Source organism: Quercus robur, chromosome 7 (assembly GCF_932294415.1).
Source record: "Quercus robur chromosome 7, dhQueRobu3.1, whole genome shotgun sequence".
NCBI lineage: Eukaryota > Viridiplantae > Streptophyta > Magnoliopsida > Fagales > Fagaceae > Quercus > Quercus robur.
In genome coordinates this window covers 10,937,943-11,010,031 of record NC_065540.1, presented here as the reverse complement: position 1 = coordinate 11,010,031, position 72,089 = coordinate 10,937,943, and the positions used below count along the sequence as shown (strand labels likewise).

Genomic DNA, 72,089 nt, shown 5'->3' with positions numbered 1-72,089 from the left:
TTCGTCCAAACTGTTACAAGCTGCAAGCTGCTAAGAGAGCAAACAAACCAAAAGTACCTGTGCCTCAAGCACAAAATCCTATGGTATTCATTGGTGAATTGGTAAAGTCTTTAAACCTTTATTCCAATCCTGGAGTTGGTAATCATTTCTATGTGAATAAGAACTCCAATGCTCCTGGTGCATCTAAAAGGTTTTGGATGCAAAAGACTCGAACTAATTGAGTCTTTTTGATATGGTCCTTGTGTTTTATTGCCCTACCCTTTGTGACCATTGTTCTTTGGTTTTGTATTTTTTTATTTTATTTTATTTTTTTGTTTCTAGGCTTTGTATTGCATAACATTCATGCATTTCATTCTAAGTGTTTTTTTAATAAAAAAAAAAAGAAAAAAAAAAGAAAAAGGAAGCAAATTGTGTTTTTGCACTATTTTTTCTTGGTTTTTGAGAACAAGGTTGGTCAATTTATTTTCACATAACATGTCTTTTGTACCTTGTTTAGCCTTGATGAGCTTACTTATTGCACTTTACTAGTTAAAGCTTTGTAGTGCATGTTGTGTGGAAAAGATGTTTATGGTTTTAATAATTTTGTCTTGATCTTGAAGTCACTTGTCTTTGACTATCGGACTTGAGCCTTTAAAGAAAGGCGTAAATAACCATCTCACCACTGTTCACTAGCCAATCATGAACACCTTAGTGCATATCGTAAGATTTCGTGCTCGAGAAAGTGTAGCACATGCACAAAAAGAACATAAGGTGTAGCCTCGGTTTAAATGCTAAAATTGGTGTGTACATTATTGGACTTAATGTTAAATCTATCAAATAAAATTGGTGTGTACATTATCCCGGCTACTTTAATAAGTTTCTGAACAATTAAAACTGGTGTGTATATTATGAGGCAATAATCAAGAAACTTACATGATTGCAAGCTTATGATCTAGGAGATGTGGGAGTTATATGATGTAACTCTTTAGGTGATAGTCTCTTTCAAATTCTTTGTGATGAATTTTGTAGACTTTGTGTTTAATTGCTATACACATATCACCTCACATGTAACTCAAGCTTTTGCTAGTTGCACATACTACACAAGTTACTCTTTGCTAAACATTGTACATGTTATTGTGTGTGTCTTTGGTCTGACCAACCAAGTTTGCAAATACTTTGAGTTTTGTGCAAAACTGATTTGATGCTTGAAAATTTATGGAGAATGTAAGAAATTTTAACTTTGGGAAAATTGGGCTTAAATCCTTGTTTTGAAAATCATATCATCACATACTCATGCATTTTGTTCATCAATTTCAATGCTTTGAGTTGTTCCTAAATTTTTTTTCAAAAACTGTGTTTTTCCTCAAAATTTTGTGAGCCTCTGCCAGTTTTGATTGATCCAATCTGTTTTTCGATGAATCGAAATTGTTTTAAATTGTCTAAGGAAGTCTCTGTCTGTTTCGATTGATCCAACCTGTTTTTTGATCAATCGAAAGTGTCGTTGAAATTGTTTTCAAATTTTTTTAAAGTGTCTGTCTGTTTCGATCAATCGAAACTGTTTTTCGATCAATCGAAACTCATGAATCAGGTTTTTAAAAAATCGGATTTGACTTGTTCAAACCACTTTTTCAAAACTTTTTCAAAACATTCTCTCTCTCTCCGACTCGGCAAGGCTCTATAGAGAATTTTTTGTCGTTTTCCTCCAAATTTCTTGCAAGTTTTCTCTCTCCCTAAGCCGGTATGTCTATTTTACCCTTCCTTTTGCATTGTTTTTCACATTTTCATGCATTATCTCATGGTTTTTGGGTAATTTTCAAACTATGCACTTTTTGGGATTTGTGATTAATCAAGCCTTGTTTTATGAATTTGATCGATGGATTTTGTTGCTACAATGATATATTCATGATCTATGTTGGTTAATTTGATCAATTTGGGGATTTATGAAAAATAAAAAATTCTAGGGCTTGTATTGAACCCGAATTGGGGATTTTGTTCAAATTGATTTCAATTGATGAAATTGGCTTGTTGAATTGATGAAATTGGTCATTATTTTCTGAAATCTATCTTGTATGATGATCAATTGGTAAATTTGTACAAATTAATCAAGTGGTTTTTCAAATATTTTGGGGTTTTTGTTAGAAACTCTATGCTCAAGCCAAAATTTTGTGAACTTGATCTAATTTTGAACTTTATTTCACTACATTAGGGCATGCATCATGTCATTTAAACTATTCATGCATCATATAGATTTTCGTTCTATATTTTGGTTGTGCTAACTTACAGTCTGCCCTTGGTTTTTGTTTTGTTTTGTTTTTTTTTTGTTTTTTTTTGTTTTTTGTTTTTTTTTTTTGCTTTTGCTTTGTGTCTTGGTCCTTATCCTAGCACCATGCCTAGGAAAACTAGAGCCCATAGGACCCCCTCCACTTCCTCTGAGTCTCCCTTTAGGAGTGAGGTGTTTAGGAATGACAAAAGCAGAGAGGACTTTGAGAAACTGAACTGTAAGCGTAAGATTTGGGTTGAGCATTTTGTGGTTTTAGATGAGGTAGATCTAGCCATTAGGGCAAACCTTGAGTCTAGAGGTTGGTTGTCCCTGTTAGAGATAGATCATCCACCTCCGACCGCCCTGATTAGAGAGTTCTTCTTGAATCTCTCTTGCCACGTCTATGATTCCAACACCCTTGTTAGGAGTTGGATACGAGGTGTTGAGTTCACCATTACTCCTCGGGTAGTGGCTGATGCTCTTGGGGTTCCGGTCGTTAAGGAGCCTGACTATCCTTATGATGAGTCTCCACCCTTAGATGTTGTCATGTCATACATCACTGGATATTCTATCCAGTGGGGTTCTGATCCTTGGATCACGTCTGCTGAGCTTACTAAGACTACCTATCTTTTCTTTAGGATAGCGTGTCATTCTTTATGGCCTATTTCTCATCTCCACACCATCCCTCTAGAGCAATGTGTGTTTTTGTATGCTTTTGTTTCTGGTGCGTCTATCAGTTTCCCACATTTGTTCCTTTGTTCTTTGAACGAGGTTCATAGGAGTTTTGCCGTAGGGCATGCGCTTATCCATCCTATTTTCATTCATAGGACTTTGTTGTTTCTTGGTCTAGATTGTTTCCCTTCTAGTGAGCCCATTCATGTTGTTGCTCCCGTAGGTGCCACCTTCCTTAGGCAGAGGGCTGCTCACTTAAGAGTTGATCCTACGCGTCCTAAAGGTGTGTCATCTGGTGTTGTTCCCCCTCCTCCCTCTTTTACAGATGCTGATACGACTGAGGCATCTGGTGCTACTGTTGCTGATGCTGATGTTCCTCCATTGACTACTTCAGATGATTCAGACATTCGACGTACGTTGGATCATGTCTTGACTGTTCAGGTAGCTCATGGACAGATTTTGGTGGACGTGCTCGATGAGATCCATGCTTTTCACGCAGAATTGGCACAGTTTCGACGATCTTCTCCACCACCTCCTTTTGATGATGGATTTTGATTGCCCTTTGGCATTTCGTCACAAAAATGGGGAGTACATATTTTCACTTGTAGAGTTTTGTTTTCAGGGGGAGAGTATTTTTTTGTTGGTTGGAGCTTGTGGAGTTTAGATTGTATCTAGGTGCTTCACATTGTATTTTATCTTTTTAGCTCTTGCCATATTTTTTGTTGGGATATTCATGTTAGGGGGAGTTACTTTTATTGCTTTATATGTTTTTTGTTTTCAACTGCTTATTGATTTATATTTATGAGTTTTTCATTGATATATGTCTTTATTGTATGTTGTTTGAAATCAAGAATTTATTTTGTTTACTTATATTTTCCACACATGCGGTTATGCATTTTGTTTAGTGTTTTAGGAAATATACAGGTTGATTCAATTGAGTTGCTGTCTACACTTGCAACTGATGGATAGTAGTTAGGATTGAATTTGTTTAATGAACATTATTTTTGTAAAGGGCTTTTCTTTGTAAACTTTGAGCTTTTAGTTGTGTTTTGTCACAGATTGCCAAAAGGGGAGTTTGTTAGGTTCTAAAGATTTAGATTTAATGTATTTAGAACTCTAATTGTATTGTTGGCAAACCATGATCAAAATAATATGTTTCGTGTTTAGACTTGCTCAAAGTTGGTTCATTTATGTAAAGTTGGAATAAACTGTTGTAGGAATTATGTATGCTTCTCGGCCTGGTTCGATCGATCGAAGCTTAGGTTCTATCGATCGAAGCTTAGGCTCGATCAATTGAAAATCGGGTCAGAAGCGTTTTTCTGTAGAATTCCAACTCAGCCCTAGTTTGTTTAAAACATTTAGGGTTTTCTAATTTTCCCTAGGTATAAAAGGCAAACCCTATCCACGTTTTAGTGTCGCTTATATTGCTGTTTGTGTAAATCTCTTGTGAGATCTGTGAGGAGCTTTCCTTTACACAAGCTTAGGATTATCAAGAAGGAGATTAGTTCAAGAGCTTGATGATCATTCAGTTGCTGCCATAAGAGCTTAAAGAAACACAAGCAGGTGTGCTTGTACTTGCTGGAGAATCCAAGAAAGAAAGAGTCCGTGGATTCGGAGCTTGCACGTGGTCGTGATAGTAAGTTCTACTGGTGGGTAGCAATAAGAAGTCGAGCATGGGGGCTTTTAAGTCTTATTGTATGAACTTCGATTCTTTTAAGATAGTGGATTCAGGTTTACCTTGAGGATAGCTAGGTTAAATCCTCCCCAGGTTTTTACCAGTTTGGTTTCCTGGGTGATCATATCATTGTGTTATTTATCTTTCTGCTGCTTTGTATGATATGATTGTTTGATTGTGATAACCTAGATTTGGAATTTGGACTAAGTAACAACTTGGCTAATGACCTAGGTTAATCCTATTGTGTTTTTAAGGGGTCTAAAAACCATCAAGTTTTATGTTTTGCTTCAAGTATAAAAGGAAAACCCTAGCCACGTTTTAGAGATTGTTGATATGTTGTGTTTATGAATCTCTTGTGAGATTTAAATGTGTTTACCTTCATAAATACTTAGGGTTATCAAGATCAAGATTAATGTCAAGTGCTTGGTGATCTCTTCGGTTGCTGTTTCAAGAGCTTAAAGGAAACACAAGTGGGAGTACTTATGGTTGTTGTGGATCAAGGAAAGAAGTAGTCCGTGGACTCAAAGCTATCATGTTGTCGTGGTAATTTCTACTCGAGGTAACAATAGGATGTTAGTGGTCTAAATCTTATTGTAAAACTTCAATTCTTTCATAGTGAATCCGTTTTACCTTGAGGATAGCTAGGTTAAATCCTCCCTAGGTTTTTTACCGGTTTGGTTTTCCTGAGTTATCATACTGTTGTGTTATTTATTTTTCCGCACAATTCACATGATATGATTTAAATGTGTTTAACCTAGATCTTATTAATGAACTTGTTAATCAACTTGGCTTAATATTAGGTTAAACAACTTGTTTTAAGGGGTCTAAAAATGTACAATTTTCATGCATTCATGCATTTTAGACCTAGGTTTTGGGTTTTTGAAATTTTTTGGGGTTTTTGAGATTTTAGTGCAATTTTTGGGTTGGGTTGTGTTGATTTGGTAACGTATGCTCATGCATTGCATTCTCATTGCATTATAACAATGTTTCATGCATTTTAGATGTGTGATTGATTATTGTTGTTTGAGTGTTGGTAGGTTTGGATTGGGTTTTTACCCATGATACTTTTAAATTTTGCACGTCATATGTTCATGCATTTTTCATGCATACGTTATATCTTTTCTTTCCTTTTCTATTTGTGATGTGTTCTGCTTTCTCTCTCTCTCTCTCTCTCTCTCTCTCTCTTGGATAGACCGTGCCATGGGACCCAAACAGCGCAAATCCACTTCGGCTCAGAACCCTCTTCGTTGTTCTGGGTCATCCTTTTCTGATCCTTATATTCCATCTCATATCCGGTTCCTGATGAGAAGGCCATTGGACTTCTCTGAGAAATTTTAGGACCGTGGTGTTCATTCGGAATGCCAGGTCATCCTATCGGATTTCTCCGACACTGCTCTACCCGAAGTCATTCAGACTCAGGGATGGGAGTCCCTCTGTGGGAAACCTAAGAGGTGTTCGGCTGTGTTCATTTAGGAGTTTTACTCCAACATGCATGACATCGATACCTCTGTGCCTTGTTTTGTTACCATATTCTGAGGTACATGTATCGTAGTTACTTCAGATCTTATATCCAAGGTACTACACTTTCCTAAGGTAGCACATCCTGACTACCCTGACTGTGATCGTCTACAGATTCTGTCTAGAGACGAGCTTATCTCTCACTTTTGTGAGACTCATTCTATATGGGGTGGTAAGCTAAACACCCCATGCTCGGGCTTTGCCAAAGGCCTGAGATTCCTTAACATGGTGATGACATTCACTCTCACTCCTTTGGCTCACTATAACTCCGTCACTGAGCCTCGTGCTCGTTTACTTCTTTCCTTGATAGAGGATTTTTCCATTGACTTTCCCTCTCACCTCATCACATCTATCATAGATGTGTATCAAGATACTGCTACCCGTGATAAGCTTATCTTTCTTTCCGCTATCAAGCGGATCATTCAGCACTTCTCCATTCCTATTCCTCTCTCTCCACTTTTCACCATCATGGGTGCCATTAGCGCTGGTTCTGTTCAGCAGAGCGAGGCCCAACTTCGATTGAAGTGGCCATGAATGGAGACGGATGATCCTACAGCTTCTGCTATTCCACCTTCTTCTTCGGCTCCTTCCACCTCTGCTCCTTCTTCCTCAACAACTGGTGTAACTCTTGATGCTATCATGGCACAGCTTCAGAGGATGGATGCTCGTCTCAACTATCTCACAGATGAGATGTGTCAGATGAACACCTGAGTCAGTCGCATTGCCCACAGACAGGCTCGCATGGCTAGCTTTGCATCTTCTCCCCCTCTTTCTCCAGAGGCCTCGACTGATGAGGATGATGATGCTGGTGCTGATGAGGATGGTGCTAGCTCTTCCAATGATGATGAGATGACAACCTCTTAGTAACTTATCCTTTGTCATTCATGACAAAAAGGGGGAGTAGTTTTGGTTTTGGTTTTGAGAGTAGCCTTATACTAAGGGGGAGAGTTAGTATATGACATTTTTTATAAGGGGAGTGTATGTAGAATTTGAGGGATGTAGTGAGATTTACATGTATTTTATTTTCTTTCTTTTTAGTTACAGCCTCTTTTACATTGGTTTTGTGACCATTTATTGACATACATTTTACTTTATTTTCATATATATGATGATGTGTGTTTTTTTTCTTTACCTACCTCTACATGTGTTGTTTCTTTTCTTTCTTTATACACATGTTTCTTTATGTATGCAATCTTTATTTCTGTTTCACACATGATGCCTTGATGAGTTTTTGTTTAAGCGTTTCAGAAAGACAGGTTGTGAAAGTCTACCATGCCATGACCTTTCTTCTTGCAAAGTCTTTCAAGAGTTTATGTTAGGGTTAGATTTATTTTGTAATTCAACAAGTGGTTATGAGTTTAGTGATTTAATACTTCTCTCATGATTCATTTGTTGTGGTTTTGTCATGGATTGCCAAAGGGGGAGATTGTTAGGGACATATTTATGTAATTGGCTAATCATTTGACAAAATGCACTTTACTTGTAATTGGGTAGATCTAGGATGAGTTTAGTACTTCAAGAAACAGGCGATCAAGTTAAGTATTGAAGTCATGCAAGTCTAACCAAGAAACAAATGAGGGAAGTGTTGTTCTTTAAAGCTCAACAGCAATTTTGACAGAAAGACTTCTATCGAGATTTAATGTTCAAGCTCGATAGAAGCTCGACATAAGCTGTATCTATCGAGAATTACGAAATTAGATTTTCTAGATCTAATTACGGGTATATTCCTATGTATTTGTGTAGGGTTTCTTTTCTCACAACCCTAAACATATATAAAGATTATTTTAAGGGCCATCACAAAGCGATGAAAGAACAATACATGCATTGTGTGACCGGAAGCAGAAATTCCTCTAATTTATCATCCTCTTTGAAGAAGCTACTATGTCTTTACACCAAGGGTTTTGTGACCAAGGAGCTTCCTGAACTTCATTGTTGATGAACTGAAAACTTTGCAGCTAACAATCTTCTTCAAGTTGGTGGAGTTAGTCATGTACTGGGATCCATGGATCATTGGTAAGTCACGTACTGGGATTTGTGCATTGAACGGAGAGATTACTGCTATAATACAAGTCCAATTGGGTATTGGGATAAGGGTTTAACTGTAAGTTGGTATTTTGGGATAGACCAAAGAGTTTGGTAAAATTCCTTATACTTGTAACCACTTGTGATTGATAATAGTGGATTCTCGGGTGAAAGTTCAAATATGTGTATAAAAACACCCTTGAACGTTTAGACCCCCAATATGCAAATTACCAATTCAAGCTTTATATCAAACAATTAATGCGTGGAACATGAACAAAAGCTTAATACAGAATTGGAAAAACAATCTATGCCAATTAAAATCACATCCACAGCAGAAAATAAAAGGCAAAGATAAAGGGAAGAGAGATGCAAACACAAGGACAACACACGATGTGTTATCGAAGAGGAAACCGAAGCCTTCGGCGTAAAACCTCTCCGCCGCCCTCCAAGCGGTCAATAATCCACTAGAAAATGTAGTTGGGATACATGAACAGCAATAGACCCTCCAAGCCTAATCTGCCTGATGTACCTAAGCCCTCCAAGCTTCTTGCTCCAATGAGGTTGCGCCGAACCTTTTTCTTTTCTAGCTTACCGGATTCCGCTATAATCCATAGCATTCGCCATCCTTGGCATCTTCCAATGCTTCCCAAAGCACCTAAGGTTGATTAAATTCAACCTTACAATCTCCTCCTTTGGCTATTCCGTGACAAAACACCCTAAAACAGACTCTAGACTTAAACGTGAGTTTGGGAATAATGGTAAAACTCACTCACACCTAAATCTAGAAGCTGTGAAGCTCTTGAATCATATGACCATAAATCTCCTGAAACACAACAATACACCATGATCATTGTATGCAGAAAAGTATGAAATGCATATGAAACAGGTAATATGTGATCAAGCAAAGATGGAGTTAAGAAACAAACCATGGCTAGATCAACAAAGCAGTCACTACAAGGTAGTGACCATAATGCTCATTCACACTTGGAATGAACACTTGAACAAACACTTGAACAAACAAGTAAACAAGATCAATGCAAGTCACTTTCATGTTCTACACTCAACCAATGCACAATACACTAAGTATATGCATCTAGGAACAATCCTACAAGGGCACAAGAGTGACAGTACTTAACAAGAAAATGCATGACATTTAGTTAAAAGTACTGATTTAACAAAGTATAAAAAGGCTGCATACAAGCATGGTACAGACCATAAAGCCTATAGATATAAACCCTAAAAGCTTACAAAAGCAACATGGGTACAAACCACAAAATACTGAATATAAACTTAAACAATATAAACTAAAAGTGCTTAAAGTTTCTCCCCTTCAAAGTGATGAGAAGCTATGATGCACTTGGAGCATATATACTTGTAACTTGAAACACTTGCACAAAACACATTAGACTCTCAAGGTAAAGCAAGTAATAAAATGACAAGTATAATGTAATAAGTAAATTGCGATCAAGTAAACATGATGTGAAACATGTGAGCGACTTGATCATACATCAAAACAGTCATATAGAAATGACTACTGTGGGGCTAGTGAATTCGCGGCCCAGGCCCATTCTACATGGAGGCCCAGGGGCTAGGGCCCACGCCGAGGAGAACCATTGCCGAGGACAACCTCCTGCTCGGCACCTCACAAAATGCCTGAGGAAGGGGGGAAACTGAGTTCAGGGGCAGGGTAAGAGAAAAAGCTACCAACATCATAATACCAAGCACTGTATCTGACAAGTCCATGCTCTAAACCATACCCTTTAACTTTCCCAGCGACCCCAAACCATACTGGAGTATGGGTTGACAGGACAGGTCTGCACCCCGAAAAAAGGGTGAGACTTACACGTGAACTTGAAGGAGGAGAAGAAACACGGATATAAAAGGAAGAACTCCCCAGAAGGAAAGGGGGCCTCTCCTTCGGTAAAAAATGGAAAAAGGAAAGGATATAAGGGTCCTAGGACAGCGTCCGAGGACTAGAGTCCCACAACCCGTACCAATGGAAGGCTTAGCTAGTTAAGCCAGGCCCGCCTATATAAGAATTTCCATAGACACCATGATAAAACCGTTCACCTGTGCCCAAGGTCATGCCTTTCAAGCCCACTCTCTACAAATCATATTGTTGGGGTCCTTTGCATACGAGCCTAATGTCACTCATGGGCCGTTAAACAAATCGTGTCCCTACAATTGGCGCAGGTGGCGGTGGAGTTGAGCCTCCGTCAAGCAAATGTCTGTGAAGGTTCCTACATTTCCAACGACGTTTGTGAAGGCTCCTCCATTTCCAGCGACGTGCTGTTGTTGCTCCGACATAGATTTCCACTAGGGGCTACGCCTCGCAGTGCCAATGGCATGGGCAATTCTAGGGGCTTCAAACATCAAGCTAGCTCCCCCCACCTTGTTCGAGGAGCTAACCTTCGGAAAATAAATAAATAAATGAACAACTACAAGTTTTGGACAGAACCAAGGCCTTGCATGGTCCTCGGACCCAAGCCTCTGGGGAAACCAACTACTTACAAGAAAAAATACAAGTTTTGGACAGAACCAAGGCCTTGCATGGTCCTCGGACCCAAGCCTCTGGGGAAACCAACTACTTGCATGAAAAAATACAAGTTTTGGACAGAACCAAGACCTTGCATGGTCCTCGGACCCAAGCCTCTGGGGAAACCAACTACTTACAAGAAAAAATACAAGTTTTGGACAGAACCAAGGCCTTGCATGGTCCTCGGACCCAAGCCTCTGGGGAAACCAACTACTTACAAGAAAAAATACAAGTTTTGGACAGAACCAAGGCCTTGCATGGTCCTCGGACCCAAGCCTCTGGGGAAACCAACTACTTACATGAACAAATACAAGTTTTGGACAGAACTAAGGCCTTGCATGGTCCTCGGACCCAAGCCTCTGGGGAAACCAACTACTTACATGAACGAATACAAGTTTTGGACAGAACCAAGGCCTTGCATGGTCCTCGGACTCAAGCCTCTGGGGAAACCAACTACTTAGAAGGAAAACTACATTACATGGACCTTAGAATTTATCCGAGGAGAACTCTCCATTAACAATTGGGTTAATTCCTAAACTGCATGGATTCTCAAGTCTGCTCTCGGATCCTCAGTGCCAAAGGGATTGATGCAATATAGAGCAATATGTTGCCAAAAACACAATCGGAGTCTCTTACTGCTCGGTCACCCCCTCGGATGAATTATTTAGAGTTTATCGTTCTCGGACGGTCTCCTCGCACTTGTTACAGAATATTCAGCTGTTATCTCGGTTAGTTTCCTAAGTTTAACTTACTATGAATTATCGTTATTATGCCTGGTAATGTCGGTAAATTAAAATTAGTTGGATTATGTTTCAAGGTTTCCTGCTCTAAGTATCATTGAAGAAAAACACACATGGAGCACACCCATTCACAAAGTAGTGTTACAAAAAAGAAATATATTCAAAACAAGTAAATAAATTTCCCTTTTTATTAAAACAAAGAAATAGTACAGCGTACAATGAAAAGCTGGAATCAGCTTATATCAAAGCTAACTACATAATCGAAAAGAAAGATACAAGAGAATAAGATAAAGCTGAGGAGGTAGTACAGAGGAGAGGTTGGCTGCTACTTCAAGACTTTGTTCTTCCTTAACACTTTTACATGCCCATAACTCAGGCAGCAAAAGAACCCAACGTGGGGCCTGCACCAAAGAAGAAAAGGTGCAGAGAGAGCCCAGCTTCAGGCTAGCGCAGCTGAAGAAAAGGTGTAGGGAACCTAACTTGAGGCCCACACCGTTGAAGAGAAGGTGCCGGGAACCGGAAGTTGAGGAGCCTACACCAAAATTTGCCTGCGACAAGGCAGACGGCGCTGATGGCGGAAAATCTTTCTTCTGACACACCAAAAATCTGGCGTGACCAGTACCTGCTTCGAATTTTGACTAAAAGAAGGAGAAACACCATTTCCCCTTTGTTAAGACGGAGTATTTTCTTGAGTCTGTGCCTCCTATGCCCAGACCACGCTACCTTGAGTCTCGGAAGGACCCGGCGCCTCTGTGGTGGAGGGAGTTCCTTCACCCCAACCTGCGCCTCAAACATATTATACTACGGGAGGATAACACCGGATATGGAAGTTGTGATTTTGGCTGAAGGATTGTGGTTTGGGAGGAAATTGAAGGATTTGTGTGTAAGTGGAGCAACCTCCTACCCTATTTATTTAAAAGATAAGGAGGTGGCATTTAATTCACGCAGAGTCCCAAGGAACGCTACAGACAAAATGGTTTCGGCTCAATTCCCAACGCCACCTGCAACCATAAGATTAAAGGATTCTCGTGAAGGCGCATCTCGAACACTGGAACGTCAAAGGGTACCGCGTGACCAAAGACTAAAGGAATGCCTCTTAATCCAGTGCATCTCCTATGCAAATGGAAAAAGCCCAAACATCAAAAAGTACATAATCTGAGTGAGTCGTGATGTGGGCCCAGCATTATCAAAATCCTCATCCCCAACTAAAAGTCGGGCAGCAGGATTTTGACGGGCTATTGTGGGGCTAGTGAATTCGCGGCCCAGGCCCATTCTACATGGGGGCCCAGGGGCTAGGGCCCACGCCGAGGAGAACCATTGCCGAGGACAACCTCTTGCTCGGCACCTCACAAAATGCCTGAGGAAGGGGGGAAACTGAGTTCAGGGGCAGGGTAAGAGAAAAAGCTACCAACATCATAATACCAAGCACTGTATCTGACAAGTCCATGCTCTAAACCATACCCTTTAACTTTCCCAGCGACCCCAAACCATACTGGAGTATGGGTTGACAGACAGGTCTGCACCCCGAAAAAAGGGTGAGACTTACACGTGAACTTGAAGGAGGAGAAGAAACACGGATATAAAAGGAAGAACTCCCCAGAAGGAAAGAGGGCCTCTCCTCCGGTAAAAAATGGAAAAAGGAAAGGATATAAGGGTCCTAGGACAGCGTCCGAGGACCAAAGTCCCACAACCCGTACCAATGGAAGGCTTAGCTAGTTAAGCCAGGCCCGCCCATATAAGAATTTCCATAGACGCCATGATAAAACGGTTCACCTGTGCCCAAGGTCATGCCTTTCAAGCCCACTCTCTACAAATCATATTGTTGGGGTCCTTTGCATACGAGCCCAATGTCACTCATGGGCCGTTAAACAAATCGTGTCCCTACAACTACGATGATCACATAGCAAAGCAAATGATCATCCGAACATGCATTCAATGGAGCACAATAGCATAGGGATATATGCATGTCCAAAACACAAACATGATGCAATACAAGAAAACAAACATAAAGAGAAACAAACAAAACAAAGTTTTCTTATTATCTCAATGTCTTCTCCCCCTTGGTATATGCATCTCCCCTATGGAATATCTCTCCCCCTGCAAATGTGCATGAAAAATAGAATTTCTCCCCCTAAGGATGTGCACAAGAGTCATATAGAAATGACAAAACACTCCGGTATACTCTCTAGAGTATACTCTCCCCCTTTTTGTCAGGAATAGACAAAGGGTCAGGGAGAAACGAAGGCAAGAGATGAAGGAACGAACAATGATAATGATGCATGAAGGGAGCGAGGTGAATGAGAAAATGAAGCTCAAACTTAAGACAAAGTAAAATCCTACAAAGCATAATGTAAACATGACATGCTAGGATGAAGAAGCAAGGTCTATACCAATGCATGACAAGGGTAGCAAATGTGTGTGCAAGAGGTGGCTAAGTGCAATGCATGACTAATGCATGAAAAATGCACATGTGGGGCAAGGTGTGTTAAAAACACAACCAATGAACCAAACATGTTTCTAATGAGGAAACATGAGAAACCCCAAAGTTTGGTACTCATCGGAGTCTAAACAAGCAAGAAAATGTCTAAGAGGCATTTTATCAAACACCAAGCATGCACACTATGAACAATAATGTGAAACAATGCATGAACATCATGAAATCTACCCTTAATACATGTTCTAATTGCCACAAGGGGCCAACATCCAATGAAAATCAACAAAATAAACCAATCCCATGAAAATAATTTGACAAAAATTAAGTTTTCCCAACCCCTATGATGAAAATCCCAACTAAGAGCACAAAAACTCTCCAAAACATAATCTAAGGATCAAAATCAATGAAAAGAGTTTATAATTACCTTAGAGATGTTAATGGAATGAAAAACCATTCAAATTGATTGGGTTTTGATGAAAAAATAGTGAAAGAGGGGTTTAAGAGAGGATGTGAGAGGTTTAAAACAAGTTTCCCACAAAAAGCCCTTTAAAAAGCTATTTCTAGGCGTTTCGCGACTGGGCGAGTCGCGAGGTTCACTCGCGAAAATTTTCGCGAGTCGCGAGGTTCAGTCGCGAAAATTTTCGCGAGTCGCGAGTGAGTCGCGAGCAAGCCACGAGTGAGTCGCCAAAAGCTTCTGGATGAACTCGCGACTGGCGAGTCGCTAGCTGGGTCGCGAAAAAAACTTTGACACCAGTTTTTCAATACAGAACATGGTTAATCAATGAAAAACAAAGTAAACACTAAACATGAACACAAAGAGTGATAAAAATCACTTCCAAAAACATATAAAATGATAAAAAATCTTTTTGGATTGAACCATATATGATTGAGCACACACACATCACATTTAGACATGTACAATCTGACAAATGAATAAGACATTCATTGAACATTAGGCATGTGTGTTGTGTGTGCATATCAAATGTGGAATAATCCTTAGTCTAGAGTGAAGCTTCAATGATCAATTCAATCAAGTCATACACAACTAGTACTAAGTCAAGTGATCTATCTCAATTATATAAATGAACATATATGACCTCCCACAAGAAAATGATTACATAAGATTGAAGCTTTTCATTTGGCTTCTTACAATTCATATTATTTGATCATTTTGAATCAATACAACTCATTTTGAGCAATACATCTCAATTTTTGAGATTGATGCCTGAAATTTTTGATATTTCAATTTGATGAACAAGCCTTTGGCTTTTGGGCATCATACGTTTTCATATAAGTCGCTTTCCCTTTTTCCTAGTCGAATACTAGTATGTGCGACGGCTTTTGCAGCTCATTATCTCTTTTCATTTTGAGATTAACATTTATTGAGCTCTTTAAGCAATAAAAATAAAAGAGTGGGAAGAGATATAAGTACAAGTCTATGCATGTATCAAAACCAACATGACAATTGACTAATCATTCATGACAAGCTTGAAGATCTATTTACAACAATCACACAAAGATGTCAAGACTTTTCCCACAAAGATATAAGTGCAAAAATAACAATCTAAGCTCGTAAATGCACAAAGCCATTTGTACAAAGGTACAAGGCCAAACTCACATGTGATATGTGCTCAAACATATACGATCAAACTTTTTAAATTTTTTTTTTCACTTTTTATGTGGTTTTGGATTTTCACTCACACAAAACAGAAACATATAGTAAGATAAAAAACGAAACAATGCATACAAATAAATGCAAGATGCACAAAATGCATGAAGTTATGACATTTAATGCATGAAGGGTCCTACAAAGATCGAAAGAATTAGATCAAGGACCAAAAGAGCAAAAGCTCAACCATAGGAACCCTTCCTCATCCAAACGGAATGATTGTTTGGAATGAGTGTCTCAAGTGAAGTGAGACGAGGGTTGGAAGAATGAGAACCAGAGATGTACATAGTCAAGGAGTTAAGAGCATTAAACACTTTCTTTAACAACATGCTATTTTCACTCAAAACCGGTTTACTCTTTTTAGCACAACTTCCATGAAGTTCAAGATTTTTTTTTTTTTTTTAATTCTTTTAAAAGCATGAAACTTAGAGCATTGAGGTCTTAGATGACCAAAGGCACCACAATGGTGACAAAAAATGCGTTTAGGTCTACTAGGCTTTTTAGGAAGAGATCTAGCAACATTGTTTTGTTCCCTTTTCAACTTGGAGCATTGAGGTCTTATATGACCGATCACACCGCAATGGTGGCAAGTTGGAACAAACTTAGACCCATTCAAAACCTTAGGTTGAGACCTAAACAGAGGCTTTGACATAACAGCCTTACTCTCCACCATTTGATTTCTTTTATGTGGAGGAATGTACACCGATTTGTCCTTTAAGGTAGAACACACACTAGGCACAAAATCGGGTACCACAACATGATTGCAACAAATATTTTCATCATTTTTAACAATAGGTTCAGCAATCAAACACTTGGCATGCATCTTAAGAGATTCATTTTCACATTTAAGATTATCAACAAGTTTGTTAGACAAAACAAGTTTAGCATCCAAGTCCATATTCAAACATTCAAACTCTTTCAACTTTTCAAGAGAAATTTCAGCAAGTTTTTTATATTTCTCAACCAATTTGTTGGATTCATTAAGCTTAGCAATCAAATCATCATTTTCACAATATAACTTGCTCAAATTCTTTTGAAACTTCTTAGCATTTTTCTTCAAGAGTTTGTCAACAACACCCATAGATTCAAATAACATGTCATCACTCTTATGAGCATTAACACTCATAGAGGCATTTTCACAAACACGTGGTATGTTACATTCATCACCAACCAAATCATGCAAAGAGGCATACAAAGCACAATCCATGGCAAATAAACACAAGGGGTCAAGGATCACACTTAGGTATTTAAACCACAACAAGTGTACTCGTTCTGATACCAATTGTAAGTTCAAATATGTGTATAAAAACACCCATGAATGTTTAGACCCCCAATATGCAAATTACCAATTCAAGCTTTATATCAAACAATTACTGTGCGGAACTTGAACAAAAGCTTAATACAGAATTGGAAAAACAATCTAGGTCAATTAAAATCACATCCACAGCAGAAAATAAAAGGCAAAGATAAAGGGAAGAGAGATGCAAACACAAGGACAACACACGATGTGTTATCGAAGAGGAAACCGAAGCCCTCAGCGTAAAACCTCTTCGCCGCCCTCCAAGCGGTCAATAATCCACTAGAAAATGTAGTTGGGATACATGAACAACAATAGACCCTCCAAGCCTAATCTACCCGATATACCTATGCATTCCAAGCTTCTTGCTTCAACGAGGTTGCACCGAACCTTTTTCTTTTCTAGCTTACCGGATTCTGCTATAATCCATAGCATCCGCCATCCTTGGCATCTTCCAATGCTTCCCAAAGCACCAAAAACACTCAACACTCTAAATGGGTGTGGGTAGTGTTTGGATAGAAATCTCCTCTCAATAGGTATGACAATGAGAGAGGGAATGAGAAGAGACTACAAAGATTTTTCTCTAAGAATGAGTAGCTCTCTCTAATTGGGTGGGTGTTTTGAAGAAACTTCTCTTAGGGTTTTTCTTTCTGAATAGCCACACATATTTTGTGGGAATGAAGGGTATTTATATTGGTGTGAGAATGGAATGCGAAGAGTCAGTTTTTCCAAAAACAGGGCTGGCTGGCGACTTGACCTCGCGACTTGATTGAGTCGCGAGTTCAAGCCGCGAGCTAACTTAATGGCCAGTCTGGATTTTCGTCCTGTAGTGCTCCGGTGGCATGACTGTTCAGCTCCCTTGCATGCTCTGCGCATGTGCAACTTTTGGCGGCTTGCAAGCCGCGAGCCTCCCGCAAGATCAAGCCGCAAGTCCCTGCTTCACTGCACAGTCTTGAGCATTTCTTCACACTCTCTCACACACTACCCTTACATGATTCCCACCTAAATACAGGGTTTCTAAGTACTGTATTACAAGCAAATTTGTCACGGAATAAAGCCAACACATGGTTGATTAAATTCAACCTTACATCAGGAGTGGTGACCTTAAATTCATCCAGTGGGGTTTTGCCTCGGTGGTTTTCTCCATTTGTAAACAAATCACCTGTGTAATTTGACTAATTAATTAACTTGAGTAATTAATTAATTTGCAAGAGGTCAATTCATTTTAACCTGTAAGGTTGAATTTATTCAACCATCTAATTGGCTTTATTCCGTGCCAAATTTGCTTGTATTTCAGCATTTAGTAACCCTGTATCTAGGTGGGTTTGTTGTAAGGGTAGTGAGTGAGATAGAGTGAAGATTGCTCAAGAGTGTGCAAGAAAACAGAGAGTCGCGGCTGGGACTTGCAGGTGGACTCGCGGCTGCAAGCCGCCAGAAGTTGCACACGTGCCAAGCATGCTGGAAGATGAACAGTCATGCTAGCTGGAGCACTACAGGACAAAATAGGACAACTGGCCATACGGTTAACTCGCGACTGGATCTCGCGACTTGGTCAAGCCGCGAGGTCAAGCCGCGAGCCACCCCTGTTTTGCCAAAACCTGACATTTCACATTCCTCTCCCACTCCAGTATAAATACCCCTTTAACCCACGATTGAAAGAGAGCTTCCAGAGAGAATTTTGAGAGAGAAACCCTAAAGAAAAAACCAGATTGCTTCACCCACAATCTATACCTTAGAGTCTCTTCAAATTCCCTTACTCTCTTCCTCTCCATTGTCAAAACCTTGAGAGGCATTATACCAAACCTGGTTCTCACCATTATCATCTCTGTGAGACAGTTGTTTGGAGTTCTGGGAAGCAGTTAGGAAGGAGCCAATCTTCATTGGTTGATGCTATGGTCTAGTAGCGGAATCCGGGAAGCTAGAAAAGAAAAAGGTTCGGCGTAACCTCGTTGGAGCAAGAAGCTTGGAGGGCTTAGGTGCACTGGGTAGATTAGGCTTGGAGGGTCTATTGCTGTCCTTGTATCCCAACTGTATTTTCTAGTGGATTGATTACCGCTTGGAGGGCGGCGGAGAGGTTTTTCGCCGAGGACTTCGGTTTCCTCTTCGATAACACATCGCGTGTTGTCTTTGTGTTTGCATCTTCCTTCCTCTCTATCTTTGCCTTTATATTATCTGCTGTGATTTTATTATGTTATGGCTTAGATAGTATTTAACCTATTTCACATTATAGTATATGTTAAGTTTCTGCACACTTGTTGTTTAACATATTGCTTGTGTTGGTTAAGTTGGAATTTGGGGGTCTAAACGTTTAAAAGTGTTTTTGTACACGTTTTTGAACTTTCAAAACCCAACACTTAGAGTCCGAATTTTTTTTTTTAATTTTTTTTATGAGTAAATGTTGAGTCTCTTTGCTAAGACTGAAATTGAATTAACATTTCTTTTTGTTTGTAGAGCACTTATTGGCACTAGGGAATGTAAGAACTGTTGTAAAATTGCAGTTTTGGAAATGAAAACTACAGTATAAATTTATTTTAGGTAGAGGGGCAATTGAAAAACTACCGTTTGTGTTTCAAGACCAATTATTTGGCTATTTTTCTATTGTCTTGAATCAATTGAATGTGTTTGGCATTAGTCTAAATCTTAAGAGTAGTTGACTGGAATTTACCCAAACTAATAAAAGGTGCATTCGGTGCTTGTGCTCTCATAACCTTTGATAAGCAAAAGTAAATGAATTGATGGCAGCTACGCAAATGTTCTCCATTGGGTTAAGATAGAGAAGAAAAACCAGATCGATCATATAGATGTTCAAAAAAATTAACAAACAAATTGTTAAAAAAAAAAAAAAAAAAAAAAAAAAACACCTTATACACTGAACTTACCACAATAGGTTATGAAATAAGAAAAATCCCAAATACATCAACCTACTACGATATTTTATTAATTTATTCACAAGCGAATTAGACAAACTTTCACTTTGAGACACGTTACTTTCAACAAATTTTGGTATCTAGATAAAGTTTTTTGCCAGCAGCCAAAACAATTATTGTCTTAATTAGACAAATTTAAGGTCATTATAAAGAGTATAAAATCAATTTCAAATCTTCAGACTAAATACAGTAAGTCTCAATGAGCAGGTAGAGAACAAATGGTTGGGAGTATGAATAACTGAATGGAGTGTTGGAATTATACTTAAAAAGTAATAATTCAAGAGAAACAAATATAATACATCTATCAATTAACAATTATATCATGTGCATATGTAATAAAAATTAACAATAAGATGTGAGAAATTTACATACTAGATTATGTTATTCAATGACCTCACAAGCAATCAGGATGCTTTCCCCAACGGGTCAGGATTAACAAGAGCTTTATTTTCTCTTTCACACCCCCTTGCAAGTGTGGCCTTGACAATATTTATAATATTCAGAAAGGACATTACCAGCCATAAAATCCTTTATATCGTAATAACATTTCATGTAACAGAAATGTTACATTTGTTAATAAACAACTTTATTAATTAGATTCATTAATGAAGAAGTTCATTAATGTGTTATTACTTTTGTAACTCCATGCTAATACATGGATTCATCTATCGTTCATATCCAGAACTACTATAGTGACAACCTTTAATAGGAGTTCAAGTTACTAGTATTGACACGATAGATTTATTAAAGCCAACACTCAACGTGCATGAATCTCATTATGGAAGGACTTCTGAGATTATTATGCACTAACCATCGAAAGACTAGCCCTTATTGTCTTCCATAGTCTGAGCAATTTTAACTTGCACCTCCCTTCCATCATGGTCCAACAATGTACCTATCAGAATAGGCTACATCATGATGGATATGGTCAAGTCAAGGACTACAATGAATGCATTCATAATCTTAGTCTACTAAATCAAGTAGACCTATTTCAATATATCAATATCTTACATCATAAAAATATTGCATAATTTCACAAGAGACTGAATATTTATTTGTTAATAATAGAGGCATCATATATATTATGTTGGGCCACATTATTCTAACATAGAGCTTGTAAGGTTGAATTTATTCAACCATCTAATTGGCTTTATTCCGTGCCAAATTTGCTTGTAATTCAGCATTTAGTAACCCTGTATTTAGGTGGGTTTGTTGTAAGGGTAGTGAGTGAGATAGAGTGAAGATTGCTCAAGAGTGTGCAAGAAAACAGAGTGTCGCGGCTGGGACTCGCGGGTGGACTCGCGGCTGCAAGCCGCCAGAAGCTGCACACGTGCCAAGCATGCTGGAAGATGAACAGTCATGCTAGCTGGAGCACTACAGGACAAAACAGGACAACTGGCCATACGGTTAACTCGCGACTGGATCTCGCGACTTGGTCAAGCCGCGAGGTCAAGCCGCGAGCCACCCCTGTTTTGGAAAAACCTGACGTTTCACATTCCTCTCCACTCCAGTATAAATACCCCTTTAACCCACGATTGAAAGAGAGCTTCCAGAGAGAATTTTGAGAGAGAAACCCTAAAGAAAAACAAGATTGTTTCACACACAATCCCTACCTTAGAGTCTCATCAAATTCCCTTACTCTTTTCCTCTCCATTGTCAAAACCTTGAGAGGCATTATACCAAACCTGGTTCTCACCATCATCATCTCTGTGAGACAGTCGTTTGGAGTTCTGGGAAGCAGTTAGGAAGGAGCCAATCTTCTTTGGTTGATGCTACGGTCTAGTAGCGGAATCCGGAAAGCTAGAAAAGAAAAAGGTTCGGCGCAACCTCGTTGGAGCAAGAAGCTTGGAGGGCTTAGGTGCACTGGGTAGATTAGGCTTGGAGGGTCTATTGCTGTCCTTGTATCCCAACTGTATTTTCTAGTGGATTGATTACCGCTTGGAGGGCGGCGGAGAGGTTTTTCGCCGAGGACTTCGGTTTCCTCTTCGATAACACATCGCGTGTTGTCTTTATGTTTGCATCTTCCTTCCTCTCTATCTTTGCCTTTATTTTATCTGCTGTGGTTTTAGTTTGTGATGGCTTAGATAGTTGTTTAACCAATTTCATATTATAGCATGTGTTAAGTTTCCGCACACTAGTTGTTTGACATATTGCTAGTATTGGTTAAGTTGATTTTTGGGGGTCTAGACGTTCAAAAGTGTTTTTGTACACGTTTTTGAACTTTCAGAGCTCATCAAGTTTGTTTTTGATTAACAGTCTTATATACATAACTTTGCATTACTATCGTTTTAGCTCACGTTCTGTTTGTTTCGGCAATAATGTTTTCTACAAAATGAATCATTTTTCAAAAAATGTTTTTTATAAAACTATTTCATTTTCCTATGTTTGGTAGTAACCTTAATTTCCCTTATTTAGCTTATTGTGAGATAAAGTGGTTTTCAAAAAAAAAAAATTAGTGGAAAACAATCTTTACATAATGTTTTCCTTTGAGATAAGTCATACTTTTTATATTGACCAAATATATTTTTCCTTTAACTCATTTTTTTTAATGCTATCAAACACTGAAAAACACAGAAAACTATCTTTATACAATTGATTTCATATTGAGACTAAAGTCATCTTTCACTCATTAATTGTCATCATTCTATTATCATTCTATTATGTTCTTGAGGGTTTGCACAAAAAATTGTGCACAAATACAAAAATGTAATCCTTCTATAGCTAAAAGCTTTGACATGTAAATGTAAACTGCATATGTGCCAATGTGCCATGCATATACACAATGACACAATATTGAATTAAAATAAAGAATGAATTGAAATTACTTTCAATTTTATTATAAAAATTTTAGCAATTGACATATCATATATGATTAATGACATCACCTCAATAATATCATAAATGAATTTTTAATTATATTTTATTTATATTTAAGAATTGATAAATCAAATTATAAGATATGTAATATCTTAAATATTAATTAGTCTTTTATTTTAAAGAGTTACAACAATGATGCAGGGCATTTCTAGTCCCGATTCTCTATAAAGGAGAACAATCAATGCTAATGCCACTAAATTAGAAGCTTTATTGACTTCAACATCATTCTTTAGGATAACACTAAAACGAACCAACACAATTGAGAAATGGGGGCTTCAGTTGCAACACATGCAAATCAAGAAAAGAGGCTTTTCAGAGTGTTTGAGAGACTTGGATTGGTAAGACTATAGCCCCCATCAACAACCAGGTTCATCCCACTCACATACTTAGACTCATCACTCCCCAAATACAACGCTGCCTCCGCAATATCTTCAGGTTCCAATACTACTCCCTTCAAGTTTGCACATGATGAAACCACTTCCTCCACCTTATTTTTCTCCATCTCTATAATTTTTTTTACCATAGGAGTTCCAACTGTAAAGGGAGACACACAATTAACTCTTATTCCATACTGTCCCAACTCCACGCTCAAGTTCTTGGCCATTCCCACCACAGCATGCTTTGATGCCTTGTATGCATGTGAAGTATTACTGGCCAAAACTGAAACTATACTTCAGGTGAAGAGAATGCTTCCTTTTTTAGTTGGAATCATAACCCTAGCAGCATGCTTGGCACCCAAGAAAGCACCGAAAACGTTGACATTCAAAACCCTTTTGATATTTTCATTTTCAGATTCTAAAATTCCTGATTCAATGTTGCCTGTAATGCCAGCGTTGTTGAACATGATATCAAGCTTTCCATACTTGGTTATAGCCATGTCCACGGCCTTTTCAACATCAGATTCATTTGTTACATCACAATGGATGTAAGAGATGGAATCAGAGCCAATGTCTTCGCAGACTGAGTGGCCAAGCTTGTCTTGGACATCTGCTATTAGGACCTTTGCACCATGTCGAACAAAAAGCCTTGCAGTGCTCTCACCTATGCCACTCGCACCACCGGTTATTAATGCTACCTTACCTTCTAATCTGCAAGGACAAAGAAATGAGGAAACTAAAATTTATTAGTCTAAACTCCTAGCTAGTTTTTAATATATTATAAATGATAGAAAGAATGTGAATTAGAGAACACAGAGTTTGTGAAAGGTTTGTTGTAATATTACCTTTTGGTGCTGGGAGTTGCTGAAGAATTAGCACTCATCTGTCTCTTAAAATTTATGGGAGATCTCCGCCAAGTTGAAGATGTGAGTTACGTTTGTGTGAATGTCACCTTTATTGTTTGTAGATACTTTATAGTTGACTTTATAGTGAATGTCAACTATATGCAGCTTAAACAAATTATAAAAAAAAAAAAAAAAAAAAAAAAAAAAATTAATAAGTAAACAGGAAGGAGAAAACAACAAAATCCTTACTTCTATGAAGTTTCTTGCTATGTATTAAGATTCTACTTAGCAGGTAGCAGCCATTAGGCAAAGTCTTAGTTTTGGCAACATAAGTCATACACAAATGTAACGGTCTTGAGAGAGACTTTACTAGAAATTTAACCCTTCTACTTTTTGACTTCCAATGCAGCCATCAAGGTTGAGGATGTAAATCTTACATGCATGCTATTATTATGTGTGGAAAGTTATACCCTCCTCTGCGTGAACAGTAGCTTTTAATATTACCTTTTGGTGCTGGGAGTTGCTGAAGAATTAGCACTCATCTTTTTCTTAAAATTTATGGGAGATCTCCGCCAAGTTGAAGATGTGAGTTACGTTTGTGTGAATGTCACCTTTATTGTTTGTAGATACTTTATAGTGGAGAGGTTCAAGTATATGCAGCTTAAACAAATTATAAAAAAAAAAAAAAAAAATTAATAAGTAAACAGGAAGGAGAAAACAACAAAATCCTTACTTCTATGAAGTTTCTTGCTATGTATTAAGATTCTACTTAGCAGGTAGCAGCCATTAGGCTAAGTCTTAGTTTTGGCAACATAAGTCATACACAAATGTAACGGTCTTGAGAGAGACTTTACTAGAAATTTAACCCTTTTACTTTTTGACTTCCAAGGCAGCCATCAAGGTTGAGGATGTAAATCTTACGTGCATGCTATTATTATGTGTGGAAAGTTATACCAAAGTTGATTTATTGGGTGGAAGTTGATTGATGGCCGATGGGTGGATATTGGGAGGTCATTAAATCCTAAATCCTCTAATGTCAACACCGTTATCGTGCTGCAAGTCCCGTGATTGGAGGGTTAAGGTGTCATTTTCCTTTTGTTGTTTAATTATCTTAATCTTAAGGGTCCTTATAAGGGGTGACTTTAGTGCAATTTTTATACTTTACTTTCATAAAATAAAAAAATAAAAAAGTCTATACTGCATTAAGCAAATTTTGGAATTATAATGTGTATCACTTTCTGTACTTTTCAAATGATAATAAATTTTTTTTGAACTATTTCCAAAGTCACAATCTAGCAAAGAAAAAAATTTCTTTTTAAAAAAATAATTAATTTCTACAACAGAAGTGAGTTTCTCCAAAAAAAAAAAAAAAAAAAAAAAAAAACCAACAAAACAAAAGGAATGTGAATATTTACTTTTTTTGTCAATAAAAATGAAGAAGATGATAATGATTTTGTTGTTTGAGATCCATTTGTTTTGATTGAAAACATTATATAAAGATAGTTTCCATATTTTTCAATGTTGGTCGTATAAATAATGCATACTCCAAGAGTATGCTCCCTCTCTCTCACAGAGAGGTGGGCCCCATAGTGGGTGGTACCCACCCAGCTGTGAGAGGAAGGGACTATACAATAATTTTCCTAAAAAAAAAAAAAAAAACTATTTTTGGTCAACAAAAAAAGTATAGCTTATTTTAAGAAATTGTTTTCCAGCAATTTTTTTTGGAAATAGACTCTTTCTCATAGCAAGCTCAAGCTAAAAATGGAAAGTTAGGAAAAGTGGGAGGATAGAAAATTTTTTAATTTTCCTCATTTTTATTTGGCTGGGAGTGAAAAAGTGAAGGGATAGAAAAAATGAGTTTGCATAAATTTACTCATATATCTTTGTTAAAAAACTAATGCCCAATTAAAACAAAAAAGTGACAAACAACCAAAAAAAAAAAAAAAAATACAATCACCCAAATTTATGAAAAAAAAAAAAACGTCTAAACAACAAAAAAAAAAAAAAAAAAAAAAAAAGAAGAGAGAGAAAGAAGAAGAAGAAGGAAAATAAAACAAACACTGTCACGCCCACGACCCTAAGAAATCAAAAGAAAAAAGGAAAAATAAAAAATAGAAAGAGGAAGAGGCACTGTCCAGGAAAGCAAAAGAAAAAAAAAAGAATGAGAACAAAAAAAAAAAAACACTTATTAAAATTGGGATTGGAAAAAAAAAAAAAAAAAAAAGCAACATACTAAAACTCATGTGCAACTTGCACATGGGCATTTTTGTCACTCACCCATAAGAATTCCCACCACCTAGTTTTCTCCCCATTTTTAGGAGAAAACTTTTTGGTGGGCTCAGGAAGAAAACACCCGGGGCCCACTATCATTTTCTCCTATCCCCCTCCCAACCAAACACTCTTCAAAACGTTTTTCCCTCTCTCTCTCTCTCTCTCTCTCTCTCTCTAAAATCCACTTTACCAAGCATAGGAAAATGATATAGTTTTATAGAAAATATTTTTTGAAAAAATGACTTATTTTCTAGAAAATATTGTCGTTGAAATAAACAGAATAGTAAAAACAAAAGTCAAATGCATTCATGATAAATATTTTTATTTTCTTTTGTAAAAAGGATAGAACTATACTTCTAACTCTAAAATATACTAGTGAATTCATTTGGTTTTATTTATTTATTTGAGAAACTCATTTGGTTTTAATTGATAGCACAATTTGGTAACATAATTAACTTAACTTTGTTCTCTCAACATTTCTCATGTCATCAACTGCAATACTCCAAAATTAAATTTTAAAAGAAAATTTTGGAACTTTAAAATAAAATATAACGATTGATCAAACATGCACTATAGTTCCTCAACTATGAAAAATGTTGTTCAACTAATAAGTGCAGACTCTTCAAACACAAAAAATGTTAAGTCATTAAGTGATGCAGTTGCTCCTGTAGAACTTGATGAATCTATACCATAATTTATATTTTTTCTGTTGATGAATGCTGGCTTGTTAGGAGGGGGAAGACTTGTTTCATTTCCCCACGTGAATAAAATTTCTGCCATGCTTGGTCAATCTATTGCTTGTTCTTGCACACATAAGAGATATGAATACATCTTGAAACTTGATGAGGAGGATATGCTTGACGCAATGACGAATCAACTACATCCAACAGTTTTCCTTTCTTCCCATAAGTCCCAAACCTAAAAAATTAATAGTATAATCTTAGAGTACTACCAAGGTGAAGTGCATCAAATCAAAACCAAATGATAATATATTTTACTTACATGTCCAATCAAATTTAGGCAAGGACTTTCAACATGATAGTGGTTGTTTCTCTTGCCACTAATTATCTCTAGTATTAAAACACTATAGCTAAAGACATTTGATTTGGTAGAATATAATCCTTCCACTGTATATTCCGGTAATATATATCCACCACAATTGCACAAATAAAAATAATTATAATTGTGTAATCATGTTTTTAGCATTCTTTGTTAACGTGTTGTACTTTGTACATGTTAATTAAGGATATGGATAAAATACTCACTCAACAAACCAAACCAATCAAATACCCTGTATTCATTTTGTTACTCTAATATATTAATATATATATATATATATATATTAAAATACAAAAAAAAAATATATATATCGAATAGGTGGCATAACACAATTGGTGAAGTGTAAATTGGACATGGAATTTACTTTTTTTCTATAAATTTTATTATATAACATTTATAAACTAATGTGTTATCAATTCTAAAAAAACTAATTTAAAAATTTGTTAATTGTCTTTTTTTGAAATCCACCCAACACAAGCATTATCACAAAAATTTGCAAGTGTCCACATAAAAAAAAAAAAAAAAAATAGAGAGAGAGAGAGAGAGGAAGGAACAAAGGTGTCATTTTGAGAGATTGGTGAGTAAAATTTGTGGGAAGGAAGATTATGATTCATAATTCATTGAGAATTTTTTGTTGAGTTAGAAATTTGTCTCACGCTGATAAAAATTGAAAAAAAAAATTTAATCTATCGCGGGGCCAAACTATGAATTATAATTCTGTCGTTATTTAATGTTTCCAACTACTATGTAATCGTGGGTTCCAGTTAGCTCAATTAGTAAAGTCTATGATAATTGTATAAGAAATTTAGGGTTTAACTAGTAATGTCTTTGCACACTGAGTGGCCAAGCTTGTCTTGGACATCTGCTATTAGGACCTTTGCACCATGTCGAATAAAAAGCCTTGCAGTGCTCTCACCTATACCACTCGCACCACCGGTTATTAATGCTACCTTACCTTTTAATTTGCAAGGACAAAGAAATGAGGAAACTAAAATTTATTAGTCTAAACTCCTAGCTAGTTTTTAATATATTATAAATGATAGAAAGAATGTGAATTAGAGAACACAGAGTTTGTGAAAGGTTTGTTGTAATATTACCTTTTGGTGATGGGAGTTGCTGAAGAATTAGCACTCATCTTTTCCTTAAAATTTATGTTAGATCTCCGCCAAGTTGAAGATGTGAGTTACGTTTGTGTGAATGTCACCTTTATTGTTTGTAGATACCTTATAGTGGAGAGGTTCAAGTATATGCAGCTTAAACAAATTATAAAAAAAATTAATAAGAAAACAGGAAGGAGAAAACAACAAAATCCTTACTTCTATGAAGTTTCTTGCTATGTATTAAGATTCTACTTAGCAGGTAGCAGCCGTTAAGCAAAGTCTTAGTTTTGGCTACATAAGTCATACACAAATGTAACGGTCTTGAGAGAGACTTTACTAGAAATTTAACCCTTTTACTTTTTGACTTCCAAGGCAGCCCAAGGTTGAGGATGTAAATCTTACGTGCATGCTATTATTATGTGTGGAAAGTTATACCCTCCTCTGCGTGAACAGTAGTTTTCACTGTGAATAAGGTGTTGGAAAGTTATTCCAAAGTTGATTTATTGGGTGGAAATTGAGTGATGGCCAATGGGTGGATATGGGGAGATCATTAAATCCTAAACCCTCTATTGTCAACAACGTTATCGTGCTGCAAGTACCGTGATTGTAGGGTTAAGGTGTCATTTTTCTTTTGTTGTTTAATTATCTTAATCTTAATTATAAGTGTCCTTATAAGGGGTGACTTTAGTGCAATTTTTATACTTTATTTTCATAAAAAAAAAAAAAAGTCTATACTGCATTAAGCAAATTTTGGAATTATAATGTGTATCACTTTTTGTACTTTTCAAATGATAATTATTTTTTTTTTGAACTATTTTCAAAGTCACAATCTAGCAAAGAAAAATAAGAAAAAAATTTCTTTAAAAAAAATAATTAATATTTACCACAGAAGTGAGTTTCTCCGAGAAGAAGAAAAAAAAAAAAAAAAAACAAACAAACAAACAAAAGGAATGTGAATATTTACCTTTTTGTCAATAAAAATGAAGAAGATGATAATGATTTTGTTGTTTGAGATCTGTTTGTTTTGATTTAAAACATTATATAAAGATAGTTTTTGTATTTTTCAATGTTGGTTGCATAAATAAAAGGGTCGCTATTGCATACTCCAGGAGTGTGCTCCCTCTCTCTCACAGAGGGGTGGGCCCTATAGTGGGTGGGACCCACCCATCTATGAGAGGAAGGAACTATACAACAATTTTTCTTAAAAATAAAAAATAAAGGAAAACTATTTTTGGTAAAAAAAAAAGTATGGCTTACTTTATGAGATTGTTTTCCAGGAATTTTTTTTTTTGAAAATAGACTCTATCTCACAGCAAGCTAAAAATGGGAAGTTAGGAAAAGTAGGAGTATAGAAAAGATTTTAATTTCCCTTCTTTTTGTTTGGTTGGGAGTGAAAAAGTGAAGGGATAGAAAAAGTGAATTTGTATAAATTTACTCATATATCTTTGTTAAAAAAACTAATGGCCAATTAAAATAAAAAAGTGACAAAGAACCAAAAAAAATAAAAATAAATACAATCACCCAAATTTATTAAAAAATAAAAAATGTACAAAAAAAAAGAAGAAGAAAAATAAAACAAACACTGTCACGCCCACAACCTTAAGAAATCAAAAGAAAAAAGGAAAAATAAAAATAAAAAGAGGAAGTGGAAGTGGCAACGTCCAGGAAAGCAAAAGAAAAAAGAAAAGAATGAGAAAAAAAAAAAAAAAAAAAGCACCTATTAAAACTGGGACTGGAAAAAAGAAAAGAAAAAAGCAACATACTGAAACTCATGTGGAACTTGCACATGGGCTTTTTTGTCACTCATCCATTAGAATTTCCCCCACCCAGTTTTCTCCCCATTTTGAGGAGAAAACTTTTTGTTGGGCTCAAGAAGAAAACACCAGGGGCCCACCATCATTTTCCCCTATCCCTCTCCCAACCAAACACTCTTCAAAAAGTTTTCCCTTCTCATTTTCTCTCATTTTTTTTTCATCCTCCCTAAAATCCACTCTACCAAGCATAGAAAAATGATACAGTTTTATAGAAAATATTTTGAAAAAATAACTTATTTTCTAGAAAATACTGTTGCCGAAATAAACAGAATAGTAAAAAAAAAAAGTCAAACGCGTTCATGATAAATATTTTTATTTTCTTTTGTAAAAAGGATAGAACTATACTTCTAACTCTAAAATATACTAGTGAATTCAAGTTCGGTGCATAGATTTTGTAAAGGTTCAATTTTTCCTTAAAATTATTAATGATCATTTGGTTTTATTTATTTATTTATATTTTTAAGAAACTCATTTGGTTTTAATTGATAGCAAAATTTGGTAACATAACTTAACTTTGCAAATTCTCTCAACATTTCTCATGTCATCAACTTTAATACTCCAAATTTAAATTTTAAAAGAAAATTTTGGAACTTTATAATAAGATATAATGATCGATCAAACGTGCACTGTAGTTCCTCAACTATGAAAAATGTAGCTAAACTAATTAGTGTAGACTTTAACGAGCTTCAAACACAGAAAATGATAAGTCATTAAGTGAAGCAATTGCTTCTGTAGAACTTGATGAATCTAGACCATAATTTATATTTTTCCTGTTGATAAGTGCTGGCTTGTTAGGAGGGGGAAGACTTGTTTCATTTCCCCACATGAATAAAATTTCCGCCATGTTTGGTCAATTTGTTGCTTGTTCTTGCACACATAAGAGCATAATATGAATACATCTTGAAACTTGATGAGGAGGATATGCTTGACCCAATGACGAATCAACTATATCCAAGGGTTTTCCTTTCCTGCCATAAGTCCCAAACCTGAAAAATTAATAGTATAATCTTAGAGTACTACCAAGGTGAAGTGCATCAAATCAAAACCAAATAATAATATATTTTACTTACATGTCCAATCAAATTTAGGCAAGGACTTTCAACATGATAGTGGTTGTTTCTCTTGCCACTAATTATCTCTAGTATTAAGACACCATAGCTAAAGACATTTAATTTGGTAGAATATAATCCTTCCACTGCATACTCCGGTGATATATATCCACCGCAATTGCACAAATAAAAATAATTATAATTGTGTAATCATGTTTTTAGCATTCTTTGTTAATGTGTTTGTACTTTGTACATGTTAATTAAGGATATGGATAAAATAATCACTCAACAAAACAAACCAAACCAATCAAATACCCTGTATTCATTTTGTTACTCTAATATATATTTAAAAAAAAAAATCAAATAGGTGGCATAACACAATTGGTGAAGTGTAAATTGGACATGGAATTTACTTTTTCTATAAATTTTATTATATAACATTTACAAACTAATGCGTTATCAATTCTAAAAAACTAATTTAAAATTTTGTTAATTGTCTTTTTTTGAAATCCACCCAACACAAGCATTATCACAAAAATTTGCAAGTGTCCACATTAAAAAAAAAAAAATAGAGAGAGAGAGAGAGAGAGAGAGAGAGAGAGAGAGAGAGAGAGAGAGAGAGAGAGAGAGAGAGAGAGGAAGGAACAAAGGTGTCACTCCGAGAGATTGGTGAGTAAAATTTGTGGGAAGGAAGATTATGATTCATCATTCGTTGAGAATTTTTTGTTGACTTAGAAATTTGTCTCATGCTGATAAAAATTGAAAAAAATAAATAAATTTAATCTATTGAGGCCAAACTATGAATTATAATTCTATCGTGTTGGGAAATTTAGACCCCAGTTGATAGAATTAACAAGTTTTAAATCCAAGTTGTTAATAAGATTTATTATCAATAAATCTTGTTAAATCAAACAAACATCAATATCATGTCAAAATCATGCAGCGGAAAAATAAATAAGACAAGATATGATAACCTAGGAAAACCAATGAAACCAACCAGTTTCACAGTAAAAAACCTGGGGGGAAACCTTCCCGAAAAACAATCCGCTATAGAAAATAGAAGTTTAAGATCTAGTACAAAACCTTTGTCCCTAGAAATTTTTCGTTGATTTAGAAATTTTGTCTCATGCTGATAAAAATTGAAAAAAATAAATTTAATCTATCGGGGCCAAACTATGAATTATAATTCTGTCATTATTTAATGTTTCCAACTACTATGTAGTCGTGGGTTCCAGTTAGCTCAACTAGTAATTAAAGTCTTTGATGATTGTATAAGAGATTTAGGGTTCAATCTCTGCCTACACCAAAAACTGATTAATGTCTTGGTTTGATGATAAAGAGCCACTATCAAGAGCGGACACCATAAGTTAAAACTCTCTCAAAAAAAAAAAAAAAAAAAAAAAAAAAAAAAAAACTACTATGTAGTCATTCATAAAAAAAACAAAGGATATCAATAGAGTTGCTTGTCATAAATTGGTTGGTTTTGCTAAGTCTTGTGTTGCTGAATTGGCAACAGATGTTTGATCTGTTTAGATGCTTTCAAAAAATCATTTGAAATTTCCATAAAAAATACTAATAATAATATTAAAGTTAAAGTCTTTAGAATTCAGGCTTTTTTAATATATTATTTTGTTTTTGTTTTACTTAGATTTGGGTTTATTAATACAATTGTGTTACTTAGGCCTATTTGGTTTCAAAAAGTGGTGTATCCACTTTTCATTTTCTTTATTCTATATTCAAATCCTAAATTTGAATATAGAAAAAAGTACTTATTTTCATATTTGGTAGTGTTTGGTAAGTTGTTTTGAATACATAATTTGAGTATAGAATACATCATACCTAGGTTTGCTCATTGTTTTCTATTCCAAAAAAAAAAAAAAAAAAAAAGTAACTTTCTCACTCACACACATCAATTCATTTAAAAAAAAAATGTTTCACAATATTTACAAATATGCCACTATATTTGTATTTTCGTAGGAAACAAAAACGCTGAAAAGTAGTATTCATTTTTTGTATTCCAATACAACTTTTAGAATACTAAAAATTAAAATTGAATACAAATGTTAAAACTAAACTAGTTTTTTAGTGGTGGGACCCAATGAAAACTAAAATGAAAATAAAAAACGGTACTTTTTTCAGCTAACCAGACATGCCTTTAGAGTGGGGTTTTGGAGTTTGAGATTTAAATGTGTTAAGTTTTTTATGGGCCTTTCCCCAAAAAAAAAAAAAAAAAAAAAAAAAAAGTTTTTTATGGGCCTAGCATGTTTTTAGATTTTTCTAATGTTAGTTGAGAGAGACATTATGGGCTTGATGTTTATTGGGTTTTTATTTTTTAATTTTTGGTTGGTTTTTATATTTTATTTTATTTTTTTATATTTTGATTTGAGCGATTTTGGATTTTAATATGTAAATGGGCTTTGTTGGTTTTAATGGACTTTTGGGTTGACTAGCAAGTTTTGACTATATTTCATAACTAGTCGCCAATACGTGCGATGCACAGGAAAGTTATTAATAATAAGATCTAATGAAATCTAGAAATAAGAAATTGAGTTAATAATATGAATTTTATAGAAATTTTGCAAGATAGCCTTTAAAAAAAAAGAATGGTCATAATAAAATAAAATACAACAGGAAGAAATATTTAATTTCTATGCTTTCCATAGTTTAGAAGTGTAGTATTACATAGAGCATTATTGGGTTGCTAGGAGAGATTTTTATAAATTGTTAATATCAAACATATGTGCTTATATTGTCAATAGCTCACAAAGTGCATAGTTACTAAAACTTACAAAGTAATTCACAATTATTAAATTAATAAAGAAAAACTCCCAAAAGTTATATATACACACACAAAGAACTAATACTGTTTGAACACATACATATTGTACAACCAAGTCTTAATTTTCCCATCAACAACCTTTGAAAATATAAACTGCAAACATATAAACAAAAACCATGACATGAGGAGCTCACCAAGCTTCAAATATAAGTAGTAATATGATTTTCTCAATTTTGCTTGGTTGTGGTAATAATAATATAAATAATTCAAGACATGGAACAATATTAAAATTATAACACTTTATTCTATTATCTTTTATGTTGAATCTAAACAAACAATTAATTAAAATATGGATGGATCATCCATAAATTATATGTGAGATTGAATGACAATTTTAATCAACCAAAAATCACACCTTTAATTAAGAAAAAAAAAATCATATAAACCCAAAAAAAATTTCTCAATAAAGCAATAACATATAAAGTGACTAATTAAGATTTAGTAATAAGTTTTTGATGTAGTTGTCTTGAGACGTTTACGAAGCATTTGGATTGGTAGACTCTTTTTTGAAGTGTATGTTACTTCTATTTTCTATTACTATTAAGAAGTATTAATCCTAAAATGGTGAAGGAATTGCAAGATTGGCACTTATGATACAAATGATAATGTTTGGTTTAAAAGAAAACTTTGGTGGCAATATCCATGCTTTACACGTTTGAAATAATGCATGTAGTTATATTACTTGTGATGTAGAACAGACCCTAATGGCCTTTCGAGACTCCCAAGCACCTAAAATTGCGCAAAGCAAAAAGGCACTAATAAAAATCATTTGGGTGACAGAGTCGGAATCGCATGAAATTTGGCAGATTGAAGCGAAACAGCCTTCTGAGCAATAGTTGTTGCTATGCTATGAGATACCCCTGAAAATGGCAAATTCCTTCATTTAGGTCTCGAAAATTGCACTTTTGGTAAATTTTTTTGGTATTTTGTCACCGATTCAAATAATTAGTGCGAATTAAGGTTTTAGATATTTTCTCAGTATTTATATGTTTTGTAGCCATCAGAGGCAAATCATATTATTATCAATAAAAATACAGACGTTTTGTCAGTTTTCTTCTTTGGTGGATTCTAGTTTTATCACCTTGTGGATTCAAAGAACCTCTCATGGATTCAAGGTTTACTACCCAGAAACTAACAATTTAGTTTATGTCCATCAAAGAGAGCATCATGTGTGCTTTCTTCAGGCTTTCGCGACATCAACTTGGGTCATCTTAAGTCATGCTCATGCCAACCAATTACCTCCTTGTTCCATCCATGACACCACATCACAAAGAAAGAACAATATGGCTTCACTTATGGTTGACAATATCTATATCAAATCAAAGGTATGATTTAACTTTAGGCTAAACAACATGCCATTCACATCTCAATAGTTTAGAACAAAATGACACATTGTTTCATCTTTCTTCTTCCTCATCGCTGGGAAACTTGTTTTGCTCCAGTTGCCATCTTCTTCTTTCTCTGTTGATGTAGCCATTAACTTGGCTTTTGAATGTCACCACCACATGACAAAATTATATCACTATGAAATTTTGATAACAGGCCATCATCATACTATGTTTCTCTCTCTGCCATAAGATAACTTAATCCTCAACAGTCACACGGATTTTCCACAATGAAACCATGATTGATACAATCTTATTAAAGAATTGCATCCTTAATGAAACCATGATTGATACAATATTGTAAGGTTGAATTTATTCAACCATCTAATTGGCTTTATTCCGTGCCAAATTTGCTTGTAATTCAGCATTTAGTAACCCTGTATTTAGGTAGGTTTGTTGTAAGGGTAGTGAGTGAGATAGAGTGAAGATTGCTCAAGAGTGTGCAAGAAAACAGAGTGTCGCGGCTGGGACTCGCGGGTGGACTCGCGGCTGCAAGCCGCCAGAAGCTGCACACGTGCCAAGCATGCTGGAAGATGAACAGTCATGCTAGCTGGAGCACTACAGGACAAAACAGGACAACTGGCCATATGGTTAACTCGCGACTGGATCTCGTGACTTGGTCAAGCCGCGAGGTCAAGCCGCGAGCCACCCCTGTTTTGGAAAAACCTGACGTTTCACATTCCTCTCCACTCCAGTATAAATACCCCTTTAACCCACAATTGAAAGAGGGCTTCCAGAGAGAATTTTGAGAGAGAAACCCTAAAGAAAAATCAGATTGTTTCACCCACAATCTATACCTTAGAGTCTCTTCAAATTCCCTCACTCTCTTCCTCTCCATTGTCAAATCCTTGAGAGGCATTATACCAAACCTGGTTCTCACCATTATCATCTCTGTGAGACAGTCGTTTGGAGTTCTGGGAAGCAGTTAGGAAGGAGCCAATCTTCATTGGTTGATGCTACGGTCTAGTAGCGGAATCCGGAAAGCTAGAAAAGAAAAAGGTTCGGCGCAACCTCGTTGGAGCAAGAAGCTTGGAGGGCTTAGGTGCACTGGGTAGATTAGGCTTGGAGGGTCTATTACTGTCCTTGTATCCCAACTGTATTTTCTAGTGGATTGATTACCGCCTGGAGGGCGGCGGAGAGGTTTTTCGCCGAGGTCTTCGGTTTTCTCTTCGATAACACATCGCGTGTTGTCTTTGTGTTTGCATCTTCCTTCCTCTCTATCTTTGCCTTTATTTTATCTGCTGTGGTTTTAGTTTGTGATGGCTTAGATAGTTGTTTAACCAATTTCATATTATAGCATGTGTTAAGTTTCCGCACACTAGTTGTTTGACATATTGCTAGTATTGGTTAAGTTGATTTTTGGGGGTCTAAACGTTCAAAAGTGTTTTTGTACACGTTTTTGAACTTTCAATTGGTATCAGAGCGGGTACACTTGTTGTGGTTTAAATACCTAAGTGTGATCCTTGACCCCTTGTGTTTATTTGCCATGGATTGTGCTTTGTATGACTCTTTGCATGATTTGGTTGGTGATGAATGTAACATGCCACGTGTTTGTGAAAATGCCTCTATGAGTGTTAATCCTCATAAGTGTGATGACATGTTATTTGAATCTATGGGTGTTGTTGACAAACTCTTGAAGAAAAATGCTAAGAAGTTTCAAAAGAATTTGAGCAAGTTATTTTGTGAAAAGGATGATTTGATTGCTAAGCTCAATGAATCCAACAAATTGGTTGAGAAATATAAAAAACTTGCTGAAATTTCTCTTGAAAAGCTGAAAGAGTTTGAATGTTTGAATATGGACTTGGATGCTAAACTTGTTTTGTCTAACAAACTTGTTGATGATCTTAAATGTGAAAATGAATCTCTTAAGATGCATGCCAAGTGTTTGATTGCTGAACCTATTGTTAAAAATGATGAAAATATTTGTTGCAATCATGTTGTGGTACCCGATTTTGTGCCTAGTGTGTGTTCTACCTCAAAGGACACGTCGGTGTACATTCCTCCACACAAAAGAAATCAAAAAGTGGAGAGAAAGGCTCTTAAGCCTAAGCCTCTGTTTAGGTCCCAATCTAGGGAATTGAGTGGATCTAAGTTTGTTCCTACTTGCCACCATTGCGGTGTGATCGGTCACATAAGACCCCAATGCCCCAAGTTAAAAAGAGAACAAACCTTTGTTGTTAGATCCCTTCCCAAAAAGCCTAATGGACCTAAATACATTGTTTGTCACCATTGTGGTGCCTTTGGTCATCTAAGACCTCATTGCTCTAAGTTTCAAGCTCTTAAGAGAATCAAAAGAAAAGAGAAACTTGAGCTTTTTGGAAGTTGTGCTAAAAAGAGTAAACCGGTTTTGAGTGAAAATAGCATGTTGTTAAAGAAAATGTTTGATGCTCTTAACTCCTTGACTATGTGCATCTCCGGTTCTCATTCTTCCAACCCTCGTCTCACTTCTCTTGAGACACTCATTCCAAACAATCGTTCCGTTTGGATGAGGAAGGGTTCCTATGGTTGAGCCTTTGCTCTTTTGGTCCTTGATCTAATTCTTTCGATCTTTGTAGGACCCTTCATGCATTAAATGTCATAACTTCATGCATTTTGTGCATCTTGCATTTATTTGTATGCATTGTTTCGTTTTTGATCTTACTTTTATGTTTTCGTTTTGTGTGAGTAAAAATCCAAAACCACATAAAAAGTGAAAATTTTAAAAAGTTTGATCGTATATGTTTGAGCACATATCACATGTGAGTTTGGCCTTGTACCTTTGTACAAATGGCTTTGTGCATTTACGAGCTTAGCTTGTTAGTTTTTGCACTTATATCTTTGTGGGAAAAATCTTGACATCTTTGTGTGATTGTTGTAAATCGATCTTCTAGCTTGTCATGAATGATTTGTCAATAGTCATGTTGGTTTTGATACATGCGTAGACTTGTGCTTATATCTCTTCCCACTCTTTTATTTTTATTGCTTAAAGAGCTCAATAAATGTAAATCTCAAAATGAAAAGAGATAATGAGCTGCAAAAGCCGTCGCACATACTAGTATTCGACTAGGAAAAAGGGAAAGCGACTTAAATGAAATTGTATGATGCCCAAAAAGCCAAAGGCTTGTTCATCAAATTGAAATATCACAAATTTCAGGCATCGATCTCAAAATGAGATGTTTTGATTCAAAATGATCAAATGTTATGAATTGTAAAGAAGCCAAATGAAAAGCTTCATCATATGTAATCATTTTCTTGTGGGAGGTCATATATGCTCATTTCTATAATTGAGATAGACCACTTGACTTAGTACTAGTTGTGTATGACTTGATTGAATTGATCATTGAAACTTCACTCTAGACTAAGGACTATTCCACATTTGATACACACACACAACACACATGCCTAATGTTCAATGAATGTCTTATTCATTTGTTAGATTGTACTTGTCTAAATGTGATGTGTGTGTGCTCAATCTTATATGGATTAATCCAAAAAGATTTTTGATCATTTTATATGTTTTTGGAAGTGATTTTTATCACTTTTTGTGTTTATGTTTAGTGCTTACTTTGTTTTTCAATGTTTAAACATGTTCTGAATTGAAAAACAGGCGTCAGAGTTTTTCGCGGCTCAGCTGGCGACTCGCCAGTCGCGAAACCCCAGTCGCGAGCTCATCCAGAAGCTTTTGGCGACTCACTCGTGGCTTGCTCGCGGCTCACTCGCGACTCGCGAAGATTTTCGGGGCTGAAACTCGTGGCTCGCGGCTTGCTCGCGACTGAACCTCGCGACTCGCCCAGTCGCGAAACGCCCAGAAACAGTTTTTTAAAGGGCTTTTTGTGGGAAACTTGTTTTAAACCTCTCCCATCCTCTCTAAAACCCCTCTTTCAATATTTTTACATCAAAACCCAACCAATTTGAATGGTTTTTCAATCCATTAACATCTCTAAGGTAATTATAAACTCTTTTCATTGATTTTGATCCTTAGATTATGTTTTGGAGAGTTTTGTGCTCTTGGTTGGGATTTTTATCATAGGGGTTGGGAAAACTTAATTTTTGTCAAATTTCTTCATGGGATTGGTTTCTTTTGTTGATTTGCATTGGATGTTGGCCCCTTGTGGCAGAAAGAACATGTATTAAGGGTGGATTTCATGATGTTCATGCATTGTTTCACATTATTGTTCATAGTGTGCATGCTAGGTGTTTGATAAAATGCCTCATAGACATTTTCTCGCTTGTTTGAACTCCGATGAGTACCAAACTTTGGGGTTTCTCATGTTTCCTCATTAGGAACATGTTTGGTTCATTAGTTGTGTATTTTGCACACTTTGCCCCTCATGTGCATTTTTCATGCATTGGTCATGCATTGCACTTAGCCACCTCTTGCACACACTTTTGTTACCTTTGTCCTGCATTGGTCTTTACCTTATTTCTTCATCCTAGCATGTCATGCTTACCTTATGCTTTGTAGCATGTTACCTTGTCTTAGGTTTGAGCTTCATTTTCTCATTCATCTTGCACCCATCATGCATCATTAGCATTGTTCATACCTTCATCTCTTGCCCTCGTTTTTTTCTTGACCCTTTGTCTATTCCTGACAAAAAGGGGGAGAGTATACTCTAGAGAATGTTTCGGAGTATTTTGTCATTTCTATATGACTCTTGTGCACATCCTTAGGGGGAGAAATTCTATTTCTCATGCACATTTGTAGGGGGAGAGATATTCCATAGGGGAGATGCATATACCAAGGGGGAGAAGACATTGTGTTAACTAGAAAACCTTGTTCTATTTGTTTTCTTGTTGGCTTTATGGTGCTTTGAGTTATGCTTTGTTGTTCTCATTGCATCATGTTTGTGCTTTGGACATGCATATATCCCTATGCTATTATGCTTCATTGAATACATGTTCAGATGATCATTTGCTTTGCTATGTGATCATTATAGCCATTTCTATACTTGTTATATTATACTTGTTCTTTATTACTTGCTTTACCTTGAGGGTCTAATGTGTTTTGTGCAAGTGTTTCAGGTTACAAGTATATATGTTCCAAGTGCATCACAGCTTCTCATCACTTTAAAGGGGAGAAATTTTAAGCAATGTTCTTGATGCCTAAAAGCGGTAATCAATCCACCCGAAAATAACCAATGAAATACATGAAAAAAATGCATGAAACCATGAAATAAAATGCAAAAGGAAGGGCATAAAGGACTTACCGGCTTAGAGAGAGGAAAACCTTGCAAAAATTTCGAAGGAAAATGACAAAAAATTTGTTGGTGACCCTTGTCCAATTCAGAGAGAGAGAAAAGTTTAAAAAACTTTTTGAAAAGTAAGTTTGAACAAGTCAAACTCTGATTTTAAAAACCTGATTTAGGATTTTCGATTAATCGAAACAGACAGAGGCTTCTTTAAAAATTTTAAAACAATTTTGATTGATCGAAAAACAGATTGGATCAATTGAAGCAGATAGAGGCTCACAAAATTTTTGAGAAGAAAAAAAAAAACACAGTTTTTGAAAAAAAAAACAAAACACATTTTAGAAACACCTCAAAGCATTGAAATTGATTAACAAAATGCATGAGTATGTGATGAAATGTATTTCAAAAACAATTGTTTTAAACCCAGTTTCCCAAAAATAAGATTTTCAAATGTTCTCCATAAATTCTCAAGCATCAAATCTGTTTTGCATAAAAACTCAAAGTATTTGCAAACTTGGTTGGTCAAACCAAAGACACACACAATAACATGTACAATGTTTAGCAAAGAGTAACTTGTATAGTGTGTGCAACTAGCAAAAACTTGAAATACATGTGAGGTGATATGTAAATAGAAATCAATCACAAAGTCTACAAAATTCATCACATAGGATTTGAAAGAGACTATCACCAAAAGAGTTACATCATATAACTACCACATCTTCTAGATCATAAGCTTGTAATCATGTAAGTTTCTTGATTTTGCCTCATATTGTACACACAAATTTTAATTATTCAGAAACTTATTAAAATAGCCGGGATAATGTACACACCAATTTTAGCAATTATTTGATTTAGCTTTAAGTCCAATAATGTACACACCAATTGTAGTATTTAAACCGATGCTACACCTTATGATCTTTTTGTGCGTGTGCTACACTTTCTCGAGCCCAAAATCTTACGATATGCACTAAGGTGTTCATGATTGGCTAGTGAACAGTGGTGAGATGGTTATTTATGCCTTTCTCTAAAGGTCCAAGTCCGACAGTCAAAGACATGTGACTTCAAGATCAAGACAAAGAGATCAAAACCATAAACATCTTTCCCACACAACATGCACTACAAAGCTTCAACTAGTAAAGTGTAATAAGTAATCTCATCAAACCTAAACAAAGTATAAAAGACATGTTATGTGAAAATGAATTGACCAACCTTGTTTTCAAAACCAAGAAAATAGTGCAAAACACAACTTGCTTCCTTTTTCTTCCTTTTTATTTTATTTTTTTTATTTTTTATATTTAAAAATAAACAAAAACAACCTAGAATGAAATGCATGAATGTTATGCAATGCAAATCCTAGAAACAAAGAAAACAAAAAACCAAAGAACAATGGTTACAAAGAATAGCAATGAAGCACAAGGACCATGTTAGAAGGACTCAATTAGATTGAGCCTTTTGCATCCAAAACTTTTTAGATACACCATGAGCATTGGAGTTCTTATTCACATGGGAATGATTTCCAACTCTAGGATTGGAATAAAGGTTTAGAGCCTTTACCAATTCACCAATGAGTACCATAGGATCTTGTGCTTGAGGCACAGGTACTTTTGGTTTGTTTGCTCTCTTAACAGCTTGCAGCATGTAATAGTTTGGACGAATGTGTCCAGTCTTTCCACAAAAATGACAAACCCATGCAGGCTTATCATGTGACTTGTCCTTAAAAGGGGTAGACTGCTTAGGTTTAGACTCTTTCAGATCAACTCTAATCTTCCTAGGAGATGTTACTTCTAAGGGTTTGACAACCTCACTCACAGGGGGTTCATAAGAAGATGAAGGAACAAAGATAGTGGAATTGGGTGTAGACACATTGATGCTTTCTACAAAACCTAGCCCAGTTTTGTTAGAAGGAGACTTTTGAACACTAAGCATATGATCAAGTTTGGAACTAGCAGACCTATTATATTGTTCTCTAGCAACAGAAAGCTCATGTTCCAAATTCTTAACTTTATCAAGCAAAAGCATGTTCTCAGTCTTCACATTATTCAAAAGTTCAGTAGCATCAAACAATTTAACAAGAAAAATTTTCTTATCAAGCTCAAAAGATGCAATTTTCTTCAAGCCTAATTCAACATTCATAGCATCCTTTGCAGCAACTTTGTAAAGTTTATTGTAGGCTTCTTGAAGATCCGCATCCTCAGAGAGTTCCCCATCAGAAGGGTTCTCTTTAGCAGATACATTTTCATTGACTACAGCAGTAGCAGTGAAAGCAATGAAGTTTCCATCCTCGTTACAACCAGACTCATCATCAGAAACTTCACCATCACTAAGGGTTATAGCCATAGTCTTACCCTTAGACTTCAAGTAAGTAGGACATTCAGATTTCATGTGACCATACCCTTGACATCCAAAACACTAAGGACCCATAGAATTATTAGAAGATTGACCTACTTTTTCTCTAAGTTTATCAGTGTTGTTAACCTTGGTGGGATCATTCTTCCTAAAGTTTATAGGTTCAGTAATGTTCTTATCTCTTTCCAATCTGTTGTTGTTTCTAAGGAAATTCCTAAAGTTCTTGGCAAGGTAAGTAATCTCTGTAGCAGAGAGCTCATCATCAAATCCACCAACATCAACATCATCAACTAACTTAAGAGCCATTGATTTGGATTTGCTAGTCTTAGGTAGGTCCAACTCGCAGGATTGAAGAGATCTTACAAGTTCATCAACAGGGATGGAGTCCACATCCTTGCTCTTAGTGATGGCAGTTACTTTAGGTCTAAAATCTTCAGTCAAAGATCTAAGAATCTTCCTACCAATTTTAGGTTGATCATAGATTTCACCCAAGTTATATGCAGAATTAACAATATCATTAAGTTTAGCATATAATTCATCAAAAGATTCATCATCAGACATCCTAATGCTTTCAAATTTAGAAGTTAATTGCTACGATTTATTGATTTTAACTGCCTTTGTGCCTTCATGCATAGTTTGGAGGATATTCCAAGCAGTACGAGCAAGTTCAACATTAGAGATTCTCTTAAATTCCTCCATAGAAACAGCATTAAAGATAGCATTCATAGTTTTGTTATTGAACGAGGCTGCTTCTTTTTGAGAAGTTTGCCACTCACTAACAGGAGTAGTGGGCTTCTCCCATCCATATTCAACGGAGTTCTAGACTCTTTCATCAATTGATTTTAGGAATGCTTTCATCCTTACTTTCCAATAAGCATAATTATTCCCATCAAAGTGAGGAGGAATAACAAGAGAATGTTCGTGTTCCATGACAATAGGGGTCAAGGATCAGCTCAGAGATCAAAAGATCAACAACAAGAGAGCAACCTACTCTTATACCACTTGTGAGTTTTTAGACCCCTTAAAAACACAATTGGATTAACTTAGGTAGTTAGCCAAGTTATTACTTAGTCCAAATTCCAAATCTAGGTTATCACAATCAAACAATCATATCATGCATAGCAGCGAAAAGATAAATAACACAATGATATGATCACCCAGGAAACCAAACCAGTAAAAAGTTAGGGAGGATTTAACCTAGCTATCCTCAAGGTAAACCTAAATCCACTATGAAAGAATCGAAGTTTTACAATAGGATTTAGACCACTAACATCCCATTGCTACCCACCTGTGGAAACTTACTGACACGACTACGTGCAAGCTCCGAGACCACGGACTCCTTCTTTCTTGGATTCTCCAGCAAGTACAAGCACACTTGCTTGTGTTTCTTTAAGTTCTTATGGCAGCAACTGAATGGTCATCAAGCTCTTGAAGAAATCTCCTTCTTGATAATCCTAAGCTTGTATAAAGGAAGGCTCCTCACGGATCTCACAAGAGATTTACACAAACAGCAATATGAGCAACACTAAAACGTGGCTAAGGTTTGCCTTATATAACTAGGGCAAAAACACAAAACCCTAAATGTTTTAAATGAACTAGGGCTGAGTTTAAATTCTGCAGAAAAACGCATTCTGTCCGATTTTCGATTGATCGAGCCTAAGCTTCGATCGATCGAACCGGGCCAAAATGCACTTTTAATTCTGCATCAACTTGAATCCAACTTTACATAAATGGAATAACTTTGAGCAAGTCTAAACATGACTAAATATCTTGTTTTGATTATGGTTTGCCAACAATACACATTAGAGTTCTAAATACATTAGTTCTTAATTCTTTAGAACCTAACAATTTACATCAAAATTATAAAATTATATATTTGTAAAATAGAATGATGGAAATTGAATGTTCAATTAGTGTGTAAAAAACTAATGAATGTTTAGACCCCCAATTTTAACAATACCAACACAAGCTTATACACAAACAATATATGTGCATAATGATGAATATAAGCTATAACCAAATAGGTAAAACACTCATTAGCATAACCATAGCGAAGAGAGATGCAAATATAAAGATAGCATCGACATGTGTTATTGAAGAGTAAATCGAAGAACTCGACTCCAGCTGTCGTGACCCTTCATTTCCCTGCATGCTTTACATGTGTGCCACTTTGGCGTCTTGCTAATCGCGAGTCAGTAGCGAGATCCAGTCGCAAGACTCCTTTGATTGCACACATCTTGAGTTTTCTTTACACTCTCTCACACACAACCCTTGCATAAATCCCACCTAAATACAAGGTATCTAATTGCTAAAATACAAGCAAATTTGGCATGGAATAAAGCCAACACTTGATTGAATAAATTCAACCTTACAATCTCCCCCTTTGGCTATTCCGTGACAAAACCCTAAAAGAAACTCTAGACTTAAAATGTGAGTTGGGAACAGTTACCAAAACCCACTCACATCTAACTCTAGAAACTGTGAAGCTCTTGAACTAAATGGATAAGTTTTCCTGAAAACAATAACACAAGATGATCATTGTAAGCAGAAATCTTGAAATACATATGGAACAAGCACAATGCGATCAAGCAATAATGACTATACCAATAAAGCATGGCTTGACCAAACATGAACAATCACTATAAATAGTAATCACAATGATCATTCACATAAGGAATGAACATCCAGACATGTAAGCAAATAAGCTCAATGCAAAATATCATTTGCATGTCCAACACACAACCAATACAAAAACACAAAGGTAGTTGCATCAAGGGTACAAGATCCAACAAAGGCACAAGTGTGGAGTGCTAAAGAAAATGCATAACATAAACTAAAAGTACTAGGCTACAAAAGCAAAGGTACATAATTAAATATGGTTTAAATAACTAAAGCATTCAAGCATTCATAACACACCATGTCCAAATATTTTAAAACTCAAGTACTAAAGTTATAGAGTACTTAAAAACCAAACCAAGGTACTAAAATAAGTGCTATGAAAACCCATAATAGAAACTAAATCCAAACATAAACCATAAAAACTATAAAAACTTTTAAAGTTTCTCCCCCTCAAGGTAAGGAACCCCCTCAAAAGCTACTCCATCTACTCCCCCTTTTTGACCAGAATGGCCAAAGGGCTAAGGCTGGTCAGTGAAGCTATCAAACTTGGCTGAAACCAAATTGATCTGTTCTTGAATAGTAGTCAGCCTGATAGAGTGCTCATTTTGGACGTCTCGTAGGCTGTCAATCCTCTCAAGAATGATCTGAAATGCATCTAGAGACACTTCTAAAGATGATGAGGCTTTGCTCCTTTTACCACAACTTCGTGAAGTTGAGGGTTCTCCTTTTGCTTCAGTCTCGATGTCCATAGGCTCTCCTTGTGCTTGATCACCCTCCTCTTCATCACTCGTAAGACAAACTTTGATCCTTGCGATTGTTAGAGCATTGATAGCTGGAGGAGTAAGCATAAGGCTGATGTCTTCGAGAATTTCCACACCTTTTGCATGAAAGAGCCTCATGAGTAGACTAGGGAGAATAAGCTTTGCCCTTGTAGTTGTCCTTGTTTCATCGGCAATGATGGAGAATGCATGAGCACTAATGTCAATGTAGGTATTTTCCCAAAGCTCCATGAGAAAAATGGCTCTAGCATTGTTGATGGTGGCCATCTTCTTCACCAGGTACAGATTGAACATCATAATGTAAGATATCTCAAATCTGGTGGAAAAGCAGTTGTGTTGAGACATCTTCCTTCTCTAACACCACCGATATGGGATTGAACTGTCTCTATGGAAAGCATTCTATCTTTGAAGTGAGTGAAATCATGTTCTAGGTCCTCAAAGCGAAGAACTTCATCATTATCCTCCACGTCAATGGTGAACTCATGGCCTCTAATTCAACAATCTATTTCATCCTCTCGTAAAATGACATTGGCATAGAATTCCCGAATCAATGGTTCACATACCTCGGGGAGATCACCAAGGAGCTTTTCCTAACCTCTATCTTGAAAACAGCCTAGGATAAAGTAGTCCTTCAAATCAACAAGGTCCATAAATCACTCTTGGATGATTGGAGCCTTCTCAAAGAACTTATTGTATCTCTCAAAGTGTTGGGTAGAACAGAATCGAGTATTGTCCATTTTCTTCCTTTTGTTAGCGTGTTGTGTAGTGGTCTTCTTATTTGGAGTCATCTGTAAAAACAGAGCAGCAGGTACCACAAAACAGAGTACAAAATATGATAATAAACTCGATTAGTAACCAGTTAGTACTAATACAATGGACATTGAAATACAACCCTAAAGACAAAAATTTAAAGTGTAGTTCAATCAAAATTGATATGTAAAGACATTATTCATCAATACATGATAGAAACATGACATTAAGCACTCAAACATGTCAAAGTGTGTGTGTGTGTGTGTGCGCGCGCATCAAATGCAAAAGTGTGCAAATTAGGGCTAAGTGTAAAAACACATAATCATATGATGTTTCAAAATCAAAACCACATGATTATCCCTACACCCATTGTATTCCATGGAATCCAAAGAGACACAAGAAAACATCTATGAGACATTTTATCATGGACACGATATGCACAACACAACATAAATATGGTATAATGCACAAAAATGAGAAGCAAACATGTAAAACATGTATAATAAGCATTATACTAACAAAACCAACAAAACCCATACATAAAACTCAACAAAACATCGATAACCATATTCTAACATCATGTTTTCAAATCTCAACAAAAACACAAAATCCAAGAAATCTAGGCCTAGAAACATAAAATGCTTTGAGAATAAGAGAAAACCCATACCTTTTCTTGAAGATTGGAGAATGATTGATGAAGAAAATGGAGGTTTTGTGAGTGAAAATGGTGGTTTTGGAAGAGGGAGAGGCAAACAAGACAATGAAACAGCACGTGATGTGAGGGAAAACTAAAAAGTTTTTGAAAACTGTCTTGGATTTAACCCTATTTGTGCAAAACACGCATTTTTCGCAATTGGAATGAGTCGCGAGCAAGTTGCCAAGTCAAGTCGCCAAAATCCCGTGTGACAAATTTTGAAAAATTTGTTTAAATGTTTTTCGTGACTGGAAGGTCCACTCACGAGTAAGTCACAAAGGGAGTCGCGAAGCATTCTAAGTAAACTCGTGACTGGAGCTTCCACTTGCGAACTAGTCGCCAAACTGAGTCGCGAAAATGATAAAAAACCAGAAAATTTTCAAATTTTCTAAGTCTTTTTCGCGACTAGGGGCTTGACTCGCTAGAGAGTTGCGAGAGCTTCTGAGTAAGCTCGCGACTGGCTTGACCCATGAAAGTGAGTCGCCAAAACAGAGCTGCATAGTTTTTGAAATTTTTGAAAATTTTCAAAACAATTAAAATACTAAAAAATCTTTTTTTGTTTGATCAACATATGATTGAGTAAGTGCAACACATTTAATCAAGTACAATCACACAAATGAATAAGGCCTTCATTGAATATAGACGTGTGATGTGTGTGGGTACCAAAGATAAGGTAGTCTTTAGTCTAATGTGAAGTTTCAATGATCAATTCAACCAGGACATACACAATTAGCACTAGGAAGAGTAACCAATCTCAATTATAGAAGTATGCATATATGACCTCGCACAAAACTTGAATACATAATTTTGAAACTTTTCATTTGGCTTCATACATTTCATAACATTTGATCATTTTGGAACAATATATCTCATTTTGAGATCGATGTCTAAAATTTTTTATATTTCAATTTGATTAGTAAGCCTTTGGCTTTTGGGCACCATACATTTTCATAAAAGTCACTTTCCCTTTTTCCTAGTCAAATACTAGTATGTGTAACGGCTTTTTTAGCTCATTATCTCTTTTCATTTTAAGATTTACATTGGTTGAGCTCTTTAAGCAAAAAAAAAAAAAAAAAAAAGTGGGAAGATATATAAGCACAAGTCTATGCAAGTCTCAAGATCAACAAAACCATTGACTAATCATTCATGACAAGTTTGAAGATCTATTTACAACAGTCACATAGATGTCAAGATTTTTCCTACAAAGATATGAGTGCATAGAGAACAAACTACGCTCGTAAATGCACAAAGCCATTTGTATGAAAGTACAAGGCAAAACATGCGTGTGACAAAACACAATAATGCCGATCAAACTTTTTCGATTTTCTACTTTTTATGTGTTTTTGGATTTTTGACACAAAAAAGAGTAAAGATTGATCAAAAAGAAAAAATTCAAAGCTCTTAAAAACAAAGAAAAATTTGTCAAAACATGCTAGAATGATTACTAGGAAAACAACCAAACAAAGTCACAACATATAGAAAGAATTGATGCATGGACATGTTCTAATGCTTATGCATGTGTACCCTTCTTCACCCACAAGGCATGTGTGTTTAGGGTGATATCCTTAGAGGATTGGGGACTTGAGTTATGATTCTCAAACCTTAGTGTGAATTTTTCCAAATAGGAGGTGATGGTGTCTATCATCATTATCACATCACCAATATTAGACTTAAATTCTCGCCCTTTTGAATGCTTGAGATTCCCTTTGCCATTTCTTTGTTCTCTTGGCCTTTGAGAGCTGCCATTCTTTAATACCTAAAGCTTGTGGCAATTAGGTCTAGTGTGTCCTTGGATTCTACAATGATGGCAAAAGTGTTGAGTTTGTGGTCCCCTTTGTGACTTTGAAAGAGATTTTCCTTTGGCTTCTTCTCAAACTTCCCTTCTCAATAGTTGGAATTGCTACCACTGGTTCCTTTACTTTAACAAACTTCATCTCCTTAGACACATTAGCGCTTGAACTACTTTCTCCGATGTATCCTAAGCCGCTTTTGTTAGAAAAGGGCTTTTAATGTGTAAGCACTTTGTCAAGCTTTTTATAGGCAACCCACTCCACTTTAGCATTAGCTTGAATCACTTCAGGCTCAAGAAACATGATCTTGGTATAGGCTTCAGTTAGTTCTCTGTTCTACGTCTCAACTTCACATTTAGTCTCCTTGTACCACACTAGAAGACTTTTGTAGTCTTGCTCTGCTCTTTTCATTTTTCTTATGGCTGCCTTAGCCACTTTTGCATACTCTCTGGTCTTTTCTAGAAGAGAATTATAAGTTTCTTGCAATCCCTTTGTTCCTTTATGGACACATTCTTCATCTACATCATCGGATTCCTCCCCAACTCCCATTGACTCCACTTCAGTGTGCTCACCGAGCTCTTCTACTAGTGCATTCAAATCTTCGGAAGAGTCCATGGGTGCAATGGTCATAAATTCAGAGTAGTTTCCTTCTCCATCACAACTTTCTTCCAAATCTGAATTTGAACTATTTGAGTCACTAAAGGTAGTGGCAAATACTTTACCATTTGCCTTTAAATAAGTGGGGCATTCTTTCTTTACATGCCCATGCCTTTTGCACTCAAAGCACGTGACCATTTGATATGGGGGGGAGTCTTTTGAATCCTTCTTCTTGAAGTCTTTCTTGTCCTTCTTCAAATTTGAGAATTTTCCCTTCTCAAAGGACTTCCCATCTCTTTTGAACTTCAAGAACTTGCGGAAGTTCTTAGCAAGGTACACCATTTCCTTTTCAACCTCATCCTTATCCATGGAGTCTTGAGCTTCCACTCTCTCATTGATTGTCTTTAGAGCAAGAGATTTGCTCTTCCTTTGTAATGGTAGAGATAGCTTATAGGTTTGAGGAGATGAGTTCTTGAATTTTAATCTCATCAAGGTCTTTGTTCTCTTCGATGGCAATGACCTTTGCACGAAATCTCTCCGGAATGATCGTAGGATCTTCCTCACAATCTTGGAGTCCTTTGTCTTTTCTCCCAAGTTAAATTTCCCAATCACCACTTCATTTAGCTTCCCATAAAATGAGTCGAATGACTCGTCTTCACTCATCTTCAGCTCCTTAAAGCGTGTGGTAAGCATTTGCAACTTGGTGTCCTTCACCTTTTTGGTGCCTTCATAGGTCGTCTCCAAGATTTACCACACCTTCTTGGCAATTGTAACATGAGAAATCCTGTGAAACTCATCAAGAGTGAAAGTTCAATATGTGTATAAAACACCCTTGAACGTTTAGACCCCCAAATACAAAATAACCAATTCAAGCTTTATGACAAACAACTAGTGTGCAGAAAATGAACATAAGCTATAAACAAAATTGGAAATCAATCTAAGCCAATTATAAATCACATCCATAGCAGAAAATAAAAGGCAAAGATAAAGGGAAGGAAGATGCAAACACAGGGACAACACACGATGTGTTATCAAAGAGGAAATCGAAGCCCTTGGAGTAAAACCTCTCCGCTGCCCTCCAAGCGGTAAGTAATCCACTAGAAAATGTAGTTGGGATACATGAACAGCAATAGACCCTCCAAGCCTAATCTACCCAATGTACCTAAGCCCTCCAAGCTTCTTGCTCCAACGAGGTTGCGTCGAACCTATTTCTTTTCTAGCTTCCTGGATTCCGCTACTTGACCATAGCATCAACCAATGTAGATTGGTTCCTTCCTAACTGCTTCCTAGAACATCAAATAGCCCTCTTACAGTAATGGATATGGTAAGAAAAGGTTTTGGTAAAAAGACCTCTCAAGGGTTTAACAATGGAGAGGAAGAGAGTTGAGGAATTTGAAGAGACTCTTATGTAAAGATTGTAGATGAATCAATCTTGTTTTACTCTAGGGTTTCTCTCTCAAAATTCTCTCTGGAAGCTCTCTTTCATTTGTGGGTATAAAGGGTATTTATATTGGGGTGAGAATGGAATGTGAAGAGTCAAGTTTTTCAAAACAAGGGTGGCTCGCGGCTTGGCCTCGTGGCTTGACTGAGTCGCGAGTTCCAGCCGCGAGGTAACTGAACGACCAATTACCCTTATTTGTCTTGTAGTGCTCCAGCTAGCATAACGCTTCAACTTCTGGCATGCTTGGCACGTGTGCTGCTTCTGGCGGCTTGAAGCCGCGAGTTACCCGTGAGATCCAGTCGCGAGTCTCTTTTTTCTTGCACACTCTTGAGCATTTGAACACTCCATCTCACTCACTACCCTTACAACAATCCCACCTAAATACAGGATTACTAAATCCTGAAATACAAGCAAATTTGGCACGGAATAAAGCTAACAAGATGGTTGATTAACACGATGCAATACACCGATTTGTCCTTTGAGGTAGAACACACAATAGGCACAAAATCGAGTACCACAACATGATTGCAACAAATATTATCATCATTTTTAGCAATAGGTTCAGCAATCAAACACTTGGCATGCATCTTAAGAGATTCATTTTCACATTTTAACTCATCAACAAGTTTGTTAGACAAAATAAGTTTAGCATCCAAGTCTATATTCAAACATTCAAACTCTTTTAGCTTTTCAAGAGAATCTTCAGCAAGTTTTTTATATTTCTCAACCAATTTGTTGGATTCATTGAGCTTAGCAATCAAATCATCCTTTTCACAAAATAACTTGCTCAAATTCTTTTGAAACTTCTTAGCATTTTTCTTCAAGAGTTTGTCGTTTGGAATATCAACAACATCAAATGATTCATGCAACATAGCATCACAATCATGAGGATTCGCACTCATAGAGGCATTTTCACAAACACGTGACATGATACATTTATCATCAACCAAATTGTACAAAGAGGCATACAAAGCACAATCCATGGCAAATAAACACCAGGGGTCAAGGATCACACTTAGGTATTTAAACCACAACAAGTGCACCCGCCCTGATACCAAATGAAAGTTCAAATAGTGTATAAAACACACTCGAACGTTTAGACCCCCAAATACAAAATAACCAATTCAAACTTTATGACAAACAACTAGTGTGCGGAAAATGAACATAAGCTATAAACAAAATTGGAAATCAATCTAAGTCAATTATAAATCACATCCACAGCAGAAAATAAAAGGCAAAGATAAAGGGAAGGAAGATGCAAACACAGGGACAACACACGATGTGTTATCAAAGAGGAGACCGAAGCCCTCGGCTTAAAACCTCTCCGCCGCCCTCCAAGCGGTAAGTAATCCACTAGAACAGCAATAGACCCTCCAAACCTAATCTACCCAGTGTATCTAAGCCCTCCAAGCTTCTTCCTCCAACGAGGTTGCGCCGAACCTATTTCTTTTCTAGCTTCCCGGATTCCGCTACTTGACCATAGCATCAACCAATGTAGATTGGTTCCTTCCTAACTGCTTCCCAGAACACCAAACAGTCCTCTCACAGTAATTGATATAGTGAGAAAAGGTTTTGGTAAAAAGACCTCTCAAGGGTTTAACAATGGAGAGGAAGAGAGTTGAGGAATTTGAAGAGACTTTTATGTAAAGATTGTAGATGAATCAATCTTGTTTTACTCTAGGGTTTCTCTCTCAAAATTCTCTCTGGAAGCTCTTTTTCTTTTGTGGGTATAAGGGGTATTTATACTAGGGTGAGAATGGAATGTGAAGAGTCAGGTTTTTCAAAACAGGGGTGGCTCGCTGCTTGACTGAGTCGCGAGTTCCAGCCGCGAGGTAACTGAATGGCCAGTTGTCCTATATTGTCCTGTAGTGCTCTAGCTAGCATGACGCTTCAACTTCTAGCATGCTTGGCATGTGTGCTGCTTTTGGCGGCTTGAAGCCGCAAGTCACCCGCGAGATCCAGTCGCGAGTCTCTGTTTTCTTGCACACTCTTGAGCATTTCAACACTCTATTTCACTTACTATCCTTAGAACAATCCCACCTAAATACAGGGTTACTAAATGCTGAAATACAAGCAAATTTGGCACGGAATAAAGCCAACAAGATGGTTGATTAAATTCAACCTTACAATGAGAAACACCACAGAAAATAGCATTTAAAGAATTGCTATTAGCGTTAGCTGCCGCAAGGGCTGCCTTATTCCATGTGGATTTGGCGGCCTCTGGCCTTGTCCATCCTATCTCTGCAGCATCCCAAACACTATCATCAATGGAACATAGAAATGCCCTCATATGGACTTTCCAAAATGAATAGTTGCTCCCATCAAAATATGGAGAAGCATTAAACGATGGAGATCTATCCATCTCAAAAAGGGTCTAGGATCACACTTAGGTAATGAAACCACAACAAATGCACCTGCTCTGATACCAATTGAATGTTCAATTAGTGTGTAAAACACTAATGAATGTTTAGACCCCCAATTTTAACAATACCAACACAAGCTTATACACAAACAATATATGAGCGAAATGATGAATATAAGCTATAACCAAATAGGTAAAACACTCTATACTATAATTAATCACAAACACAGTAGCAATTAAAGATAAAGAGTAAGAGAAGAGAGATGCAAACACAAAGATAACACTGGCACGAGTTTTCGAAGAGGAAATCAAAGAACTTAGGGAAAAACCTCTCCGCTGCCCTCTAAGCGGTCAAATGATCCACTAAAGAATAAAGTTGGGATACATGAATAACATAAGACCCTCCAAGCCTAATCTACCCAATGCATCTAAGCCATCCAAGCTTCTTGCTCCAACAAGGTTACACCTAACCTTGTCTTTTTTAGCTTCCTGGATCCCGCAATAAGCCCATTACATCAACCAAATAAATTGGTCTTCTCTGAACTGCTTCCCAAGCACCAAAATACCTCCTCACTAATATGGGTATGGTGAGATAAGGATTTGGCAAAATGTACCTCTCAAGGATATGTCAATGGAGAGGGTGAGAGTAGAGGAATTCAGAGAATCAAATGACAAAGATTGTGGATAAGTCAATCTTGTTTTTCTCTAAGATTTCTCTCTTAAAATTCTCTCTGAAAGCTCTCTACATTTCGTGGGTATAAGGGTATTTATAGTAGTGTATGTGAGGAATGTGAAAAGTTAGTTTTCATCCAAACAGGGCTTTCTGGCGACTCAGCCTTGCGAGTGGAATAAGTTGCGAGTTTGAGTCACGAGCTAACTGCCTGGCCAGACTGTACATTTTGTCCTATAGTGCTCCAGTTGTTGTGACCCTTCAGTTCCCTGCATGCTTCACACGTGTGCCACTTTGGTGACTTGCCAGTCACAAGACTCCTTTGATTGCACACATCTTGAGTTTTCTTCACACTCTTTCACACACAACCTTTACATAAATCCCACCTAAATACAGGGTATCTAATTGCTAAAATACAAGCAAATTTGACACGGAATAAAACCAACACTTGATTGAATAAATTCAACCTTATAGAAATAATTTTTTGTAATTGTTTAATTTTTAGGGAGAAAAAAATTATCTGCAATAAAATTTATAGAATAAATTATACTTATTCAATATAAGTTTGATATGAGTTTTGATTATCATGATAATTTCTTTTAAGAGAATGAATAATTTGAATAATTTATTTAAATAAAATTACACATACATACACACACATATATATATATATATACACACACACATATATTCTGAATGTATAATTAACCTCGTGCAATTAATTTAAAAGTAACGATGTTAAAACAAATGAATAACTATCCTAAAGATTATATTTGTATATTTATAACCTTTATATTTAAAATGACACTTACTTAAATTTAGTTATACCGAAGTGGACTGAAATGCTACGTTAATGTGGCTCAACAAAAGTATAGCAAAAATAAATACTATGTTTAAGATTTTAGATATTACAAGTTCTGGGATTTATATTTTTTTTGATAAATTTGGATTTAGAATATGTGCTTTCAACCTAAACTTATCTTTTCCCATTATGTAAGTGCACAAAAGTGAATTAAAGTGGATCAAAATGGACCGAAGCGGTCCAAATGGACCAAATTGGAACAAAGTGGACTAAATGAATATAATAGGACCGAATAGGAACAAGGTGGACTAAATGGACCGAATAGGACCTAATTGGACTGAATAGGACTAAAATAGACCAAATAAGAACAAATGAACAGATTAGGACTAAAGTAGATAGAATGGACTAAATAGGACCAATGTGGACTGAATATAACCCAAGTGGACATTATGGACCGAATAGAACCTATGTGGACTGAATAGAACCAAAGTGGACAAAATGGACCAAACGGCCTGAATAAGATTGAGATGGACCAAATAAGACCAATGTGAACCGTATAGGACCAAAGTGGACCGAATAGGACCAAGGTGGACCAAGTAGGACTGAAATGGACAGGATGGTTCTAAGTGGACAAAATAGGACCAATATGGACCAAATAGAGCCAATGCAGGCTGAGTGGACAAACCAAAGTGGATTGAAGAAGACCGAATGGACCGGATAGAATTTTAGTGGATTGAATGGACTAAATAGGACCAAGTTGGACTAAATAAAACCAATGTAGACTGCATAAAACTTTTGAATATTTATCTTTTCATTGCATTTTTAGGGCTTATATTTCTAATTTCTAATGTCTATTTTCTTTCTATTTTTTAACTCAAAACTAAAGAGTTTAGCCCAAATATAATAAAATTTCATACTTTTCAACCCAAAAATTAAGGAAAAAAAAAAAAGAGTTTAGCCCAAATATAATAAAATTTCATACTTTTCAACCTAAAAATTAAGGAAAAAAAAAATTTAAGTTAAATTTGAAATTGCAACCTATAAAAAGAATCAACTTAAGGCCCAATTAGTCTAAAATAGACTAAAGATGCCCAAAATTTACCGAGTAGCCCGAGCAAATTGGACCGAAGTAGACCTAATTAGATTGAACAGAAATTGTTTAATTTATAGGAAAAATAAATTATCTTCAATAAATATTAATGAACAAATTAACATTATATTACAATATAAAATAATTATTTATTCCCACTTATTGCGTGGGTCTGCGACTAGTAGCCTTTAATATGCAAAAGGAAAGGAATTGATGGCAGCTACGTAAATGTTCTCCATTGTGGTTAAGATAGAGAAGAAAACCCAGATCGATCATATAGATGTTCAAAAAATTGTTTAAAAAAAAACCATATATATTGAACATACCACAATAAAAAATGAAATAAGAAAAAGCCAACACTAGAATCAGACTTGAAAGTTCAAATAGTGTAAAAACACCTTTGAACGTTTAGACCCCCAATTTATAAATTAACCAATTCAAGTTTTAAGTCAAACAATTAGTGTGCGGAAAATGAACAAAAGCAATAAAACAGAATTGGAAAAACAATCTAAGCCAAATTAAAATCACAACCCACAACAGATAATAAAAGGCAAAGATAAAAGGGAAGGAAGATGCAAACACAAAGACAATACGCGATGTGTTATCGAAGAGGAAACCGAAACCCTCGGCGTAAAACCTCTCCACCGCCTTCCAAGCAGTAAACAATCCACTAGAAAATGTAGTTGGGATACATGGACAACAATAGACCCTCCAAGCCTAATCTACCCAGTGCACCTAAGCCCTCCAAGCTTCTTGCTCCAACGAGGTTGCACCGAACCTATTTCTTTTCTAGCTTCCCGGATTCCGCTACTTGACCATAACATCAACCAATGTAGATTGGTTCTTTCCTAACTGCTTCCCAGAACACCAAACAGCCCTCTCACAGTAATGGATATGGTGAGAAAAAGGTTTTGGTAAAATGCCTCTCAAGGATTTGACAATGGAGAGGAAGAGAGTTGGGGAATTTGAAGAGACTCTTATGTAAAGATTGTAAATGAATCAATCTTGTTTTACTCTAGGGTTTCTCTCTCGAAATTCTCTCTGGAAGCTCTCTTTCATTTGTGGGTATGAGGGGTATTTATACTGGGGTGAGAAAAGAATGTGAAACGTCAGGTTTTTCAAAACAGGGGTGGCTCGCGGCTTGGACTCGCGTCTTGACTGAGTCGCGAGTTCCAGCCGTGCGATAACAAAACGACCAGTTGTCCTATTTTGTCTTGTAGTGCTCCAGCTAGCATGACGCTTCAACTTCTGGCATGCTTGGCACGTGTGCTGCTTCTGGTGGCTTGCAGCCGTGAGTCACCCGCGAGATCAAGTCGCGAGACTCTGTTTTCTTGCACACTCTTGAGCATTCAATCACTCTATCTCACTCACTACCCTTACAACAAAATCCACCTAAATACAGGGTTACTAATTGCTGAAATACAAGCAAATTTAGTACGGAATAAAGCCAACAAGATGGTTGATTAAATTCAACCTTACAATCTCCCCCTTTGACTCTGAGACTGTGGAAGAGGTTGAGGTTGGTGATACAAAAAAATATGTTTTTTTGTTAGAAGGGAACTTTCATTAAAAACTAACGAATAGAAACAGAGGAAGATACATAAAATATGTTACTTTCAACTAATTTTGGTATCTAGATAAAGTTTTTTGCAATGGTATAGGACACAGCCAAAACAATTATTGTCTTTATAAGAAAAATTTCAGGTCATTTTAAAGAGTATAAAATCAATTTCAAATCGTCAAACTAAATACAGGGCTTAGAGTATAAGGAGTCTAAAATAATTGGATTAACACCTGAGATATTACTCCCACAAGGCTTTATAGTAATTCTTGAGGAGTTACTCCACAATCCTTAAGAGTTTATTTAAGTGGAGACTCAAGACTCACTCTGAGAAAGGTAAAAAAAAGTTGGTTTGGTGATAATTTTGAACAAGAAAAGTAACAAGATTGAAATAGAAATTTTATTCATACATGAACCTTTTGGTGATAGTGATTGATTCATAAATGACCCAGACAACCATGAGGTCCACACTCTTCTCTTCAATTTCAGTTAACTTAATTCCTTTTGGCCCTTTGTTGACGCTGATGCATGGGCAGGTTCCTATTGTTCCCCTTTGCTTTGTTTCAATACATTTATCCTTTTAATTACCCAGAAAAAAACAAAATAGAAATTTTATTCTATGCATATATATAATTTGCTCTCGTCTCATTTGATAATGTAAATTATTCGCTGAGGAATTATTATTCTCCAGTCTTTCACTTCGATGGCTGCCTTTTGGCAGTCAAAAAGTAGCTGTGGAAATCAATTTCTTCATTTTTATAAATTTCCAATAAACTATCTCAATACCAAAACTTTTGTATATGATTTCTGTAGCATTTCAGGCTAGCCGTCTCATTCAAAACTAAGACTTTACCTATTGGCTGCTATGTAGAATCTTAATATATAACAAGAAGCATCATAGAAGATGTAAGGATTTTGTTTTTTTCTCCTTCCTGTTTCCCTTTTTAATTTGCCCAAGTTGCATATAGTTAACCCTCTCCCCTATTAAGTAGCTACAAACAATGAAGGGGACATTCACAAAAGTAACTTGCATCTACAATTTGGCGAAGATTTCACATCAATTTTAAGGAAAAGATGAGTGCTGATTCTTCAGCAACTCCCATTACCAAAAGGTACGTATTACTATAACAAATTAACCTTTTATAAACTCTGTGTTCTCTAATTCACAGTCTTTCTATCATTTATATTAAATTAAAAACTAGCTAAGAGTTTAGACTAATAAATTTTAGTTTCCTTATCTCTTTCTCCATGCAGATTAGAAGGTAAGGTAGCGTTAATAACCAGTGGTGCAAGTGGCATCGGTGAGACCACTGCAAGGCTTTTTGTTCGACAAGGGGCTAAGGTCCTTATAGCAGATGTCCAAAACGAGCTTGGCCACTCAGTCTGCAAAGACGTTGGCTTTGAATCCATCTCTTACATCCATTGTGATGTAACAAATGAATCTGATGTTGAAAACGTCGTGGACATGGCTGTATCCAAGTATGGAAAGCTGGATATCATGTTCAACAATGTTGGCATTTCAGGCAACATGGTATCACAAATTTTAGAATCAGAAAACAAAGATTTCAAAAGGGTTTTAGATGTCAACGTTTTTGGGGCTTTCTTGGGTGCCAAGCATGCTGCTAGGGTTATGATTCTAGCAAAGAAAGGAAGCATTCTCTTCACCTCAAGCGTGGCTTCAGTGTTGGCTAGTGATATTGCATGCTGTGGTGGGAATGGCTAAGAACTTGAGTGTCGAGTTGGGACAATATGGAATAAGAGTTAATTGTGTGTCTCCTTTTGCAGCTACAACTCCTATGCTAAGAAAAGCTATGGCGATGATGGACAAGAATAAGGTGGAGGATGTGGTTTGATCGTGTGCAAACTTGAAGGGAGTGGTATTGGAGCCAGAAGATATTGCTAAGGTAGCGCTGTATTTGGGGAGTGATGAGTCTAAGTATGTGAGTGGGATGAACCTGGTTGTTGATAGGGGTTATAGCCTTACTAATCCAACATTCTCAAATGCAATAAAAAGCCTTTTTTCTTGATACGTATCAATATATGTGTTGCAAGTTGTAACTATCACCTCCATTTCTCTCTTCTTCTTCTCCTTCTTCTTCTTCTTTTTTTTTTTGTTTTTGTTTTTTTTTTTTGTTTGTTTTAGTGTTATCTTAAGAGTTGTTAGGGTCACATTTTATATGTAATTGACTAATCTTTTGTCAAAACTCACTTTACTTGTAAATTGGATAGATCTAAGTTGGGTTTGATACATATCAAGTGGTTGTATTAAAGACATGAAGATTGATCCAAGAAACAAGTGAAGAAAAGCTATTTTACTAAAACTCGATTGATTGCTCGACAGAAGGCATCTATTGAGATTTACTGGGCAAGCTCAACACAAGCTTGACACTAGCTCGATCTATCGAGCTTTATGAATTCAAGATTTTTAGGTATGAATTTTGGCCTATGCTAATGTATTTGTTTAGGGTTTCTTTTCTCACAACCCTAGACATATATAAGGATTATTTTAAAATACTTCCCTCAGGAAATACCATTCTATTAGTTAGGTAGTAAGACCCTCAATAGGATAGTAAGCAAGCTACCTAAGAGCTTTCAGGTTATAAAAGAGATTCTTGCTCCTACTCAGCTCGTGGCCTAGCAACCATCTCCATCTAATGGGTTATAATTCAATACATCGTTTTCTGCTGGAGTCAAGAAAGAGCTATAGACGGAGACAGAGACCAAGAGCTTAATTTTCTTTGTGAGAAGCTATTGCGTTTGTATGCCATAGGATTTTGTAATCAAGTGCTTTCTGATCTTCATTGTTGATGAAGTAAAGAACTTTGCAGCCAACAACAACGATTCAAGTTGCTAGAGTTAGTCACGTACTGGAATTCGTGCAAAAGGAGTTAGTCACAAATTGGAGATTTTTGCATTAAAGGAAAGAAGGCTACTACAAGATTAAGTCTAATTGAGTATTGAAGTAAGGGTTCAACTGTAGGTTGGTATTTCGAGATAGGCCAGGGTAGTAGTAAGATTTCTTATACTTGTAAATGCTTGATCGTTGATTAGTGGATTCTTGAGAGTGGTGACCTTAAAATTATTCTGTGGGATTTTTGCCTTGCGAGAGGTTTTCCCCATTTGTCAACAAATCACCGTGTTAATTTAATTTCCGTAGCATTTAGTTTAATTGGTGATTTTTTGGTGCCTTCACGATTTGTATGCAATTTAACCTAATTAATCAACTTGGGTAATTGAATTAATTAACCAGGGTCAAGCTGTCATAACCCAACAAGAGTGATGTTAAAGTCAAGTACCATAATTTAGTGGCATTGTCATTGACTATTCTCCTTTATAAAAAGAATCAAGATTCGAAATTCCCCTCATCTTTGTTGTATCTATAAAAAAATAAAATACTACTATTAAAAATAGGGAAAAGTTAACAGATGCCTTGAGGGCTTTGGTTTATGAAATATTTTTAGAAACATTTTATAGGAAAAGAAAAAAGTAATTGATTTTTTTACAACTTCTTATATTTCCCATAAAAATGATATCAAAACATTCCAAAAATAGTCCGTTAACAAATGATTAATTTGGTTCAAGATTCAAGTTAAGAGAACGAAAAGAGGTAGAGAAAGACACATACCAAAAAAAGAAAAAAGAAAAAAGAAACCCCTAACAAAAGTAATAAAAATGATTTTGGATATTATAGATTTTTGAAAAAAAAAAAAAAAAAACATGTGAATGACTTGATCCATAATTGACCCTGTGAGGGATTTTCACAATTCGCTCCAATACCAATGGACTTGGTCTACGATCGAATACTATAAAAGATTTGTGCTCCCTCATTCTTCACCAATTGGTCGTTGGATGGATCAGTAAGGTACACAGTCCGACAAGTGGTATCAGAGCCCGGTCATAGGTTCAAGTCGTTGGAGCCGAATTGTGGGGAAGGGATTGTGAGGGATTTTCACAATTTGCTCCAATACCAATGGGCTTGGTCTGCGATCGAATGCTATAAAAGATTTATGCCCCCTCATCCTTCACCAATTGGTCGTTGGATGGATCGGTAAGGCACACAGTTCAATAGACCCATACTTTTGGAATTAAAGATTTTTTTTTGGGTACCTTTTGACAATTTTTATTTATTTTTTATCTGTAAGTGAGAAAGGGGCATTCAAATGAGATGAACTGGTATTATGACTAATATCACTTGAGAGGTTGAATGTCAAAGTAAAACTAATAGGGTATACTACAGTCAACTACCTTGAGATTTGGGCTAATGCCAAACATATTTAAGAAAATTAAAAAATAACCAAATTGGTCCTTGAATACAAATGGTGTGTAACACTCTTTGTGCCCTCTACCTAAAACAAAATTATACTGTAGCTTTTCATTACCAAGATTGCAACTTTACATCATTTCTTGCTTTTCCCAATACTGATAATTGTTATAAGCCAAAAGAAACTATACTATAAACTTTGCCCCTAAAACAAATTTCTACCACATAAGTGCCACCTTTCTGTGAAGAGAGTCGTACATATTGGCCTCTCAGAAGAAAGCATATTTGGTCAGTGCTCTAATCAGCCAATATTTGGACAGCCAAAAGAAACTAGAACATATTAGAATTACCAAAAATAAATAAATAAATAGATAAATCAGTTCTTTTTCAAGTAATTAATACTGCTTCATTCACTAGAACTTTTAGCTAAATTGTAATATTAAGAACTAGTTAGAAGAATATGGACGATTTCAAAAAAGAATAATATCAATAAAAAAAAAATCTGAATTATAAAACTATATATTTGTAAAAATAGAGTGATGGAAATTATTTTTTGAAATTGTTTAATTTTTAGGGAGAACAAATTATCTATAATAAAATTAGAGAATAAATTATGCATATTCAATATAAGTTTGATATGAGTTTTGATTATCATGATAATCTCTTTTAAGAGAATGAATAATTTATTTAAATAAAAATTATACATACATACACACATACATATGTGTGTGTGTGTGTGTGTGTATTCTTAAATGTATAATCAACCTCGTGCAATTTATTTAAAAGTAACGACATTAAAACAAATGAATAACTGCCCTAAAGATTACATTTGTATATTCATAACCTTTATGTTTAGAAAGACTTTCACTTAAATTTAACTGTACATAAGTGGACTAAAATGTTATGTTAATGTGGTTCAACAAAAGCATAGCAACAATAAATACTATGTTTAAGATTTTAGATATTATGAGCTTTGGGATTTATTATTATTATTATTGATAACTTTGGATTTAGAATAGGTGCTTTCAACCCATACATATCTTTTCTTATTATGTAAGTGCACAAAAATGAATCGAAGAGGATCAAAATAGACTGAATTGGTCCGAATGGACCGAATTGGAACAAAGTGGATTGAATGAATAAAATAGGACCAAATAGGAACAAGGTGGACCAAATGGACTGCATAGGACCAAAGGGGACCAAATAGGACCGAATAAGACCAAAGTAGACCGAATAAGAACGAATGGAAAGATTAGGACCAAAGTAGACAGAATGGACCGAGTAGGACCATGTGGATTGAATATAATTGAAGTGGACATAATGGACCTAATAGAACCAATGTGGATTGAATAGAACCAAAGTGGACAAAATGGACCGAACAGCCTGAATAGGATTGAAGTGGACGAAAGTTGACAAAATGGACTGAATAAGATCAATGTGGACCAAATTAGCCCAAAATGGACCTAATAGGACCAATATGGATCGAGTAGGACTGAAGTGGACAAAATAGGGCCAATGTGGACTGAATTGGACCAAAGTGAACTTAATAAGACCGAATGGACCGAATTTAATTTTAGTGGACATAATGGACTAAATAGGGCCGAATAAGATGGACCAAATAAGACTTTGAATATTTATAATTTTTATTGCATTTTTAGGGCTCATATTTTTAATTTCTAATGTCTATTTTCTTTGTATTTTTTAACTCAAAAACTAAAGAGTTTAGCCCAAATATAATAAACTTTCATACTTTTCAACCCAAAAATTAAGAAATGAAATGAAATTTTGAGCTAAATTTGAAAATGCAACCTACAAAAAGAATCAATTTAAGGCCTAATTAGTCTAAAATGGACTAAAGGGGACCGAAAATGACCAAATGGCTCGACCAAATTGGACCGAAGTAGACATAATTGGACATAATAGAAATTATTTAATTTTTAAGGGAGAATAAATTATCTTCAACAAAATTTAGAGAACAAATTATACATTATACAATATAAAATAATTATTTATTTCCACACATCGCATGCCATTCGTAGCCTTTTAATATGCAAAAGTAATGGAATTGCAGCTATGGAAATGTTCTCCATTGTGTTAAGATAGTGAAGAAAACCCAGATAGATCATAGATGTTCAAAAAATTGTATAAAAATAAAAACCATATATACTGAACTTACCACAATAGAAAATGAAATAAGAAAACCCCAAATATATCTACCTACTACGATATTTTGTTACTTTATTACAAGCGAATCGGACAAACTTTAAGGTCATACTCATTATAAAGAGTATAAAATCAATTTCAAATCGTCAAACTAAATACAGTTAGTCTCAACGAGCAGGTGGAGAACAAATGGTTGGAGTATGAATAACTGAATGGAGCTCATCAAGTTTGTTTTTGATTAACAGTCTTATATACATAACTTTGCATCACAATCTTTTTAGCTTAATTTCATATTGAGACGAAAATCATCTTTCACTCATTAATTTATCTTCATTTTATTATGTTCTTGAGGGTTCGCACAAAAGTTTGTGCACAAATACAAAAATGTAATCCTTCTATAGCTATAAGATTTGACATGTAAATGTAAACTGTATATGTGCCAATGTGCCATGCATATACACAATGACAAAAAATTGAATTAAAATAAAGAAAGTATAAAAATTACTTTCAATTTTATTACAAAAATTTCAACAATAGACACATCATATATGATTGATGTCATCACCTCAAAAATATCATAAACGAATTTTTAATTATATTTAAGAATTGATACATCAAATTATTATAAGATATGTAATATCTGAAATATTAATTAGTCTTTTATTTTTGAAAGTTACAACAATGATGAGGGGCCTTTCTGGTCCCAGTTCTATTTAATTATAAAGGAGAACAACGAATGCTTTTTTTTTTTTTGATGGAATAAGAACAGTCAATGCTAATGCCACTAAATTAGAAGTTTTTTTTAACTTTAACATCACTATTAAGATAACACAAAACAAGAACCAACAAAATTGAGAAATGGGGGCTACAATTGCAAGACATACAAATCAAGAAAAAAGGCTTTTTAGAGCGTTTGAGAAAACTGGATTGGTAAGACTATAGCCCCCATCAACAACTAGGTTCATCCCACTCACATACTTAGACTCATCACTTCCCAAATATAATGCTGCCTCTGCAATATCTTCAGGTTCCAATACTACTCCCTTCAAGTTTGCACACGATGAAACCACTTCCTCCACCTTAGTTTTCTCCATCCCTATACCTTTTAATACCATAGGAGTTCCAACTGCAAAGGGAGACACACAATTTACTCTTATTCCATACTGTCCCAACTCCACACTCAAGTTCTTAGCCATTCCCACCACAGCATGCTTTGATGCCACGTATGCATGTGAAACATCATTGGCCATTACTGAAACTATACTTGAGGTGAAGAGAATGCTTCCTTTTTTAGTTGGAATCATAACCCTAGCAGCATGTTTGGCACCCAAGAAAGCACCGAAAACGTTGACATTCAAAACCCTTTTGAAATCTTCATTTTCTGATTCTAAAATTTGTGATTCAATGTTGCCTGAAATGCCAGCATTGTTGAACATGATATCAAGCTTTCCATACTTGGTTACAGCCATGTCCACGGCCTTTTTGACATCAGATTCATTTGTTACATCACAATGGATGTAAGAGATGGAATCAGAGCCAATGTCTTTGCAGACTGAGTGGCCAAGCTCGTCTTGGACATCTGCTATTAGGACCTTTGCACCATGTCGAACAAAAAGCCTTGCAGTGCTCTCACCTATGCCACTTGCACCACCGGTTATTAATGCTACCTTACCATCTAATCTGCAAGGACAAAGAAATAAGGAAACTAAAATTTATTAGTCTAAACTCCTATCTAGTTTTTAATGTATTATAAATGATAGAATGTGAATTGGAGAACACAGAGTCTGTGAAAGGTTTGTTGTAATAATACCTTTTGGTGATGGGAGTTGCTGAAGAATTAGCACTCATCTTTTCCTTAAAATTTATGGAAGATCTCCGCCAAATTGAAGATGTGAGTTACGTTAGTGAATGTCCCCTTTATTGTTCGTAGATACTTTATAGGGGAGAGGTTCAAGTATATGAAGTTTCTTGCTATGTATTAAGATTCTACTTAGCAGGTAGCAGCCATTAGGAAAAGTCTTAGTTTTGACTACGTAAATCATACCTAAAAGTAACGGTCTTGAGAGAGAGTTTACTAGAAATTTGACCCTTTTTGACTTCCAGGGCAACCATCAAAGTTGACGATGTAAAACTTACGTGCTATTATTATGTGTGGAAAGTTATACCCTTCTCTGCGTTAGTGAATGTCCCCTTTATTGTTAGTAGATACTTTATAGGGGAGAGGTTCAAGTATATGAAGTTTCTTGCTATGTATTAAGATTCTACTTAGCAGGTAGCAGCCATTAGGAAAAGTCTTAGTTTTGACCACGTAAATCATACCTAAAAGTAACGGTCTTGAGAGAGAGTTTACTAGAAATTTGTCCCTTTTTGACTTCCAAGGCAACCATCAAAGTTGACGATGTAAAACTTACGTGCTATTATTATGTGTGGAAAGTTATACCCTTCTCTGCGTGCTTCAACTTAGGGCCATATTTTCCGTACATGTTTTCCTCCTACAAAGGAGGGTTAGGAGTGCCATTTTCACTAATTAACAAGAAGATAGGCTGATTTAGGACTACAGCCTCTATTTCGCGAGTTTTGCCGCATTCTTTCATCAGTGAGAACACAAAATCTTTGATCCATAGGGATGGCTTTCATACCTATAAGAGATTTATTGGAACAAAGGATTCATGACTCACATTAGCCATTGCCCAAAAGCATCAAATCCTAGACGTCTGAACTTATTCCAAATATACTAATCTCCTCTCAAGTGCACACCCCAGGCGACTCCCCAAATGTAGCTATTTTTCTTGATCTGTAACAAAAGGAAGAAACAAGGGAGCGAGTTTGACATTACAGTAGGTGATCAAATCCTTTACTAAGAAAAAATATAAATAAAATTTCCAATTAGTGTAAAGTATTATATATAGGCCTTGAAATTTTCATTTCAGTAAAATCAACAATTTTTCAGTGAAGTCATAAAAACAGATTTTTTTTTTTTTTTTTTTTTTTTTTTTTTTTAATTCAAAAGAATATACACATACTAAGTTCATATACTATCAATGCATCTATGATCATGCTCTATCTTGGGACTATGGCCAAAATCAAGCATCAGTATCAATTTGTGCTTGTGAGTTGCATGTGTATTGTATTAAGGTGAAAATACTATTTTGGTCTATACATTTTGGGGTTATAGTTAATTTGGTAATTGTTCATTATCAGAAAACGCTTATGTGGCAAACGGATGCCAAGTTGACACACTTGAAGTTAACGTGGCAAGTAAAATAATAATAAAAATTTAATTAACATTAAAAAAATTGCCACTTGGAAAACAAAAATAAAAAACACAAAAATTAATTTCTTTCCAAACAAACACTTAAAAAATCTCAGAATTTTCTTTCTTTCCCCTTGATGGAAAATCCAAGAGACTGATAATACCCATCTGTAAGGATGTCAAAATCGGGATCCTATGTAGGATCGTAAAAGGTAGGTGGGATCATAGAATTAGATCATGGATCATAAGATCCTATATTATTTGAGAAAAAACAAAAACAAAAACAAAAAATACACATTGGTATGTGAAAATTCAAATAGTGTATAAAACACTTTGAACGTTTAGACCCCCAATTTACAAATTACCAATTCAAGCTTAATGACAAACAATTAATGTGTGGAATATAAACAAAAGCTTTAAACAGAATTGATAAACAATCTAAACCAAATAAAATCACATCCACAATAGAAATTTGATAGGCCACAAACTGAATGACCCCTTGTGATAGAAATTAATTAATTAATTAGTCAAGTTGTTAATTAATCAATTTATCATGCAAACGCGTGGTAGCACAAACAAATCACCAATAAACTAATTATGCAACAGAAAATGAATAACACGGTGATTTGTTTACGAATGGGGAAAACTTAACGGCGAAAATCCCACCGGGTGATTTTCAGGTCACCACTCCCGAAACTCCACTATTATCACAACAAGCGGTTACAAGTAAGAAATCCCAAGTACCTTACCAACGTACAGTTGAACGCTTACCCCAATACCCAATTGGACTTGTTCTGTAGTGACAATTCCCCTTTTCTGATGCACGACTTCTAAGTACGTGACTAACCAATTGCGCAGATCCCAGTACGCGACTTCAATCACCAACTAAGAAGATTGTTGGTTGCAAATTTGTTAAGTTCATCCACACGATGAAGATCAAGAAGATGCTTGGTCACAAAACCCTACGGTGCACATACACAACAACTTCTTCAAGAGAAAGAGATGAACTAGGGCAAGAACTTCGTCTCCGGTCACAATTTTCTTGAACAGAGTTTGCTCAAAGCTTGTGCAACTTGTGAACTGTTTGACGGCCCTTAAAACAATCCTTTTATATGTCTAGGGTTAGGAGAAAAGAAGGCCCAAAGACATATTCACGGATCCCAAGAAAATCATATTTGAATTCTAAAAATCTTAAACATTGACAGATAGGAGTGTCGAGCAACTGTCGAGCAGGTACCAAGAACATCGGGCTTTGAACAGCTTTCTTAAGCTCGATAGATGCAGCTGTCGAGACAATTGTCGAGCTTTAATGAATTTGCACTATCAACTTGTTTTCTTGGACAGACTTGAAGGCTTCAACACTTGATCTTGAAACATGGTTTCTTGAAATATTTAAACACATCCTAAATCTACCCAAATACAAGTAAAGTGCGTTTTGTCAAAGGATAAACCAATTACATAAAATCACGATATATGTTCTTAACATGTGAAACACATATGTCCTCACAAAATTAAATGGAAAAGATTAAAGAAAGAGAGATGCAAACACAAGGACAACACATGATGTGTTATCGAAGAGGAAACCGAAGCCCTCAGTGTAAAACCTCTCCGCCGCCCTCCAAGCGGTAAACAATCTATTAAAGAATGTAGTTGGGATATATGAATAGCAGAAGACCCTCCAAGCCTAATCTACCCAATGTACCTAAGCCCTCTAAGCTCCTACTCCAACGAGGTTACGCCGAACCTATTTCTTCTTTAGCTTACTGAATGCTACTTGACCATAGCATCAACCAATATGAAATTGGTCCCTTCTTAACTGCTTCCCAAACACTAAATGGCCTTCTCATAGATATGGGTATGATGAGAAAAGGTTTTGGTAATGTACCTCTCAAGGATTTGACAATGGAGATGAAGAGAGTAGAGGAATTTGAAGAGTCTCTATGTGAAGATTGTGGATGAATCAATCTTATTTTTCTCTAGGATTTCTCTCTCAAAATTCTCTCTGGAAGCTCTCTAAATATCGTGGGTATAAGGATCTATATATAGTAGGGTGAGAAAGAATGAGAAAAGTCAGTTTTTCCCAAACAGAGTGGTCTGGCGATTTGGCCTCGCGACTGGGCTGAGTCGCGAGTTCAAGCCACAAGCTAACGGCCTGGCCAGCCTGGGACTTTTGTCCTGTAGTGCAACAGCTGACATGACTCTTCAGCTCCCCTGCATGCTTCACACGTGTGTCAACTTTAGCGGCTTTCCAGTCGCGAGTCACCCGCGAGTTCCAGCCGCGAGTCTCTGCATCCTTGCACAATCTTAAGCATTTCTTCACACTCTCTCACTCAGCTCACTACCCTTACATGATTCCCACCTAAATGCAGAGTCACTAATTGCTAAAATACAAGCAAATTTGGCACGGAATAAAGCCAAAAAGATGGTTGATAAAATTCAACCTTACAATCTCCCCTTTTGGCTATTCCGTGACAAAACCCTAAAACAAACTCTAGACTTAATATGTGAGTTGGGAATAGTTGAACAAAACTCACTCACACCTAACTCTAGAATCTGATAAACTCTTGAATCATATGAACAAGAATCTCCTGAAACATAACAGCACAGTATGATCATTGTATGTAGAAAACTTGTAAGGCATATGAGGTAAGCACAATACGATAAAGTAAAATGGAATGAGAAATAAACCATGGCTTGACCAAAGAGGAAATCACTATAAAATAGTGACCACAATGCTCATTCACACTTGGAATGAACATCCGGACATACAAGCCAATAAGCTCAATGCAAATCACTTGCATGCCCAACACTCAACCAATGCACAGTACATAAAGTATATGCATTTAGGAAAAAAATCCTACAAGAGCACAAGAGTGAGAATACTTAAATAAAATGCATAACATTTAGCTAGAAGTACTAGGTAACTAAACATAAAGGCTGCATAAGCATGGTACAAACCATAAAAGCCTACAAACAGCACATGGAAACAAACCCTAAAAGCTTACAAAAGCAACATGGGCATAAAAAAAAAAGCTACTGAATAACAACTTTAAATATTAACAATCCAAAGTATCATAAGTGTTTTGAACCAAAACAATAACCCAAGTGTTTTGACATATCAAACTCATAAACTATAATAAACATAAAGTAAAACTAAAGCATAAACTGAAAAACACTATTTGTGGCATGCTCCCCCTTAAAAGGACACTCCCCCTCAAGAGCTGTCCCTCAAAAGTTCTCCCCCTTTTTGACCGGAATGGCCAAAGGGTCACCACTGAATGCTGAAGCTGTCAAACTTAGCTGAAAGTATGTTAAGCTGATCCTGAAATGCTGCCATCCTGTCAGTATGCTTATTCTGGACCTCTCTGAGTCCATCAATCCTCTCCAGAATGATCTGGAATGCATCAGGAGGTACCTCTAATGAGGTTGAACCTCTGCTCCTCTTGCCTCAGCTTCTGGGTGTTGAAGTTTGACCTACAGTCACTATCTCAGTCTCCATTTGGTCACCTTCACCTTGATCACCTACCTCTTTATCACCTGGAAGACGGAGTTGAATCCTGATGATGGTTAGCTTGTTGATGGCTGAAGGTGTAAGCATGGGGCTGATATCTTGAGGGATTTCAACACCTTTTGCTCTGAAAAGCCTCATAAGAAGGCTAGGAAAGATCAGCTTGGGCCTAGAGGTGGTTTTAGTCTCATCCACAATAGTGTCAAAGATGTGAGAACTAATGTCAATGAAGGTTTTCTCCTTAAGTTCCATGAGGAAAATAGCTCTGGCATTGTTGATTGTAGTTAGCTTCCTCACAGGGTACAAGTTAAACATCATGATGGTGGTGAGGCACCTCATGTCAGCTGGAAATGTTGTAGTGTTTAGGCATCTCCCTTCTCTTTGTCCACCAATTCGAGTTTGGACAATTTCTATTGATAGCATCCTGTCCTTGTAGTTGGTGAAGTCAAAGTCCTCTATGCCTTCAAGCCCTAGCACCTCATCTATGTCATGGGCATCTATGGTGAATTCCTTTCTTCTAACCCAACAGCTCAACTCATCCTCCCTTATCACAGCATTAGCATAGAATTCTCTAATTAAAGGCTCACAAACAATAGGTAGGTCACTTAACAGTTTATCCCATCCTCTGCCCTCAAAACAACTTAGAATAAAGGTGTCCTTCAAATCCCCTAAGTCAACAAACCTTTCCTGAATGATGGCTCCCCTCAAGAAAGAATCTCTATATCTCTCAAAGTGTTGAACCGACCTAAATAGGTTATGGTCCATTTTCAACCTTTTGTCAGCTTTCTTAGCAAGAGTCTTCTTCTTTGTAGGAGATGGGGCCATCTGTAAACAAGCAGAAAAGGCCACAATATAGAGCATAATAGGTTGAAATACACATGTAATAGTAA

The 72,089-nt window shown here is 36.1% G+C and overlaps 2 protein-coding genes and 1 pseudogene across 2 annotated transcripts; 1 reads left to right on the top strand and 2 right to left on the bottom strand.

The window, feature by feature from the left end:
- Positions 1 to 22,670: 22,670 nt before the first annotated feature.
- LOC126692216 (short chain aldehyde dehydrogenase 1-like) lies at positions 22,671 to 24,498 on the bottom strand. Its single transcript, XM_050387739.1, has 2 exons — positions 24,333 to 24,498; positions 22,671 to 23,694 (listed from the first exon to the last, which is right to left on the bottom strand). Exons 1-2 carry the CDS (start codon positions 24,368 to 24,370, stop codon positions 23,280 to 23,282), a joined length of 453 nt encoding a protein of 150 aa, XP_050243696.1. The 5' UTR covers positions 24,371 to 24,498; the 3' UTR covers positions 22,671 to 23,279.
- LOC126692212 (short chain aldehyde dehydrogenase 1-like) lies at positions 22,671 to 66,384 on the bottom strand. The gene is made up of 3 exons (XM_050387737.1): positions 66,249 to 66,384; positions 65,398 to 66,118; positions 22,671 to 22,973 (listed from the first exon to the last, which is right to left on the bottom strand). Exons 1-3 carry the CDS (start codon positions 66,284 to 66,286, stop codon positions 22,902 to 22,904), a joined length of 831 nt encoding a protein of 276 aa, XP_050243694.1. The 5' UTR covers positions 66,287 to 66,384; the 3' UTR covers positions 22,671 to 22,901.
- On the top strand, positions 58,997 to 60,057 carry LOC126692213 (short chain aldehyde dehydrogenase 1-like; annotated as a pseudogene).
- Positions 66,385 to 72,089: the final 5,705 nt, after the last annotated feature.

What these genes read in the sequence shown, in the direction of transcription:
- LOC126692216 (XM_050387739.1), bottom strand. Translation starts at nt 24,370, where the DNA reads ATGAGTGCTAATTCTTCAGCAACTCCCAGCACCAAAAG. An exon ending in GCAACTCCCAGCACCAAAAG is followed by an intron (nt 23,695 to 24,332) that starts GTAATATTAAAA and finishes TTGTCCTTGCAG; the next exon opens with ATTAGAAGGTAAGGTAGCAT.
- LOC126692212 (XM_050387737.1), bottom strand. Translation starts at nt 66,286, where the DNA reads ATGAGTGCTAATTCTTCAGCAACTCCCATCACCAAAAG. An exon ending in GCAACTCCCATCACCAAAAG is followed by an intron (nt 66,119 to 66,248) that starts GTATTATTACAA and finishes TTGTCCTTGCAG; the next exon opens with ATTAGATGGTAAGGTAGCAT. An exon ending in AGTATGTGAGTGGGATGAAC is followed by an intron (nt 22,974 to 65,397) that starts CTAGTTGTTGAT and finishes AGTGGGATGAAC; the next exon opens with CTGGTTGTTGATGGGGGCTA.